Raw genomic sequence first — 72,089 nt, forward strand, 5'->3', positions numbered from 1 at the left:
ATCGTCATAGGAATGAGTTGTGTGGTCAAATTAATGCTTATTTAGGCTTCAGGAGGTCATCCTGAACAAAATACATGTTGAAGTGTGCATAAGTCCTTTGGTTTAGGCGTGACACTCAATTTGAGTTTTTATTGCTTTAAATGCATTTTCTGCCGAGCTGAGCACGTTTTGTGAGTTTGAATGTATCTTCATAGGAATGAGTTGTGTGGTCAAATTAATGCTCATTTAGGCGTCAGGTGGTCATCCTGAACAAAATACATGTTGAAGTGTGTGCATAAGTCCTTTGGTTTAGGCGTGACACTCAATTTGAGTTTTTATTGCTTTAAATGCATTTTCAGCCCGAGCTGAGCAAGTTTTGTGAGTTTGAATGTATCTTCATAGGAATGAGTTGTGTAGTCAAATTAATGCTCATATGGGCTTCAGGAGGTCATCCTGAACAAAATACATGTTGAAGTGTGTGCATAAGTCCTTTGGTTTAGGCGTGACACTCAATTTGAGTTTTTATTGCTTTAAATGCATTTTCAACCTCGAGCTGAGCGCGCTTTCTGACTTTGAATGTATCTTCATAGGAATGAGTTGTGTGGTCAAGTGAATGCTCATTTAGGCTTCAGGTGGTCATCCTGAACAAAATACATGTTGAAGTGTGCGCATAAGTCCTTTGGTTTAGGTGTGACACTCAATTTGAGTTTTTATTGCTTTAAATGCATTTTCAGCCCGAGCTGAGCGCGTTTTGTGAGTTTGAATGTATCGTCATAGGAATGAGTTGTGTGGTCAAATTAATGCTTATTTAGGCTTCAGGAGGTCATCCTGAACAAAATACATGTTGAAAAGTGTGTATAAGTCCTTTGGTTTAGGCGTGACACTCAATTTGAGTTTTTATTGCTTTAAATGCATTTTCAGCCCGAGCTGAGCACGTTTTGTGAATTTGAATGTATCTTCATAGGAATGAGTTGTGTAGTCAAATTAATGCTCATATGGGCTTCGGGAGGTCATCCTGAACAAAATACATGTTGAAGTGTGTGCATAAGTCCTTTGGTTTAGGTGTGACACTCAATTTGAGTTTTTATTGCTTTAAATGCATTTTCAGCCCAAGCTGAGCACGTTTTGTGAGTTTGAATGTATCTTCATAGGAATGAGTTGTGTAGTCAAATTAATGCTCATATGGGCTTCAGGAGGTCATCCTGAACAAAATACATGTTGAAGTGTGTGCATAAGTCCTTTGGTTTAGGTGTGACACTCAATTTGAGTTTTTATTGCTTTAAATGCATTTTCAGCCCGAGCTGAGCACGTTTTGTGAGTTTGAATGTATCTTCATAGGAATGAGTTGTGTAGTCAAATTAATGCTCATTTAGGCTTCAGGAGGACATCTTGAACAAAATACATGTTGAAGTGTGTGCATAAGTCCTTTGGTTTAGGTGTGACACTCAATTTGAGTTTTTATTGCTTTAAATGCATTTTCAGCCCGAGCTGAGCAAGTTTTGTGTGTTTGAATGTATCTTCATAGGAATGAGTTGTGTGGTCAAATTAATGCTCATATGGGCTTCAGGAGGTCATCCTGAACAAAATACATGTTGAAGTGTGTGCATAAGTCCTTTGGTTTAGGCGTGACACTCAATTTGAGCTTTTATTGCTTTAAATGCATTTTCAGCCCGAGCTGAGCACGCTTTCTGACTTTGAATGTATCTTAATAGGAATGAGTTGTGTGGTCAAATTACTGCTCATTTAGGCTTCAGGAGGTCATCCTGAACAAAATACATGTTGAAGTGTGTGCATAAGTCCTTTGGTTTAGGCGTGACACTCAATTTGAGTTTTTATTGCTTTAAATGCATTTTCAGCCCGAGCTGAGCACGTTTTGTGAGTTTGAATGTATCTTCATAGGAATGAGTTGTGTAGTCAAATTAATGCTCATTTAGGCTTCAGGTGGTCATCCTGAACTAAATACATGTTGAAGTGTGTGCATAAGTCCTTTGGTTTAGGCGTGACACTCAATTTGAGTTTTTATTGCTTTAAATGCATTTTCAGCCCGAGCTGAGCACGTTTTGTGAAATTGAATGTATCTTCATAGGACTGAGTTGTGTAGTCAAATTAATGCTCATATGGGCTTCAGGAGGTCATCCTGAACAAAATACATGTTGAAGTGTGTACATAAGTCCTTTGGTTTAGGTGTGACACTCACTTTGAGTTTTTATTGCTTTAAATGCATTTTCAGCCCGAGCTGAGCACGTTTTGTGAGTTTGAATGTATCTTCATAGGAATGAGTTGTGTAGTCAAATTAATGCTCATTTAGGCTTCAGGTGGTCATCCTGAACTAAATACATGTTGAAGTGTGTGCATAAGTCCTTTGGTTTAGGCGTGACACTCAATTTGAGTTTTTATTGCTTTAAATTAAATGCATTTTCAGCCCGAGCTGAGCGCGCTTTCTGACTCTGAATGTATCTTCATAGGAATGAGTTGTGTGGTCAAATTAATGCTCATTTAGGCGTCAGGTGGTCATCCTGAACAAAATACATGTTGAAGTGTGTGCATTAGTCCTTTGGTTTAGGCGTGACACTCAATTTAAGTTTTTATTGCTTTAAATGCATTTTCAGCCCCAGCTAAGCACGTTTTTGTGAGTTTGAATGTATCTTCATAGGAATGAGTTGTGTGGTCAAATTAATGCTCATTTAGGCTTCAGGTGGTCATCCTGAACTAAATACATGTTGAAGTGTGTGCATAAGTCCTTTGGTTTAGGCGTGACACTCAATTTGAGTTTTTATTGCTTTAAATTAAATGCATTTTCAGCCCGAGCTGAGCGCGCTTTCTGACTTTGAATGTATCTTCATAGGAATGAGTTGTGTGGTCAAATTAATGCTCATATGGGCTTCAGGAGGTCATCCTGAACTAAGTACATGTTGAAGTGTGTGCATAAGTCCTTTGGTTTGGGCGTGACACTCAATTTGAGTTTTTATTGCTTTAAATGCATTTTCAGCCCGAGCTGAGCACGTTTTGTGACTTTGAATGTATCTTCATAGGAATGAGTTGTGTGGTCAAATTAATGCTCATATGGGCTTCAGGAGGTCATCCTGAACAAAATACATGTTGAAGTGTGTGCATAAGTCCTTTGGTTTAGGCGTGACACTCAATTTTAGTTTTTATTGCTTTAAATGCATTTTCAGCCCGAGCTGAGCACGTTTGGTGAGTTTGAATGTATCTTCATAGGAATGAGTTGTGTGGTCAAATTAATGCTCATTTAGGCTTCAGGAGGACATCCTGAACTAAATACATGTTGAAGTGTGTCCATAAGCCCTTTGGTTTAGGCGTGACATTCAATTCGAGTTTTTATTGCGAAATGCATTTTCAGGCCGAACTGAGCGCGTTTTCTGAGTTTGAATGTATCTTCATAGGAATGAGTTGTGTGGTCAAATTAATGCTCATTTAGGCTTCAGGAGGACATCTGAACTAAGTACATGTTGAAGTGTGTGCATAAGTCCTTTGGTTTAGGTGTGACACTCAATTTGAGTTTTTATTGCGAAATGCATTTTCAGGCCGAACTGAGCACGTTTTCTGAGTTTGAATGTATCTTCATAGGAATGAGTTGTGTGGTCAAATTAATGCTCATTTAGGCTTCAGGAGGTCATCCTGAACAAAATACATGTTGAAGTGTGTGCATAAGTCCTTTGGTTTAGGCGTGACACTCAATTTGAGTTTTTATTGCTTTAAATGCATTTTCAGCCCGAGCTGAGCACGTTTTGTGAGTTTGAATGTATCTTCATAGGAATGAGTTGTGTAGTCAAATTAATGCTCATTTAGGCTTCAGGTGGTCATCCTGAACAAAATACATGTTGAAGTGTGTGCATAAGTCCTTTGGTTTAGGCGTGACACTCAATTTGAGTTTTTATTGCTTTAAATGCTTTTTCAGCCCGAGCTGAGCGCGCTTTCTGACTTTGAATGTATCTTCATAGGAATGAGTTGTGTGGTCAAATTATTGCTCATTTAGGCTTCAGGAGGTCATCCTGAACAAAATACATGTTGAAGTGTGTGTATAAGTCCTTTGGTTTAGGCGTGACACTCAATTTGAGTTTTTATTGCTTTAAATGCATTTTCAGCCCGAGCTGAGCACGTTTTGTGAGTTTGAATGTATCTTCATAGGAATGAGTTGTGTGGTCAAATTAATGCTCATTTAGGCGTCTGGTGGTCATCCTGAACAAAATACATGTTGAAGTGTGTGCATAAGTCCTTTGGTTTAGGCGTGACACTCAATTTGAGTTTTTATTGCTTTAAATGCATTTTCAGCCCGAGCTGAGCACGTTTTGTGAGTTTGAATGTATCTTCATAGGAATGAGTTGTGTAGTCAAATTAATGCTCATTTAGGCTTCAGGTGGTCATCCTGAACTAAATACATGTTGAAGTGTGTGCATAAGTCCTTTGGTTTAGGCGTGACACTCAATTTGAGTTTTTATTGCTTTAAATGCATTTTCAGCCCGAGCTGAGTACGTTTTGTGAGTTTGAATGTATCTTGATAGGAATGAGTTGTGTGGTCAAATTAATGCTCATATAGGCTTCAGGATGACCTCCTGAACTAAATACATGTTGAAGTGTGTGCATAAGTCCTTTGGTTTAGGCGTGACATTCAATTTGAGTTTTTATTGCTTTAAATGCATTTTCAGCCCGAGCTGAGCACGTTTTGTGAGTTTGAATGTATCTTCATAGGAATGAGTTGTGTGGTCAAATTAATGCTCATATAGGCTTCAGGATGACCTCCTGAACTAAATACATGTTGAAGTGTGTGCATAAGTCCTTTGGTTTAGGCGTGACACTCAATTTGAGTTTTTATTGCTTTAAATGCATTTTCAGCCCGAGCTGAGCACGTTTTGTGAGTTTGAATGTATCTTCATAGGAATGAGTTGTGTAGTCAAATTACTGCTCATTTAGGCTTCAGGAGGACATCCTGAACTAAATACATTGAAGTGTGTGCAAAAGTCCTTTGGTTTGGGAGTGACACTCATTTTGAGTTATTATTGCTTTAAATGCATTTTCAGGCCGAGTGGAACAAGTTTTCAAAATGTGTCTTGAATCATGTTATGGTCTATGTTGCCCTCTACTGACCAAAGTCCGTTATTGTCTCCGAGGCCTGAAACCATTTTACATTTATATGACTGTATAACTGTACTCTTGAGCCAATTATTCAATTTCTCTTTGTTCTTGAACTAATTATAACTCAACGCGGGTACCATGACTATACTCAATTTCACATTTTTATTGCTTTAAGTGCAGTTTCGGGCCGAGCTGAGCATGTGTTCTGAGTTTGAATGTATCTTCATAGGAATGAGATGTGTGATCATATTAATGCTCATTTAGGCTTCAGGTGGTCATCCTGAACTAAATACATGTTGAAGTGTGTGCATAAGTCCTTTGGTATAGGCGTGACACTCAATTTGAGTTTTTATTGCTTTAAATGCATTTTCAGCCCGAGCTTAGCGCACTTTCTGACTTTGAATGTATCTTCATAGGAATGAGTTGTGTGGTCAAATTATTGCTCATTTAGGCTTCAGGAGGTCATCCTGAACAAAATACATGTTGAAGTGTGTGTATAAGTCCTTTGGTTTAGGCGTGACACTCAATTTGAGTTTTTATTGCTTTAAATGCATTTCCAGCCCGAGCTGACCACGTTTTGTGAGTTTGAATGTATCTTGATAGGAATGAGTTGTGTGGTCAAATTAATGCTCATATAGGCTTCGGGAGGTCATCCTGAACAAAATACATGTTGAAGTGTGTGCATAAGTCCTTTGGTTTAGGCGTGACACTCGATTTGAGGTTTTATTGCTTTGAATGCATTTTCAGCCCGAGCTGAGCACATTTTGTGAGTTTGAATGTATCTTGATACGAATGAGTTGTGTGGTCAAATTAGTGCTCATATAGGCTTCAGGATGACCTCCTGAACTAAATACATGTTGAAGTGTGTGCATAAGTACTTTGGTTTAGCTGTGACACTCAATTTGAGTTTTTATTGCTTTAAATGAATTTTCAGCCCGAGCTGAGCACGTTTTTTGAGTTTGAATGTATCTTAATAGGAATGAGTTGTGTGGTCAAATTAATGCTCATATGGGCTTCAGGAGGTCATCCTGAACAAAATACATGTTGAAGTGTGTGCATAAGTCCTTTGGTTTAGGCGTGACACTCAATTTGAGTTTTTATTGCTTTAAATGCATTTTCAGCCCGAGCTGAGCACGTTTTGTGAGTTTGAATGTATCTTCATAGGAATGAGTTGTGTGGTCAAATTAATGCTCATTTAGGCTTCAGGAGGACATCTGAACTAAGTACATGTTGAAGTGTGTGCATAAGTCCTTTGGTTTGGACGTGACACTCAATTTGAGTTTTTATTGCTTTAAATGCATTTTCAGCCCGAGCTGAGCACGTTTTGTGAGTTTGAATGTATCTTCATAGGAATGAGTTGTGTAGTCAAATTACTGCTCATTTAGGCTTCAGGAGGACATCCTGAATTAAATACATTGAAGTGTGTGCAAAAGTCCTTTGGTTTGGGAGTGACACTCAATTTGAGTTTTTATTGCTTTAAATGCTTTTTCAGCCCGAGCTGAGCGCGTTTTGTGAGTTTGAATGTATCTTCATAGGAATGAGTTGTGTAGTCAAATTACTGCTCATTTAGGCTTCAGGAGGACATCCTGAATTAAATACATTGAAGTGTGTGCAAAAGTCCTTTGGTTTGGGAGTGACACTCAATTTGAGTTTTTATTGCTTTAAATGCATTTTCAGCCCGAGCTGAGCACGTTTTGTGAGTTTGAATGTATCTTCATAGGAATGAGTTGTGTGGTCAAATTAATGCTCATATGGGCTTCAGGAGGTCATCCTGAACAAAATACATGTTGAAGTGTGTGCATAAGTCCTTTGGTTTCGGCGTGACACTCAATTTGAATTTTTATTGCTTTAAATGCTTTTTCAGCCCGAGCTGAGCACGTTTTGTGAGTTTGAATGTATCTTGATAGGAATGAGTTGTGTGGTCAAATTAATGCTCATATAGGCTTCGGGAGGTCATCCTGAACAAAATACATGTTGAAGTGTGTGCATAAGTCCTTTGGTTTAGGCGTGACACTCAATTTGAGGTTTTATTGCTTTGAATGCATTTTCAGCCCGAGCTGAGCACATTTTGTGAGTTTGAATGTATCTTGATACGAATGAGTTGTGTGGTCAAATTAATGCTCATATAGGCTTCAGGATGACCTCCTGAACTAAATACATGTTGAAGTGTGTGCATAAGTACTTTGGTTTAGCTGTGACACTCAATTTGAGTTTTTATTGCTTTAAATGAATTTTCAGCCCGAGCTGAGCACGTTTTTTGAGTTTGAATGTATCTTCATAGGAATGAGTTGTGTGGTCAAATTAATGCTCATATGGGCTTCAGGAGGTCATCCTGAACAAAATACATGTTGAAGTGTGTGCATAAGTCCTTTGGTTTAGGCGTGACACTCAATTTGAGTTTTTATTGCTTTAAATGCATTTTCAGCCCGAGCTGAGCACGTTTTGTGAGTTTGAATGTATCTTCATAGGAATGAGTTGTGTGGTCAAATTAATGCTCATTTAGGCTTCAGGAGGACATCTGAACTAAGTACATGTTGAAGTGTGTGCATAAGTCCTTTGGTTTGGACGTGACACTCAATTTGAGTTTTTATTGCTTTAAATGCATTTTCAGCCCGAGCTGAGCACGTTTTGTGAGTTTGAATGTATCTTCATAGGAATGAGTTGTGTAGTCAAATTACTGCTCATTTAGGCTTCAGGAGGACATCCTGAATTAAATACATTGAAGTGTGTGCAAAAGTCCTTTGGTTTGGGAGTGACACTCAATTTGAGTTTTTATTGCTTTAAATGCATTTTCAGGCCGAGTGGAACAAGTTTTCAAAATGTGTCTTGAATCATGTTATGGTCTATGTTCCCCTCTACTGACCAAAGTCCGTTATTGTCTCCAAGGCCTGAAACCATTTTACATTTATATGACTGTATAACTGTACTCTTGAGCCAATTATTCAATTTCTCTTTGTTCTTGAACTAATTATAACTCAACGCGGGTACCATGACTATACTCAATTTCAGTTTTTATTGCTTTAAGTGCAGTTTCGGGCCGAGCTGAGCACGTGTTCTGAGTTTGAATGTATCTTCATAGGAATGAGATGTGTGATCATATTAATGCTCATTTAGGCTTCAGGTGGTCATCCTGAACTAAATACATGTTGAAGTGTGTGCATAACTCCTTTGGTTTAGGCGTGACACTCAATTTGAGTTTTTATTGCTTTAAAAGCATTTTCAGCCCGAGCTGAGCACGTTTTGTGAGTTTGAATGTATCTTCATAGGAATGAGTTGTGTGGTCAAATTAATGCTCATTTAGGCTTCAGGAGGACATCTGAACTAAGTACATGTTGAAGTGTGTGCATAAGTCCTTTGGTTTAGGCGTGACACTCAATTTGAGTTTTTATTGCTTTAAATGCTTTTTCAGCCCGAGCTGAGCGCGTTTTGTGAGTTCGAATGTATCTTCATAGGAATGAGTTGTGTAGTCAAATTAATGCTCATTTAGGCTTCAGGAGGACATCCTGAATTAAATACATTGAAGTGTGTGCAAAAGTCCTTTGGTTTGGGAGTGACACTCAATTTGAGTTTTTATTGCTTTAAATGCATTTTCAGGCCGAGTGGAACAAGTTTTCAAAATGTGTCTTGAATCATGTTATGGTCTATGTTCCCCTCTACTGACCAAAGTCCGTTATTGTCTCCAAGGCCTGAAACCATTTTACATTTATATGACTGTATAACTGTACTCTTGAGCCAATTATTCAATTTCTCTTTGTTCTTGAACTAATTATAACTCAACGCGGGTACCATGACTATACTCAATTTGAGTTTTTATTGCTTTAAATGCATTTTCAGCCCGAGCTGAGCACGTTTTGTGAGTTTGAATGTATCTTCATAGGAATGAGTTGTGTGGTCAAATTAATGCTCATATGGGCTTCAGGAGGTCATCCTGAACAAAATACATGTTGAAGTGTGTGCATAAGTCCTTTGGTTTAGGCGTGACACTCAATTTGAATTTTTATTGCTTCAAATGCTTTTTCAGCCCGAGCTGAGCGCGCTTTCTGACTTTGAATGTATCTTCATAGGAATGAGTTGTGTGGTCAAATTATTGCTCATTTAGGCTTCAGGAGGTCATCCTGAACAAAATACATGTTGAAGTGTGTGCATAAGTCCTTTGGTTTAGGCGTGACACTCAATTTGAGTTTTTATTGCTTTAAATGCATTTTCTGCCGAGCTGAGCACGTTTTTTGAGTTTGAATGTATCTTCATAGGAATGAGTTGTGTAGTCAAATTACTGCTCATTTAGGCTTCAGGAGGACATCCTGAGCTAAGTACATGTTGAAGTGTGTGCATAAGTCCTTTGGTTTAGTCGTGACATTCCATTCGAGTTTTTATTGCTTTAAATGCATTTTCAGCCCGAGCTGAGCACGTTTTGTGAGTTTGCATGTATCTTCATAGGAATGAGTTGTGTGGTCAAATTAATGCTCATTTAGGCTTCAGGTGGTCATCCTGAACAAAATACATGTTGAAGTGTGTGCATAAGTCCTTTGGTTTAGGCGTGACACTCAATTTGAGTTTTTATTTTTTTAAATGCATTTTCAGCCCGAGCTGAGCACGTTTTGTGAGTTTGAATGTATCTTCATAGGAATGAGTTGTGTGGTCAAATTAATGCTCATTTAGGCTTCAGGTGGTCATCCTGAACAAAATACATGTTGAAGTGTGTGCATAAGTCCTTTGGTTTAGGCGTGACACTCAATTTGAGTTTTTATTGCTTTAAATGCATTTTTTGCCGAGCTGAGCACGTTTTTTGAGTTTGAATGTATCTTCATAGGAATGAGTTGTGTAGTCAAATTACTGCTCATTTAGGCTTCAGGAGGACATCCTGAACTAAATACATTGAAGTGTGTGCAAAAGTCCTTTGGTTTGGGAGTGACACTCAATTTGAGTTATTATTGCTTTAAATGCATTTTCAGGCCGAGTGGAACAAGTTTTCAAAATGTGTCTTGAATCATGTTATGGTCTATGTTGCCCTCTACTGACCAAAGTCCGTTATTGTCTCCGAGGCCTGAAACCATTTTACATTTATATGACTGTATAACTGTACTCTTGAGCCAATTATTCAATTTCTCTTTGTTCTTGAACTAATTATAACTCAACGCGGGTACCATGACTATACTCAATTTCAGTTTTTATTGCTTTAAGTGCAGTTTCGGGCCGAGCTGAGCACTTGTTCTGAGTTTGAATGTATCTTCATAGGAATGAGATGTGTGATCATATTAATGCTCATTTAGGCTTCAGGAGGACATCTTGAACAAAATACATGAAGTGTGTGCATAAGTCTTTTGATTTGGGTGTGACACTGAATTTGAATTTTTATTGCTTTAAATGCATTTTCAGCCCGAGCTGAGCACGTTTTGTGAGTTTGAATGTATCTTCATAGGAATGAGTTGTGTGGTCAAATTAATGCTCATTTAGGCTTCAGGAGGACATCTGAACTAAGTACATGTTGAAGTGTGTGCATAAGTCCTTTGGTTTAGGCGTGACACTCAATTTGAGTTTTTATTGCTTTAAATGCTTTTTCAGCCCGAGCTGAGCGCGTTTTGTGAGTTCGAATGTATCTTCATAGGAATGAGTTGTGTAGTCAAATTAATGCTCATTTAGGCTTCAGGAGGACATCTGAACTAAGTACATGTTGAAGTGTGTGCATAAGTCCTTTGGTTTAGGCGTGACACTCAATTTGAGTTTTTATTGCTTTAAATGCTTTTTCAGCCCGAGCTGAGCGCGTTTTGTGAGTTCGAATGTATCTTCATAGGAATGAGTTGTGTAGTCAAATTAATGCTCATTTAGGCTTCAGGAGGACATCCTGAATTAAATACATTGAAGTGTGTGCAAAAGTCCTTTGGTTTGGGAGTGACACTCAATTTGAGTTTTTATTGCTTTAAATGCATTTTCAGGCCGAGTGGAACAAGTTTTCAAAATGTGTCTTGAATCATGTTATGGTCTATGTTCCCCTCTACTGACCAAAGTCCGTTATTGTCTCCAAGGCCTGAAACCATTTTACATTTATATGACTGTATAACTGTACTCTTGAGCCAATTATTCAATTTCTCTTTGTTCTTGAACTAATTATAACTCAACGCGGGTACCATGACTATACTCAATTTGAGTTTTTATTGCTTTAAATGCATTTTCAGCCCGAGCTGAGCACGTTTTGTGAGTTTGAATGTATCTTCATAGGAATGAGTTGTGTGGTCAAATTAATGCTCATATGGGCTTCAGGAGGTCATCCTGAACAAAATACATGTTGAAGTGTGTGCATAAGTCCTTTGGTTTAGGCGTGACACTCAATTTGAATTTTTATTGCTTCAAATGCTTTTTCAGCCCGAGCTGAGCGCGCTTTCTGACTTTGAATGTATCTTCATAGGAATGAGTTGTGTGGTCAAATTATTGCTCATTTAGGCTTCAGGAGGTCATCCTGAACAAAATACATGTTGAAGTGTGTGCATAAGTCCTTTGGTTTAGGCGTGACACTCAATTTGAGTTTTTATTGCTTTAAATGCATTTTCTGCCGAGCTGAGCACGTTTTTTGAGTTTGAATGTATCTTCATAGGAATGAGTTGTGTAGTCAAATTACTGCTCATTTCGGCTTCAGGAGGACATCCTGAGCTAAGTACATGTTGAAGTGTGTGCATAAGTCCTTTGGTTTAGTCGTGACATTCCATTCGAGTTTTTATTTTTTTAAATGCATTTTCAGCCCGAGCTGAGCACGTTTTGTGAGTTTGAATGTATCTTCATAGGAATGAGTTGTGTGGTCAAATTAATGCTCATTTAGGCTTCAGGTGGTCATCCTGAACAAAATACATGTTGAAGTGTGTGCATAAGTCCTTTGGTTTAGGCGTGACACTCAATTTGAGTTTTTATTGCTTTAAATGCATTTTTTGCCGAGCTGAGCACGTTTTTTGAGTTTGAATGTATCTTCATAGGAATGAGTTGTGTAGTCAAATTACTGCTCATTTAGGCTTCAGGAGGACATCCTGAACTAAATACATTGAAGTGTGTGCAAAAGTCCTTTGGTTTGGGAGTGACACTCAATTTGAGTTATTATTGCTTTAAATGCATTTTCAGGCCGAGTGGAACAAGTTTTCAAAATGTGTCTTGAATCATGTTATGGTCTATGTTGCCCTCTACTGACCAAAGTCCGTTATTGTCTCCGAGGCCTGAAACCATTTTACATTTATATGACTGTATAACTGTACTCTTGAGCCAATTATTCAATTTCTCTTTGTTCTTGAACTAATTATAACTCAACGCGGGTACCATGACTATACTCAATTTCAGTTTTTATTGCTTTAAGTGCAGTTTCGGGCCGAGCTGAGCACTTGTTCTGAGTTTGAATGTATCTTCATAGGAATGAGATGTGTGATCATATTAATGCTCATTTAGGCTTCAGGAGGACATCTTGAACAAAATACATGAAGTGTGTGCATAAGTCTTTTGATTTGGGTGTGACACTGAATTTGAATTTTTATTGCTTTAAATGCATTTTCAGCCCGAGCTGAGCACGTTTTGTGAGTTTGAATGTATCTTCATAGGAATGAGTTGTGTAGTCAAATTAATGCTCATTTAGGCTTCAGGTGGTCATCCTGAACAAAATACATGTTGAAGTGTGTGCATAAGTCCTTTGGTTTAGGCGTGACACTCAATTTGAGTTTTTATTGCTTTAAATGCATTTTCAGCCCGAGCTGAGCACGTTTTGTGAGTTTGAATGTATCTTCATAGAATGAGTTGTGTGGTCAAATTAATGCTCATATGGGCTTCAGGAGGTCATCCTGAAAAAAATACATGTTGAAGTGTGTGAATAAGTCCTTTGGTTTAGGTGTGACACTCAATTTGAGTTTTATTGCTTTAAATGCATTTTCAGCCCGAGCTGAGCACGTTTTGTCAGTTTGAATGTATCTTCATAGGAATGAGTTGTGTGGTCAAATTAATGCTCATATGGGCTTCAGGAGGTCATCCTGAACAAAATACACGTTGAAGTGTGTGCATAAGTCCTTTGGTTTAGGTGTGACACTCAATTTGAGTTTTTATTGCTTTAAATGCATTTTCAGCCCGAGCTGAGCGCGTTTTGTGAGTTTGAATGTATCTTCAAAAGAATGAGTTGTGTGGTCAAATGAATGCCTATTTAGGCTTCAGGAGGTCATCCTGAACAAAATACATGTTGAAGTGTGTGCATAAGTCCTTTGGTTTAGGTGTGACACTCAATTTGAGTTTTTATTGCTTTAAATGCATTTTCAGCCCGAGCTGAGCACGTTTTGTGAGTTTGAATGTATCTTCATAGGAATGAGTTGTGTGGTCAAATTAATGCTCATTTAGGCTTCAGGTGGTCATCCTGAACTAAATACATGTTAAAGTGTGTGAATAAGTCCTTTGGTTTAGGCGTGACACTCAATTTGAGTTTTTATTGCTTTAAATTGAATGCATTTTCAGCCCGAGCTGAGCGCGCTTTCTGACTTTGAATGTATCTTCATAGGAATGAGTTGTGTGGTGAAATTATTGCTGATTTAGGCTTCAGGAGGTCATCCTGAACAAAATACATGTTGAAAAGTGTGCATAAGTCCTTTGGTTTAGGCGTGACACTCAATTTGAGTTTTTATTGCTTTAAATGCATTTTCAGCCCGAGCTGAGCACGTTTTGTGAGTTTGAATGTATCTTCATAGGAATGAGTTGTGTGGTCAAATTAATGCTCATATGGGCTTCAGGAGGTCATCCTGAACAAAATACATGTTGAAGTGTGTGAATAAGTCCTTTGGTTTAGGTGTGACACTCAATTTGAGTTTTATTGCTTTAAATGCATTTTCAGCCCGAGCTGAGCACGTTTTGTGAGTTTGAATGTATCTTCATAGGAATGAGTTGTGTGGTCAAATTAATGCTCATATGGGCTTCAGGAGGTCATCCTGAACAAAATACACGTTGAAGTGTGTGCATAAGTCCTTTGGTTTAGATGTGACACTCAATTTGAGTTTTTATTGCTTTCAATGCATTTTCAGCCCGAGTTGAGCACGTTTTGTGAGTTTGAATGTATCTTCATAGGAATGAGTTGCGTGGTCAAATTAATGCTCATTTAGGCTTCAGGTGGTGATCCTGAACTAAATACATGTTGAAGTGTGTGCATAAGTCCTTTGGTTTAGGCGTGACACTCAATTTGAGTTTTTATTGCTTTAAATGCATTTTCAGCCCGAGCTGAGCACGTTTTGTGAGTTTGAATGTATCTTTATAGGAATGAGTTGTGTAGTCAAACTAATGCTCATATGGGCTTCACGAGGTCATCCTGAGCAAAATACATGTTGAAGTGTGTGCATAAGTCCTTTGGTTTAGGTGTGACACTCAATTTGAGTTTTAATTGCTTTAAATGCATTTTCAGCCCGAGCTGAGCACGTTTTTTGAGTTTGAATGTATCTTCATAGGAATGAGTTGTGTAGTCAAATTAATGCTCATATGGGCTTCAGGATGTCATCCTGAACAAAATACATGTTGAAGTGTGTGCATAAGTCCTTTGGTTTAGGTGTGACACTCAATTTGAGTTTTTATTGCTTTAAATGCATTTTCAGCCCGAGCTGAGCGCGTTTTGTGAGTTTGAATGTATCTTCATAGGAATGAGTTGTGTGGTCAAATTAATGCTTATTTAGGCTTCAGGAGGTCACCCTGAACAAAATACATGTTGTAGTGTGTGCATAAGTCCTTTGGTTTAGGCGTGACACTCAATTTGAGTTTTTATTGCTTTAAATGCATTTTCAGCCCGAGCTGAGCGCGTTTTGTGAGTTTGAATGTATCTTCATAGGAATGAGTTGTGTGGTCAAATTAATGCTCATATGGGCTTCAGGAGGTCATCCTGAACAAAATACATGTTGAAGTGTGTGCATAAGTCCTTTGGTTTAGTTGTGACACTCAATTTGAGTTTTTATTGCTTTAAATGCATTTTCAGCCCGAGCTGAGCACGTTTTTTGAGTTTGAATGTATCTTCATAGGAATGAGTTGTGTGGTCAAATTATTGCTCATTTAGGCTTCAGGAGGTCATCCTGAACAAAACACATGTTGAAGTGTGTGCATAAGTCCTTTGGTTTAGGCGTGACACTCAATTTGAGTTTTTATTGCTTTAAATGCATTTTCAGCCCGAGCTGAGCACGTTTTGTGAGTTTCAATGTATCTTCATAGGAATGAGTTGTGTGGTCAAATTAATGCCCATATGGGCTTCAGGAGGTCATCCTGAACAAAATACATGTTGAAGTGTGTGCATAAGTCCTTTGGTTCAGGCGTGACACTCAATTTGAGCTTTTATTCCTTTAAATGCATTTTCAGCCCGAGTTGAGCACTTGTTCTGAGTTTGAATGTATCTTCATAGGAATGAGATGTGTGATCATATTAATGCTCATTTAGGCTTCAGGTGGTCATCCTGAACTAAATACATGTTGAAGTGTGTGCATAACTCCTTTGGTTTAGGCGTGACACTCAATTTGAGTTTTTATTGCTTTAAAAGCATTTTCAGCCCGAGCTGAGCACGTTTTGTGAGTTTGAATGTATCTTCATAGGAATGAGTTGTGTGGTCAAATTAATGCTCATTTAGGCTTCAGGAGGACATCTGAACTAAGTACATGTTGAAGTGTGTGCATAAGTCCTTTGGTTTAGGCGTGACACTCAATTTGAGTTTTTATTGCTTTAAATGCTTTTTCAGCCCGAGCTGAGCGCGTTTTGTGAGTTCGAATGTATCTTCATAGGAATGAGTTGTGTAGTCAAATTAATGCTCATTTAGGCTTCAGGAGGACATCCTGAATTAAATACATTGAAGTGTGTGCAAAAGTCCTTTGGTTTGGGAGTGACACTCAATTTGAGTTTTTATTGCTTTAAATGCATTTTCAGGCCGAGTGGAACAAGTTTTCAAAATGTGTCTTGAATCATGTTATGGTCTATGTTCCCCTCTACTGACCAAAGTCCGTTATTGTCTCCAAGGCCTGAAACCATTTTACATTTATATGACTGTATAACTGTACTCTTGAGCCAATTATTCAATTTCTCTTTGTTCTTGAACTAATTATAACTCAACGCGGGTACCATGACTATACTCAATTTGAGTTTTTATTGCTTTAAATGCATTTTCAGCCCGAGCTGAGCACGTTTTGTGAGTTTGAATGTATCTTCATAGGAATGAGTTGTGTGGTCAAATTAATGCTCATATGGGCTTCAGGAGGTCATCCTGAACAAAATACATGTTGAAGTGTGTGCATAAGTCCTTTGGTTTAGGCGTGACACTCAATTTGAATTTTTATTGCTTCAAATGCTTTTTCAGCCCGAGCTGAGCGCGCTTTCTGACTTTGAATGTATCTTCATAGGAATGAGTTGTGTGGTCAAATTATTGCTCATTTAGGCTTCAGGAGGTCATCCTGAACAAAATACATGTTGAAGTGTGTGCATAAGTCCTTTGGTTTAGTCGTGACATTCCATTCGAGTTTTTATTGCTTTAAATGCATTTTCAGCCCGAGCTGAGCACGTTTTGTGAGTTTGCATGTATCTTCATAGGAATGAGTTGTGTGGTCAAATTAATGCTCATTTAGGCTTCAGGTGGTCATCCTGAACAAAATACATGTTGAAGTGTGTGCATAAGTCCTTTGGTTTAGGCGTGACACTCAATTTGAGTTTTTATTTTTTTAAATGCATTTTCAGCCCGAGCTGAGCACGTTTTGTGAGTTTGAATGTATCTTCATAGGAATGAGTTGTGTGGTCAAATTAATGCTCATTTAGGCTTCAGGTGGTCATCCTGAACAAAATACATGTTGAAGTGTGTGCATAAGTCCTTTGGTTTAGGCGTGACACTCAATTTGAGTTTTTATTGCTTTAAATGCATTTTTTGCCGAGCTGAGCACGTTTTTTGAGTTTGAATGTATCTTCATAGGAATGAGTTGTGTAGTCAAATTACTGCTCATTTAGGCTTCAGGAGGACATCCTGAACTAAATACATTGAAGTGTGTGCAAAAGTCCTTTGGTTTGGGAGTGACACTCAATTTGAGTTATTATTGCTTTAAATGCATTTTCAGGCCGAGTGGAACAAGTTTTCAAAATGTGTCTTGAATCATGTTATGGTCTATGTTGCCCTCTACTGACCAAAGTCCGTTATTGTCTCCGAGGCCTGAAACCATTTTACATTTATATGACTGTATAACTGTACTCTTGAGCCAATTATTCAATTTCTCTTTGTTCTTGAACTAATTATAACTCAACGCGGGTACCATGACTATACTCAATTTCAGTTTTTATTGCTTTAAGTGCAGTTTCGGGCCGAGCTGAGCACTTGTTCTGAGTTTGAATGTATCTTCATAGGAATGAGATGTGTGATCATATTAATGCTCATTTAGGCTTCAGGAGGACATCTTGAACAAAATACATGTTGAAGTGTGTGCATAAGTCCTTTGATTTGGGTGTGACACTGAATTTGAATTTTTATTGCTTTAAATGCATTTTCAGCCCGAGCTGAGCACGTTTTGTGAGTTTGAATGTATCTTCATAGGAATGAGTTGTGTAGTCAAATTAATGCTCATTTAGGCTTCAGGTGGTCATCCTGAACAAAATACATGTTGAAGTGTGTGCATAAGTCCTTTGGTTTAGGCGTGACACTCAATTTGAGTTTTTATTGCTTTAAATGCATTTTCAGCCCGAGCTGAGCACGTTTTGTGAGTTTGAATGTATCTTCATAGAATGAGTTGTGTGGTCAAATTAATGCTCATATGGGCTTCAGGAGGTCATCCTGAACAAAATACATCTTGAAGTGTGTGAATAAGTCCTTTGGTTTAGGTGTGACACTCAATTTGAGTTTTATTGCTTTAAATGCATTTTCAGCCCGAGCTGAGCACGTTTTGTCAGTTTGAATGTATCTTCATAGGAATGAGTTGTGTGGTCAAATTAATGCTCATATGGGCTTCAGGAGGTCATCCTGAACAAAATACACGTTGAAGTGTGTGCATAAGTCCTTTGGTTTAGGTGTGACACTCAATTTGAGTTTTTATTGCTTTAAATGCATTTTCAGCCCGAGCTGAGCGCGTTTTGTGAGTTTGAATGTATCTTCAAAAGAATGAGTTGTGTGGTCAAATGAATGCCTATTTAGGCTTCAGGAGGTCATCCTGAACAAAATACATGTTGAAGTGTGTGCATAAGTCCTTTGGTTTAGGTGTGACACTCAATTTGAGTTTTTATTGCTTTAAATGCATTTTCAGCCCGAGCTGAGCACGTTTTGTGAGTTTGAATGTATCTTCATAGGAATGAGTTGTGTGGTCAAATTAATGCTCATTTAGGCTTCAGGTGGTCATCCTGAACTAAATACATGTTAAAGTGTGTGAATAAGTCCTTTGGTTTAGGCGTGACACTCAATTTGAGTTTTTATTGCTTTAAATTGAATGCATTTTCAGCCCGAGCTGAGCGCGCTTTCTGACTTTGAATATATCTTCATAGGAATGAGTTGTGTGGTGAAATTATTGCTGATTTAGGCTTCAGGAGGTCATCCTGAACAAAATACATGTTGAAAAGTGTGCATAAGTCCTTTGGTTTAGGCGTGACACTCAATTTGAGTTTTTATTGCTTTAAATGCATTTTCAGCCCGAGCTGAGCACGTTTTGTGAGTTTGAATGTATCTTCATAGGAATGAGTTGTGTGGTCAAATTAATGCTCATATGGGCTTCAGGAGGTCATCCTGAACAAAATACATGTTGAAGTGTGTGAATAAGTCCTTTGGTTTAGGTGTGACACTCAATTTGAGTTTTATTGCTTTAAATGCATTTTCAGCCCGAGCTGAGCACGTTTTGTGAGTTTGAATGTATCTTCATAGGAATGAGTTGTGTGGTCAAATTAATGCTCATATGGGCTTCAGGAGGTCATCCTGAACAAAATACACGTTGAAGTGTGTGCATAAGTCCTTTGGTTTAGATGTGACACTCAATTTGAGTTTTTATTGCTTTCAATGCATTTTCAGCCCGAGTTGAGCACGTTTTGTGAGTTTGAATGTATCTTCATAGGAATGAGTTGCGTGGTCAAATTAATGCTCATTTAGGCTTCAGGTGGTGATCCTGAACTAAATACATGTTGAAGTGTGTGCATAAGTCCTTTGGTTTAGGCGTGACACTCAATTTGAGTTTTTATTGCTTTAAATGCATTTTCAGCCCGAGCTGAGCACGTTTTGTGAGTTTGAATGTATCTTTATAGGAATGAGTTGTGTAGTCAAACTAATGCTCATATGGGCTTCACGAGGTCATCCTGAGCAAAATACATGTTGAAGTGTGTGCATAAGTCCTTTGGTTTAGGTGTGACACTCAATTTGAGTTTTAATTGCTTTAAATGCATTTTCAGCCCGAGCTGAGCACGTTTTTTGAGTTTGAATGTATCTTCATAGGAATGAGTTGTGTAGTCAAATTAATGCTCATATGGGCTTCAGGATGTCATCCTGAACAAAATACATGTTGAAGTGTGTGCATAAGTCCTTTGGTTTAGGTGTGACACTCAATTTGAGTTTTTATTGCTTTAAATGCATTTTCAGCCCGAGCTGAGCGCGTTTTGTGAGTTTGAATGTATCTTCATAGGAATGAGTTGTGTGGTCAAATTAATGCTTATTTAGGCTTCAGGAGGTCACCCTGAACAAAATACATGTTGTAGTGTGTGCATAAGTCCTTTGGTTTAGGCGTGACACTCAATTTGAGTTTTTATTGCTTTAAATGCATTTTCAGCCCGAGCTGAGCGCGTTTTGTGAGTTTGAATGTATCTTCATAGGAATGAGTTGTGTGGTCAAATTAATGCTCATATGGGCTTCAGGAGGTCATCCTGAACAAAATACATGTTGAAGTGTGTGCATAAGTCCTTTGGTTTAGTTGTGACACTCAATTTGAGTTTTTATTGCTTTAAATGCATTTTCAGCCCGAGCTGAGCACGTTTTTTGAGTTTGAATGTATCTTCATAGGAATGAGTTGTGTGGTCAAATTATTGCTCATTTAGGCTTCAGGAGGTCATCCTGAACAAAACACATGTTGAAGTGTGTGCATAAGTCCTTTGGTTTAGGCGTGACACTCAATTTGAGTTTTTATTGCTTTAAATGCATTTTCAGCCCGAGCTGAGCACGTTTTGTGAGTTTCAATGTATCTTCATAGGAATGAGTTGTGTGGTCAAATTAATGCCCATATGGGCTTCAGGAGGTCATCCTGAACAAAATACATGTTGAAGTGTGTGCATAAGTCCTTTGGTTCAGGCGTGACACTCAATTTGAGCTTTTATTCCTTTAAATGCATTTTCAGCCCGAGTTGAGCACGTTTTGTTAGTTTGAATGTATCTTCATAGGAATGAGTTGTGTGGTCAAATTAATGCTCATTTAGGCTTCAGGTGGTCATCCTGAACTAAATACATGTTGAAGTGTTTGCATAAGTCCTTTGGTTTAGGCGTGACACTCAATTTGAGTTTTTATTGCTTTAAATGCATTTTCAGCCCGAGCTGAGCACGTTTTGTGAGTTTGAATGTATCTTCATAGGAATGAGTTGTGTAGTCAAATTAATGCTCATATAGGCTTCAGGATGTCATCCTGAACTAAATACATGTTGAAGTGTGTGCATAAGTCCTTTGGTTTAGGCGTGACACTCAATTTGAGTTTTTATTGCTTTAAATGCATTTTCAGCCCGAGTTGAGCACGTTTTGTGAGTTTGAATGTATCTTCATAGGAATGAGTTGTGTGGTCAAATTAATGCTCATTTAGGCTTCAGGTGGTCATCCTGAACTAAATACATGTTGAAGTGTGTGCATAAGTCCTTTGGTTTAGGCGTGACACTCAATTTGAGTTTTTATTGCTTTAAATGCATTTTCAGCCCAAGCTGAGCACGTTTTGTGAGTTTGAATGTATCTTCATAGGAATGAGTTGTGTGGTCAAATTAATGCTCATTTAGGCTTCAGGTGGTCATCCTGAACTAAATACATGTTGAAGTGTGTGCATAAGTCCTTTGGTTTAGGCGTGACACTCAATTTGAGTTTTTATTGCTTTAAATTAAATGCATTTTCAGCCCGAGCTGAGCGCGCTTTCTGACTTTGAATGTATCTTCATAGGAATGAGTTGTGTGGTCAAATTATTGCTGATTTAGGCTTCAGGAGGTCATCCTGAACAAAATACATGTTGAAGTGTGTGCATAAGTCCTTTGGTTTAGGCTTGACACTCAATTTGAGTTTTTATTGCTTTAAATGCATTTTCACCCCGAGCTGAGCACGTTTTGTGAGTTTGAATGTATCTTCATAGGAATGAGTTGTGTGGTCAAATTAATGCTCATTTAGGCGTCAGGTGGTCATCCTGAACAAAATACATGTTGAAGTGTGTGCATAAGTCCTTTGGTTTAGGCGTGACACTCAATTTGAGTTTTTATTGCTTTAAATGCATTTTCAGGCCGAGCTGAGCACGTTTTGTGAGTTTGAATGTATCTTCATAGGAATGAGTTGTGTGGTCAAATTAATGCCCATATGGGCTTCAGGAGGTCATCCTGAACAAAATACATGTTGAAGTGTGTGCATAAGTCCTTTGGTTTAGGCGTGACACTCAATTTGAGTTTTTATTGCTTTAAATGCATTTTCAGCCCGAGCTGAGCACGTTTTGTGAGTTTGAATGTATCTTCATAGGAATGAGTTGTGTGGTCAAATTAATGCTCATATGGGCTTCAGGAGGTCATCCTGAACAAAATACATGTTGAAGTGAGTGCATAAGTCCTTTGGTTTAGGTGTGACACTCAATTTGACTTTTTATTGCTTTAAATGCATTTTCAGCCCGAGCTGAGCACGTTTTTTGAGTTTGAATGTATCTTCATAGGAATGAGTTGTTCGGTCAAATTATTGCTCATTTAGGCTTCAGGAGGTCATCCTGAACAAAATACATGTTGAAGTGTGTGCATAAGTCCTTTGGTTTAGGCGTGACACTCAATTTGAGTTTTTATTGCTTTAAATGCATTTTCAGCCCGAGCTGAGCACGTTTTGTGAGTTTGAATGTATCTTCATAGAATGAGTTGTGTGGTCAAATTAATGCTCATTTAGGCTTCAGGTGGTCATCCTGAACAAAATACATGTTGAAGTGTGTGCATAAGTCCTTTGGTTTAGGCGTGACATTCAATTTGAGTTTTTATTGCTTTAAATGCATTTTTAGCCCGAGCTGAGCATGTTTTGTGAGTTTGAATGTATCTTCATAGGAATGAGTCGTGTGGTCAAATTAATGCTCATTTAGGCTTCAGGTGGTCATCCTGAACTAAATACATGTTGAAGTGTGTGCATAAGTCCTTTGGTTTAGGTGTGACACTCAATTTGAGTTTTTATTGCTTTAAATGCATTTTCAGCCCGAGCTGAGCGCGCTTTCTGACTTTGAATGTATCTTCATAGGAATGAGTTGTGTGGTCAAATTATTGCTGATTTAGGCTTCAGGAGGTCATCCTGAACAAAATACATGTTGAAGTGTGTGCATAAGTCCTTTGGTTTAGGCGTGACATTCAATTTGAGTTTTTATTGCTTTAAATGCATTTTTAGCCCGAGCTGAGCATGTTTTGTGAGTTTGAATGTATCTTCATAGGAATGAGTTGTGTGGTCAAATTAATGCTCATTTAGGCTTCAGGTGGTCATCCTGAACAAAATACATGTTGACATGTGTGCATAAGTCCTTTGGTTTAGGTGTGACACTCAATTTGAGTTTTTATTGCTTTAAATGCATTTTCAGCCGGAGCTGAGCACGTTTTGTGAGTTTGAATGTATCTTCATAGGAATGAGTTGTGTGGTCAAATTAATGCTCATTTAGGCTTCAGGTGGTCATCCTGAACTAAATACATGTTGAAGTGTGTGCATAAGTCCTTTGGTTTAGGCGTGACACTCAATTTGAGTTTTTATTGCTTTAAATTAAATGCATTTTCAGCCCGAGCTGAGCGCGCTTTCTGACTTTGAATGTATCTTCATAGGAATGAGTTGTGTGGTGAAATTATTGCTGATTTAGGCTTCAGGAGGTCATCCTGAACAAAATACATGTTGAAGTGTGTGCATAAGTCCTTTGGTTTAGGCGTGACACTCAATTTGAGTTTTTATTGCTTTAAATGTATTTTCAGCCCGAGCTGAGCACGTTTTGTGAGTTTGAATGTATCTTCATAGAATGAGTTATGTGGTCAAATTAATGCTCATTTAGGCTTCAGGTGGTCATCCTGAACAAAATACATGTTGAAGTGTGTGCATAAGTCCTTTGATTTAGGCGTGACACTCAATTTGAGTTTTTATTGCTTTAAATGCATTTTCAGCCCGAGCTGAGCACGTTTTGTGAGTTTGAATGTATCTTCATAGGAATGAGTTGTGTGGTCAAATTAATGCTCATTTAGGCTTCAGGTGGTCATCCTGAACTAAATACATGTTGAAGTGTGGGCATAAGTCCTTTGGTTTAGGTGTGACACTCAATTTGAGTTTTTATTGCTTTAAATGCATTTTCAGCCCAAGCTGAGCACGTTTTGTGAGTTTGAATGTATCTTCATAGAATGAGTTGTGTGGTCAAATTAATGCTCATTTAGGCTTCAGGTGGTCATCCTGAACAAAATACATGTTGAAGTGTGTGCATAAGTCCTTTGGTTTAGGCGTGACATTCAATTTGAGTTTTTATTGCTTTAAATGCATTTTCAGCCCGAGCTGACCATGTTTTGTGAGTTTGAATGTATCTTCATAGGAATGAGTTGTGTGGTCAAATAAATGCTCATTTAGGCTTCAGGTGGTCATCCTGAACAAAATACATTATGACGTGTGTGCATAAGTCCTTTGGTTTAGGTGTGACACTCAATTTGAGTTTTTATTGCTTTAAATTAAATGCATTTTCAGCCCGAGCTGAGCGCGCTTTCTGACTTTGAATGTATCTTCATAGGAATGAGTTGTGTGGTGAAATTATTGCTGATTTAGGCTTCAGGAGGCCATCCTGAACAAAATACATGTTGAAGTGTGTGCATAAGTTCTTTGGTTTAGGCGTGACACTCAATTTGAGTTTTTATTGCTTTAAATGCATTTTCAGCCCGAGCTGAGCACGTTTTGTGAGTTTGAATGTATCTTCATAGAATGAGTTGTGTGGTCAAATTAATGCTCATTTAGGCTTCAGGTGGTCATCCTGAACAAAATACATGTTGAAGTGTGTGCATAAGTCCTTTGATTTAGGCGTGACACTCAATTTGAGTTTTTATTGCTTTAAATGCATTTTCAGCCCGAGCTGAGCACGTTTTGTGAGTTTGAATGTATCTTCATAGGAATGAGTTGTGTGGTCAAATTAATCCTCATTTAAGCTTCAGGTGGTCATCCTGAACTAAATACATGTTGAAGTGTGGGCATAAGTCCTTTGGTTTAGGCGTGACACTCAATTTGAGTTTTTATTGCTTTAAATGCATTTTCAGCCCGAGCTGAGCACGTTTTGTGAGTTTGAATGTATCTTCATAGAATGAGTTGTGTGGTGAAATTATTGCTGATTTAGGCTTCAGGAGGTCATCCTGAACAAAATACATGTTGAAGTGTGTGCATAAGTCCTTTGGTTTAGGCGTGACACTCAATTTGAGTTTTTATTGCTTTAAATTAAATGCATTTTCAGCCCGAGCTGAGCGCGCTTTCTGACTTTGAATGTATCTTCATAGGAATGAGTTGTGTGGTCAAATTAATGCTCATTTAGGCGTCAGGTGGTCATCCTGAACAAAATACATGTTGAAGTGTGTGCATAAGTCCTTTGGTTTAGGCGTGACACTCAATTTGAGTTTTTATTGCTTTAAATGCATTTTCAGCCCGAGCTGAGCATGTTTTGTGAGTTTGAATGTATCTTCATAGGAATGAGTTGTGTGGTCAAATTAATGCTCATTTAGGCTTCAGGTGGTCATCCTGAACAAAATACATGTTGAAGTGTGTGCATAAGTCCTTTGGTTTAGGTGTGACACTCAATTTGAGTTTTTATTGCTTTAAATGCATTTTCAGCCCGAGCTGAGCGCGTTTTGTGAGTTTGAATGTATCTTCATAGGAATGAGTTGTGTGGTCAAATTAATGCTTATTTAGGCTTCAGGAGGTCATCCTGAACAAAATACATGTTGAAGTGTGTGCATAAGTCCTTTGGTTTAGGCGTGACACTCAATTTGAGTTTTTATTGCTTTAAATGCATTTTCAGCCCGAGTTGAGCACGTTTTGTGAGTTTGAATGTATCTTCATAGGAATGAGTTGTGTGGTCAAATTAATGGTCATTTAGGCGTCAGGTGGTCATCCTGAACAAAATACATGTTGAAGTGTGTGCATAAGTCCTTTGGTTTAGGCGTGACACTCAATTTGAGTTTTTATTGCTTTAAATGCATTTTCAGCCCGAGATAAGCAAGTTTTGTGAGTTTAAATGTATCTTCATAGGAATGAGTTGTGTAGTCAAATTAATGCTCATATAGGGTTCAGAGGGTCATCCTGAACAAAATACATGTTGAAGTGTGTGCATAAGTCCTTTGGTTTAGGTGTGACACTCAATTTGAGTTTTTATTGCTTTAAATGCATTTTCAGCCCGAGCTGAGCACGTTTTGTGAGTTTGAATGTATCTTCATAGGAATGAGTTGTGTGGTCAAATTAATGCTCATTTAGGCTTCAGGTGGTCATCCTGAACTAAATACATGTTGATGTGTGTGCATAAGTCCTTTGGTTTAGGTGTGACACTCAATTTGAGTTTTTATTGCTTTAAATGCATTTTCAGCCCGAGCTGAGCGCGTTTTGTGAGTTTGAATGTATCGTCATAGGAATGAGTTGTGTGGTCAAATTAATGCTTATTTAGGCTTCAGGAGGTCATCCTGAACAAAATACATGTTGAAGTGTGTGCATAAGTCCTTTGGTTTAGGCGTGACACTCAATTTGAGCTTTTATTCCTTTAAATGCATTTTCAGCCCGAGCTGAGCACGTTTTGTGAGTTTGAATGTATCTTCATAGGAATGAGTTGTGTGGTCAAATTAATGCTCATTTAGGCTTCAGGTGGTCATCCTGAACTAAATACATGTTGAAGTGTGGGCATAAGTCCTTTGGTTTAGGCGTGACACTCAATTTGAGTTTTTATTGCTTTAAATGCATTTTCAGCCCGAGCTGAGCACGTTTTGTGAGTTTGAATGTATCTTCATAGAATGAGTTGTGTGGTCAAATTAATGCTCATTTAGGCTTCAGGTGGTCATCCTGAACAAAATACATGTTGAAGTGTGTGCATAAGTCCTTTGGTTTAGGCGTGACATTCAATTTGAGTTTTTATTGCTTTAAATGCATTTTCAGCCCGAGCTGAGCATGTTTTGTGAGTTTGAATGTATCTTCATAGGAATGAGTTGTGTGGTCAAATTAATGCTCATTTAGGCTTCAGGTGGTCATCCTGAACAAAATACATGTTGACGTGTGTGCATAAGTCCTTTGGTTTAGGTGTGACACTCAATTTGAGTTTTTATTGCTTTAAATGCATTTTCAGGCCGAGCTGAGCACGTTTTGTGTGTTTGAATGTATCTTCATAGGAATGAGTTGTGTGGTCAAATTAATGCTCATATGGGCTTCAGGAGGTCATCCTGAACAAAATACATGTTGAAGTGTGTGCATAAGTCCTTTGGTTTAGGCGTGACACTCAATTTGAGCTTTTATTCCTTTAAATGCATTTTCAGCCCGAGCTGAGCACGTTTTGTGAGTTTGAATGTATCTTCATAGGAATGAGTTGTGTGGTCAAATTAATGCTCATTTAGGCTTCAGGTGGTCATCCTGAACAAAATACATGTTGAAGTGTGTGCATAAGTCCTTTGGTTTAGGCGTGACATTCAATTTGAGTTTTTATTGCTTTAAATGCATTTTCAGCCCGAGCTGAGCATGTTTTGTGAGTTTGAATGTATCTTCATAGGAATGAGTTGTGTGGTCAAATTAATGCTCATTTAGGCTTCAGGTGGTCATCCTGAACAAAATACATGTTGACGTGTGTGCATAAGTCCTTTGGTTTAGGTGTGACACTCAATTTGAGTTTTTATTGCTTTAAATGCATTTTCAGCCCGAGCTGAGCGCGTTTTGTGAGTTTGAATGTATCTTCATAGGAATGAGTTGTGTGGTCAAATTAATGCTTATTTAGGCTTCAGGAGGTCATCCTGAACAAAATACATGTTGAAGTGTGTGCATAAGTCCTTTGGTTTAGGCGTGACACTCAATTTGAGTTTTTAATGCTTTAAATGCATTTTCAGGCCGAGCTGAGCACGTTTTGTGTGTTTGAATGTATCTTCATAGGAATGAGTTGTGTGGTCAAATTAATGCTCATATGGGCTTCAGGAGGTCATCCTGAACAAAATACATGTTGAAGTGTGTGCATAAGTCCTTTGGTTTAGGCGTGACACTCAATTTGAGCTTTTATTCCTTTAAATGCATTTTCAGCCCGAGCTGAGCACGTTTTGTGAGTTTGAATGTATCTTCATAGGAATGAGTTGTGTGGTCAAATTAATGCTCATTTAGGCTTCAGGTGGTCATCCTGAACTAAATACATGTTGAAGTGTGGGCATAAGTCCTTTGGTTTAGGCGTGACACTCAATTTGAGTTTTTATTGCTTTAAATGCATTTTCAGCCCGAGCTGAGCACGTTTTGTGAGTTTGAATGTATCTTCATAGAATGAGTTGTGTGGTCAAATTAATGCTCATTTAGGCTTCAGGTGGTCATCCTGAACAAAATACATGTTGAAGTGTGTGCATAAGTCCTTTGGTTTAGGCGTGACATTCAATTTGAGTTTTTATTGCTTTAAATGCATTTTCAGCCCGAGCTGAGCATGTTTTGTGAGTTTGAATGTATCTTCATAGGAATGAGTTGTGTGGTCAAATTAATGCTCATTTAGGCTTCAGGTGGTCATCCTGAACAAAATACATGTTGACGTGTGTGCATAAGTCCTTTGGTTTAGGTGTGACACTCAATTTGAGTTTTTATTGCTTTAAATGCATTTTCAGCCCGAGCTGAGCGCGTTTTGTGAGTTTGAATGTATCTTCATAGGAATGAGTTGTGTGGTCAAATTAATGCTTATTTAGGCTTCAGGAGGTCATCCTGAACAAAATACATGTTGAAGTGTGTGCATAAGTCCTTTGGTTTAGGCGTGACACTCAATTTGAGTTTTTATTGCTTTAAATGCATTTTCAGCCCGAGTTGAGCACGTTTTGTGAGTTTGAAAATATCTTCATAGGAATGAGTTGTGTGGTCAAATTAATGCTCATTTAGGCTTCAGGTGGTCATCCTGAACTAAATACATGTTGAAGTGTGTGCATAAGTCCTTTGGTTTAGGCGTGACACTCAATTTGAGTTTTTATTGCTTTAAATGCATTTTCAGCCCGAGCTGAGCACGTTTTGTGAGTTTGAATGTATCTTCATAGGAATGAGTTGTGTAGTGAAATTAATGCTCATATGGGCTTCAGGAGGTCATCCTGAACAAAATACATGTTGAAGTGTGTGCATAAGTCCTTTGGTTTAGGTGTGACACTCAATTTGAGTTTTTATTGCTTTAAATGCATTTTCAGCCCGAGCTGAGCACGTTTTGTGAGTTTGAATGTATCTTCATAGGAATGAGTTGTGTAGTCAAATTAATGCTCATATGGGCTTCAGGATACATGTTGAAGTGTGTGCATAAGTCCTTTGGTTTAGGCGTGACACTCAATTTGAGTTTTTATTGCTTTAAATGCATTTTCAGCCCGAGCTGAGCACGTTTTGTGAGTTTGAATGTATCTTCATAGGAATGAGTTGTGTAGTGAAATTAATGCTCATATGGGCTTCAGGAGGTCATCCTGAACAAAATACATGTTGAAGTGTGTGCATAAGTCCTTTGGTTTAGGTGTGACACTCAATTTGAGTTTTTATTGCTTTAAATGCATTTTCAGCCGGAGCTGAGCACGTTTTGTGAGTTTGAATGTATCTTCATAGGAATGAGTTGTGTGGTCAAATTAATGCTCATTTAGGCTTCAGGTGGTCATCCTGAACTAAATACATGTTGAAGTGTGTGCATAAGTCCTTTGGTTTAGGCGTGACACTCAATTTGAGTTTTTATTGCTTTAAATTAAATGCATTTTCAGCCCGAGCTGAGCTCGCTTTCTGACTTTGAATGTATCTTCATAGGAATGAGTTGTGTGGTGAAATTATTGCTGATTTAGGCTTCAGGAGGTCATCCTGAACAAAATACATGTTGAAGTGTGTGCATAAGTCCTTTGGTTTAGGCGTGACACTCAATTTGAGTTTTTATTGCTTTAAATGCATTTTCAGCCCGAGCTGAGCACGTTTTGTGAGTTTGAATGTATCTTCATAGAATGAGTTGTGTGGTTAAATTAATGCTCATTTAGGCTTCAGGTGGTCATCCTGAACAAAATACATGTTGAAGTGTGTGCATAAGTCCTTTGATTTAGGCGTGACACTCAATTTGAGTTTTTATTGCTTTAAATGCATTTTCAGCCCGAGCTGAGCACGTTTTGTGAGTTTGAATGTATCTTCATAGGAATGAGTTGTGTGGTCAAATTAATGCTCATTTAGGCTTCAGGTGGTCATCCTGAACTAAATACATGTTGAAGTGTGGGCATAAGTCCTTTGGTTTAGGTGTGACACTCAATTTGAGTTTTTATTGCTTTAAATGCATTTTCAGCCCGAGCTGAGCACGTTTTGTGAGTTTGAATGTATCTTCATAGGAATGAGTTGTGTGGTCAAATTAATGCTCATTTAGGCTTCAGGTGGTCATCCTGAACTAAATACATGTTGAAGTGTGTGCATAAGTCCTTTGGTTTAGGCGTGACACTCAATTTGAGTTTTTATTGCTTTAAATTAAATGATTTTCAGCCCGAGCTGAGCTCGCTTTCTGACTTTGAATGTATCTTCATAGGAATGAGTTGTGTGGTGAAATTATTGCTGATTTAGGCTTCAGGAGGTCATCCTGAACAAAATACATGTTGAAGTGTGTGCATAAGTCCTTTGGTTTAGGCGTGACACTCAATTTGAGTTTTTATTGCTTTAAATGCATTTTCAGCCCGAGCGGAGCACGTTTTGTGAGTTTGAATGTATCTTCATAGAATGAGTTGTGTGGTTAAATTAATGCTCATTTAGGCTTCAGGTGGTCATCCTGAACAAAATACATGTTGAAGTGTGTGCATAAGTCCTTTGATTTAGGCGTGACACTCAATTTGAGTTTTTATTGCTTTAAATGCATTTTCAGCCCGAGCTGAGCACGTTTTGTGAGTTTGAATGTATCTTCATAGGAATGAGTTGTGTGGTCAAATGAATGCTCATTTAGGCTTCAGGTGGTCATCCTGAACTAAATACATGTTGAAGTGTGGGCATAAGTCCTTTGGTTTAGGTGTGACACTCAATTTGAGTTTTTATTGCTTTAAATGCATTTTCAGCCCGAGCTGAGCACGTTTTGTGAGTTTGAATGTATCTTCATAGAATGAGTTGTGTGGTCAAATTAATGCTCATTTAGGCTTCAGGTGGTCATCCTGAACAAAATACATGTTGAAGTGTGTGCATAAGTCCTTTGGTTTAGGCGTGACATTCAATTTGAGTTTTTATTGCTTTAAATGCATTTTCAGCCCGAGCTGACCATGTTTTGTGAGTTTGAATGTATCTTCATAGGAATGAGTTGTGTGGTCAAATTAATGCTCATTTAGGCTTCAGGTGGTCATCCTGAACAAAATACATGTTGACGTGTGTGCATAAGTCCTTTGGTTTAGGTGTGACACTCAATTTGAGTTTTTATTGCTTTAAATGCATTTTCAGCCCGAGCGGAGCACGTTTTGTGAGTTTGAATGTATCTTCATAGAATGAGTTGTGTGGTTAAATTAATGCTCATTTAGGCTTCAGGTGGTCATCCTGAACAAAATACATGTTGAAGTGTGTGCATAAGTCCTTTGGTTTAGGCGTGACACTCATTTTGAGTTTTTATTGCTTTAAATGCATTTTCAGCCCGAGCTGAGCACGTTTTGTGAGTTTGAATGTATCTTCATAGAATGAGTTGTGTGGTCAAATTAATGCTCATTTAGGCTTCAGGTGGTCATCCTGAACAAAATACATGTTGAAGTGTGTGCATAAGTCCTTTGGTTTAGGCGTGACACTCAATTTGAGTTTTTATTGCTTTAAATGCATTTTCAGCCCGAGCTGAGCACGTTTTGTGAGTTTGAATGTATCTTCATAGGAATGAGTTGTGTGGTCAAATTAATGCTCATTTAGGCTTCAGGTGGTCATCCTGAACTAAATACATGTTGAAGTGTGGGCATAAGTCCTTTGGTTTAGGTGTGACACTCAATTTGAGTTTTTATTGCTTTAAATGCATTTTCAGCCCGAGCTGAGCACGTTTTGTGAGTTTGAATGTATCTTCATAGGAATGAGTTGTGTGGTCAAATTAATGCTCATTTAGGCTTCAGGTGGTCATCCTGAACTAAATACATGTTGAAGTGTGTGCATAAGTCCTTTGGTTTAGGCGTGACACTCAATTTGAGTTTTTATTGCTTTAAATTAAATGCATTTTCAGCCCGAGCTGAGCTCGCTTTCTGACTTTGAATGTATCTTCATAGGAATGAGTTGTGTGGTGAAATTATTGCTGATTTAGGCTTCAGGAGGTCATCCTGAACAAAATACATGTTGAAGTGTGTGCATAAGTCCTTTGGTTTAGGCGTGACACTCAATTTGAGTTTTTATTTCTTTAAATGCATTTTCAGCCCGAGCGGAGCACGTTTTGTGAGTTTGAATGTATCTTCATAGAATGAGTTGTGTGGTTAAATTAATGCTCATTTAGGCTTCAGGTGGTCATCCTGAACAAAATACATGTTGAAGTGTGTGCATAAGTCCTTTGATTTAGGCGTGACACTCAATTTGAGTTTTTATTGCTTTAAATGCATTTTCAGCCCGAGCTGAGCACGTTTTGTGAGTTTGAATGTATCTTCATAGGAATGAGTTGTGTGGTCAAATGAATGCTCATTTAGGCTTCAGGTGGTCATCCTGAACTAAATACATGTTGAAGTGTGGGCATAAGTCCTTTGGTTTAGGTGTGACACTCAATTTGAGTTTTTATTGCTTTAAATGCATTTTCAGCCCGAGCTGAGCACGTTTTGTGAGTTTGAATGTATCTTCATAGAATGAGTTGTGTGGTCAAATTAATGCTCATTTAGGCTTCAGGTGGTCATCCTGAACAAAATACATGTTGAAGTGTGTGCATAAGTCCTTTGGTTTAGGCATGACATTCAATTTGAGTTTTTATTGCTTTAAATGCATTTTCAGCCCGAGCTGACCATGTTTTGTGAGTTTGAATGTATCTTCATAGGAATGAGTTGTGTGGTCAAATTAATGCTCATTTAGGCTTCAGGTGGTCATCCTGAACAAAATACATGTTGACGTGTGTGCATAAGTCCTTTGGTTTAGGTGTGACACTCAATTTGAGTTTTTATTGCTTTAAATTAAATGCATTTTCAGCCCGAGCTGAGCTCGCTTTCTGACTTTGAATGTATCTTCATAGGAATGAGTTGTGTGGTGAAATTATTGCTGATTTAGGCTTCAGGAGGTCATCCTGAACAAAATACATGTTGAAGTGTGTGCATAAGTCCTTTGGTTTAGGCGTGACACTCAATTTGAGTTTTTATTGCTTTAAATGCATTTTCAGCCCGAGCGGAGCACGTTTTGTGAGTTTGAATGTATCTTCATAGAATGAGTTGTGTGGTTAAATTAATGCTCATTTAGGCTTCAGGTGGTCATCCTGAACAAAATACATGTTGAAGTGTGTGCATAAGTCCTTTGATTTAGGCGTGACACTCAATTTGAGTTTTTATTGCTTTAAATGCATTTTCAGCCCGAGCTGAGCACGTTTTGTGAGTTTGAATGTATCTTCATAGGAATGAGTTGTGTGGTCAAATGAATGCTCATTTAGGCTTCAGGTGGTCATCCTGAACTAAATACATGTTGAAGTGTGGGCATAAGTCCTTTGGTTTAGGTGTGACACTCAATTTGAGTTTTTATTGCTTTAAATGCATTTTCCGCCCGAGCTGAGCACGTTTTGTGAGTTTGAATGTATCTTCATAGAATGAGTTGTGTGGTCAAATTAATGCTCATTTAGGCTTCAGGTGGTCATCCTGAACAAAATACATGTTGAAGTGTGTGCATAAGTCCTTTGGTTTAGGCGTGACATTCAATTTGAGTTTTTATTGCTTTAAATGCATTTTCAGCCCGAGCTGACCATGTTTTGTGAGTTTGAATGTATCTTCATAGGAATGAGTTGTGTGGTCAAATTAATGCTCATTTAGGCTTCAGGTGGTCATCCTGAACAAAATACATGTTGACGTGTGTGCATAAGTCCTTTGGTTTAGGTGTGACACTCAATTTGAGTTTTTATTGCTTTAAATTAAATGCATTTTCAGCCCGAGCTGAGCGCGCTTTCTGACTTTGAATGTATCTTCATAGGAATGAGTTGTGTGGTGAAATTATTGCTGATTTAGGCTTCAGGAGGCCATCCTGAACAAAATACATGTTGAAGTGTGTGCATAAGTCCTTTGGTTTAGGCGTGACACTCAATTTGAGTTTTTATTGCTTTAAATGCATTTTCAGCCCGAGCTGAGCACGTTTTGTGAGTTTGAATGTATCTTCATAGAATGAGTTGTGTGGTCAAATTAATGCTCATTTAGGCTTCAGGTGGTCATCCTGAACAAAATACATGTTGAAGTGTGTGCATAAGTCCTTTGATTTAGGCGTGACACTCAATTTGAGTTTTTATTGCTTTAAATGCATTTTCAGCCCGAGCTGAGCACGTTTTGTGAGTTTGAATGTATCTTCATAGGAATGAGTTGTGTGGTCAAATTAATGCTCATTTAGGCTTCAGGTGGTCATCCTGAACTAAATACATGTTGAAGTGTGGGCATAAGTCCTTTGGTTTAGGCGTGACACTCAATTTGAGTTTTTATTGCTTTAAATGCATTTTCAGCCCGAGCTGAGCACGTTTTGTGAGTTTGAATGTATCTTCATAGAATGAGTTGTGTGGTCAAATTAATGCTCATTTAGGCTTCAGGTGGTCATCCTGAACAAAATACATGTTGAAGTGTGTGCATAAGTCCTTTGGTTTAGGCGTGACATTCAATTTGAGTTTTTATTGCTTTAAATGCATTTTCAGCCCGAGCTGAGCACGTTTTGTGAGTTTGAATGTATCTTCATAGGAATGAGTTGTGTGGTCAAATTAATGCTCATTTAGGCTTCAGGTGGTCATCCTGAACAAAATACATGTTGACGTGTGTGAATAAGTCCTTTGGTTTAGGTGTGACACTCAATTTGAGTTTTTATTGCTTTAAATGCATTTTCAGCCCGAGCTGAGCGCGTTTTGTGAGTTTGAATGTATCTTCATAGGAATGAGTTGTGTGGTCAAATTAATGCTTATTTAGGCTTCAGGAGGTCATCCTGAACAAAATACATGTTGAAGTGTGTGCATAAGTCCTTTGGTTTAGGCGTGACACTCAATTTGAGTTTTTATTGCTTTAAATGCATTTTCAGCCCGAGTTGAGCACGTTTTGTGAGTTTGAAAATATCTTCATAGGAATGAGTTGTGTGGTCAAATTAATGCTCATTTAGGCTTCAGGTGGTCATCCTGAACTAAATACATGTTGAAGTGTGTGCATAAGTCCTTTGGTTTAGGCGTGACACTCAATTTGAGTTTTTATTGCTTTAAATGCATTTTCAGCCCGAGCTGAGCACGTTTTGTGAGTTTAAATGTATCTTCATAGGAATGAGTTGTGTAGTCAAATTAATGCTCATATGGGCTTCAGGAGGTCATCCTGAACAAAATACATGTTGAAGTGTGTGCATAAGTCCTTTGGTTTAGGTGTGACACTCAATTTGAGTTTTTATTGCTTTAAATGCATTTTCAGCCCGAGCTGAGCACGTTTTGTGAGTTTGAATGTATCTTCATAGGAATGAGTTGTGTGGTCAAATTAATGCTCATTTAGGCTTCAGGTGGTCATCCAGAACTAAATACATGTTGAAGTGTGTGCATAAGTCCTTTGGTTTAGGTGTGACACTCAATTTGAGTTTTTATTGCTTTAAATGCATTTTCAGCCCGAGCTGAGCACGTTTTGTGAGTTTGAATGTATCTTCATAGGAATGAGTTGTGTGGTGAAATTATTGCTGATTTAGGCTTCAGGAGGTCATCCTGAACAAAATACATGTTGAAGTGTGTGCATAAGTCCTTTGGTTTAGGCGTGACACTCAATTTGAGTTTTTATTGCTTTAAATGCATTTTCAGCCCGAGCTGAGCACGTTTTGTGAGTTTGAATGTATCTTCATAGGAATGAGTTGTGTGGTCAAATTAATGCTCATATGGGCTTCAGGAGGTCATCCTGAACAAAATACATGTTGAAGTGTGTGCATAAGTCCTTTGGTTTAGGCGTGACATTCAATTTGAGTTTTTATTGCTTTAAATGCATTTTCAGCCCGAGCTGAGCGCGTTTTGTGAGTTTGAATGTATCTTCATAGGAATGAGTTGTGTGGTCAAATTAATGCTTATTTAGGCTTCAGGAGGTCATCCTGAACAAAATACATGTTGAAGTGTGTGCATAAGTCCTTTGGTTTAGGCGTGACACTCAATTTGAGTTTTTATTGCTTTAAATGCATTTTCAGCCCGAGTTGAGCACGTTTTGTGAGTTTGAATGTATCTTCATAGGAATGAGTTGTGTGGTCAAATTAATGCTCATTTAGGCGTCAGGAGGTCATCCTGAACAAAATACATGTTGAAGTGTGTGCATAAGTCCTTTGGTTTAGGCGTGACACTCATTTTGAGTTTTTATTGCTTTAAATGCATTTTCAGCCCGAGCTGAGCACGTTTTGTGAGTTTGAATGTATCTTCATAGAATGAGTTGTGTGGTCAAATTAATGCTCATTTAGGCTTCAGGTGGTCATCCTGAACAAAATACATGTTGAAGTGTGTGCATAAGTCCTTTGGTTTAGGCGTGACACTCAATTTGAGTTTTTATTGCTTTAAATGCATTTTCAGCCCGAGCTGAGCGCACTTTCTGACTTTGAATGTATCTTCATAGGAATGAGATGTGTGGTCAAATTATTGCTCATTTAGGCTTCAGGAGGTCATCCTGAACAAAATACATGTTGAAGTGTGTGCATAAGTCCTTTGGTTTAGGCGTGACACTCAATTTGAGTTTTTATTGCTTTAAATGCATTTTCAGCTCGAGCTGAGCACGTTTTGTGAGTTTGAATGTATCTTCATAGGAATGAGTTGTGTGGTCAAATTAATGCTCATTTAGGCGTCAGGTGGTCATCCTGAACAAAATACATGTTGAAGTGTGTGCATAAGTCCTTTGGTTTAGGCGTGACACTCAATTTGAGTTTTTATTGCTTTAAATGCATTTTCAGCCCGAGCTGAGCACGTTTTGTGAGTTTGAATGTATCTTCATAGGAATGAGTTGTGTAGTCAAATTAATGCTCATATGGGCTTCAGGAGGTCATCCTGAACAAAATACATGTTGAAGTGTGTGCATAAGTACTTTGGTTTAGGCGTGACACTCAATTTGAGTTTTTATTGCTTTAAATGCATTTTCAGCCCGAGCTGAGCACGTTTTGTGAGTTTGAATGTATCTTCATAGGAATGAGTTGTGTAGTCAAATTAATGCTCATATGGGCTTCAGGAGGTCATCCTGAACAAAATACATGTTGAAGTGTGTGCATAAGTCCTTTGGTTTAGGCGTGACACTCAATTTGAGTTTTTATTGCTTTAAATGCATTTTCAGCCCGAGCTGAGCACGTTTTGTGAGTTTGAATGTATCTTCCTAGGAATGAGTTGTGTGGTCAAATTATTGCTCATTTAGGCTTCAGGAGGACATCTGAACTAAGTACATGTTGAAGTGTGTGCATAAGTCCTTTGGTTTGGGCGTGACACTCAATTTGAGTTTTTATTGCTTTAAATGCATTTTCAGCCCGAGCTGAGCACGTTTTGTGAGTTTGAATGTATCTTCATAGGAATGAGTTGTGTAGTCAAATTAATGCTCATTTAGGCTTCAGGAGGACATCCTGAACTAAATACATGTTGAAGTGTGTCCATAAGCCCTTTGGTTTAGGCGTGACATTCAATTTGAGTTTTTATTGCGAAATGCATTTTCAGGCCGAACTGAGCGCGTTTTCTGAGTTTGAATGTATCTTCATAGGAATGAGTTGTGTAGTCAAATTAATGCTCATTTAGGCTTCAGGAGGACATCCTGAACTAAATACATGTTGAAGTGTGTCCATAAGCCCTTTGGTTTAGGCGTGACATTCAATTTGAGTTATTATTGCGAAATGCATTTTCAGGCCGAACTGAGCGCGTTTTCTGAGTTTGAATGTATCTTCATAGGAATGAGTTGTGTAGTCAAATTAATGCTCATTTAGGCTTCAGGTGGTCATCCTGAACTAAATACATGTTGAAGTGTTTGCATAAGTCCTTTGGTTTAGGCGTGACACTCAATTTGAGTTTTTATTGCTTTAAATGCATTTTCAGCCCGAGCTGAGCACGTTTTGTGAGTTTGAATGTATCTTCATAGGAATGAGTTGTGTAGTCAAATTAATGCTCATATGGGCTTCAGGATGTCATCCTGAACTAAATACATGTTGAAGTGTGTGCATAAGTCCTTTGGTTTAGGCGTGACACTCAATTTGAGTTTTTATTGCTTTAAATGCATTTTCAGCCCGAGTTGAGCACGTTTTGTGAGTTTGAATGTATCTTCATAGGAATGAGTTGTGTGGTCAAATTAATGCTCATTTAGGCTTCAGGTGGTCATCCTGAACTAAATACATGTTGAAGTGTGTGCATAAGTCCTTTGGTTTAGGCGTGACACTCAATTTGAGTTTTTATTGCTTTAAATGCATTTTCAGCCCGAGCTGAGCACGTTTTGTGAGTTTGAATGTATCTTCATAGGAATGAGTTGTGTAGTCAAATTAATGCTCATATGGGCTTCAGGAGGTCATCCTGAACAAAATACATGTTGAAGTGTGTGCATAAGTCCTTTGGTTTAGGTGTGACACTCAATTTGAGTTTTTATTGCTTTAAATGCATTTGCAGCCCAAGCTGAGCACGTTTTGTGAGTTTGAATGTATCTTCATAGGAATGAGTTGTGTGGTCAAATTAATGCTCATTTAGGCTTCAGGTGGTCATCCTGAACTAAATACATGTTGAAGTGTGTGCATAAGTCCTTTGGTTTAGGCGTGACACTCAATTTGAGTTTTTATTGCTTTAAATTAAATGCATTTTCAGCCCGAGCTGAGCGCGCTTTCTGACTTTGAATGTATCTTCATAGGAATGAGTTGTGTGGTCAAATTATTGCTGATTTAGGCTTCAGGAGGTCATCCTGAACAAAATACATGTTGAAGTGTGTGCATAAGTCCTTTGGTTTAGGCTTGACACTCAATTTGAGTTTTTATTGCTTTAAATGCATTTTCAGCCCGAGCTGAGCACGTTTTGTGTTTGAATGTATCTTCATAGGAATGAGTTGTGTGGTCAAAATAATGCTCATTTAGGCTTCAGGAGGTCATCCTGAACAAAATACATGTTGAAGTGTGTGCATAAGTCCTTTGGTTCAGGCGTGACACTCAATTTGAGCTTTTATTGCTTTAAATGCATTTTCAGCCCGAGTTGAGCACGTTTTGTGAGTTTGAATGTATCTTCATAGGAATGAGTTGTGTGGTCAAAATAATGCTCATTTAGGCTTCAGGAGGTCATCCTGAACAAAATACATGTTGAAGTGTGTGCATAAGTCCTTTGGTTTAGGCGTGACACTCAATTTGAGTTTTTATTGCTTTAAATGCATTTTCTGCCGAGCTGAGCACGTTTTTTGAGTTTGAATGTATCTTCATAGGAATGAGTTGTGTAGTCAAATTACTGCTCATTTAGGCTTCAGGAGGACATCCTGAGCTAAGTACATGTTGAAGTGTGTGCATAAGTCCTTTGGTTTAGTCGTGACATTCCATTCCAGTTTTTATTGCTTTAAATGCATTTTCAGCCCGAGCTGAGCACGTTTTGTGAGTTTGCATGTATCTTCATAGGAATGAGTTGTGTGGTCAAATTAATGCTCATTTAGGCTTCAGGTGGTCATCCTGAACAAAATACATGTTGAAGTGTGTGCATAAGTCCTTTGGTTTAGGCGTGACACTCAATTTGAGTTTTTATTTTTTTAAATGCATTTTCAGCCCGAGCTGAGCACGTTTTGTGAGTTTGAATGTATCTTCATAGGAATGAGTTGTGTGGTCAAATTAATGCTCATTTAGGCTTCAGGTGGTCATCCTGAACAAAATACATGTTGAAGTGTGTGCATAAGTCCTTTGGTTTAGGCGTGACACTCAATTTGAGTTTTTATTGCTTTAAATGCATTTTTTGCCGAGCTGAGCACGTTTTTTGAGTTTGAATGTATCTTCATAGGAATGAGTTGTGTAGTCAAATTACTGCTCATTTAGGCTTCAGGAGGACATCCTGAACTAAATACATTGAAGTGTGTGCAAAAGTCCTTTGGTTTGGGAGTGACACTCAATTTGAGTTATTATTGCTTTAAATGCATTTTCAGGCCGAGTGGAACAAGTTTTCAAAATGTGTCTTGAATCATGTTATGGTCTATGTTGCCCTCTACTGACCAAAGTCCGTTATTGTCTCCGAGGCCTGAAACCATTTTACATTTATATGACTGTATAACTGTACTCTTGAGCCAATTATTCCATTTCTCTTTGTTCTTGAACTAATTATACCTCAACGCGGGTACCATGACTATACTCAATTTCAGTTTTTATTGCTTTAAGTGCAGTTTCGGGCCGAGCTGAGCACGTGTTCTGAGTTTGAATGTATCTTCATAGGAGTGAGATGTGTGATCAAATGAATGCTCATTTAGGCTTCAGGAGGACATCCTGAACTAAGTACATGTTGAAGTGTGTGCATAAGTCCTTTGGTTTGGGCGTGACACTCAATTTGAGTGTTTATTGCTTTAAATGCATTTTCAGCCCGAGCTGAGCACGTTTTGTGAGTTTGAATGTATCTTCATAGGAATGAGTTGTGTAGTCAAATTAATGCTCATTTAGGCTTCAGGTGGTCATCCTGAACAAAATACATGTTGAAGTGTGTGCATAAGTCCTTTGGTTTAGGCGTGACACTCAATTTGAGTTTTTATTGCTTTAAATGCATTTTCAGCCCGAGCTGAGCACGTTTTGTGAGTTTGAATGTATCTTCATAGAATGAGTTGTGTGGTCAAATTAATGCTCATATGGGCTTCAGGAGGTCATCCTGAACAAAATACATGTTGAAGTGTGTGAATAAGTCCTTTGGTTTAGGTGTGACACTCAATTTGAGTTTTATTGCTTTAAATGCATTTTCAGCCCGAGCTGAGCACGTTTTGTGAGTTTGAATGTATCCTCAAAAGAATGAGTTGTGTGGTCAAATTAATGCCTATTTAGGCTTCAGGAGGTCATCCTGAACAAAATACATGTTGAAGTGTGTGCATAAGTCCTTTGGTTTAGGTGTGACACTCAATTTGAGTTTTTATTGCTTTAAATGCATTTTCAGCCCGAGCTGAGCACGTTTTGTGAGTTTGAATGTATCTTCATAGGAATGAGTTGTGTGGTCAAATTAATGCTCATTTAGGCTTCAGGTGGTCATCCTGAACTAAATACATGTTAAAGTGTGTGAATAAGTCCTTTGGTTTAGGCGTGACACTCAATTTGAGTTTTTATTGCTTTAAATTGAATGCATTTTCAGCCCGAGCTGAGCGCGCTTTCTGACTTTGAATGTATCTTCATAGGAATGAGTTGTGTGGTGAAATTATTGCTGATTTAGGCTTCAGGAGGTCATCCTGAACAAAATACATGTTGAAAAGTGTGCATAAGTCCTTTGGTTTAGGCGTGACACTCAATTTGAGTTTTTATTGCTTTAAATGCATTTTCAGCCCGAGCTGAGCACGTTTTGTGAGTTTGAATGTATCTTCATAGGAATGAGTTGTGTGGTCAAATTAATGCTCATATGGGCTTCAGGAGGTCATCCTGAACAAAATACATGTTGAAGTGTGTGAATAAGTCCTTTGGTTTAGGTGTGACACTCAATTTGAGTTTTATTGCTTTAAATGCATTTTCAGCCCGAGCTGAGCACGTTTTGTGAGTTTGAATGTATCTTCATAGGAATGAGTTGTGTGGTCAAATTAATGCTCATATGGGCTTCAGGAGGTCATCCTGAACAAAATACACGTTGAAGTGTGTGCATAAGTCCTTTGGTTTAGATGTGACACTCAATTTGAGTTTTTATTGCTTTAAATGCATTTTCAGCCCGAGTTGAGCACGTTTTGTGAGTTTGAATGTATCTTCATAGGAATGAGTTGCGTGGTCAAATTAATGCTCATTTAGGCTTCAGGTGGTCATCCTGAACTAAATACATGTTGAAGTGTGTGCATAAGTCCTTTGGTTTAGGCGTGACACTCAATTTGAGTTTTTATTGCTTTAAATGCATTTTCAGCCCGAGCTGAGCACGTTTTGTGAGTTTGAATGTATCTTTATAGGAATGAGTTGTGTAGTCAAACTAATGCTCATATGGGCTTCACGAGGTCATCCTGAGCAAAATACATGTTGAAGTGTGTGCATAAGTCCTTTGGTTTAGGTGTGACACTCAATTTGAGTTTTAATTGCTTTAAATGCATTTTCAGCCCGAGCTGAGCACGTTTTGTGAGTTTGAATGTATCTTCATAGGAATGAGTTGTGTAGTCAAATTAATGCTCATATGGGCTTCAGGATGTCATCCTGAACAAAATACATGTTGAAGTGTGTGCATAAGTCCTTTGGTTTAGGTGTGACACTCAATTTGAGTTTTTATTGCTTTAAATGCATTTTCAGCCCGAGCTGAGCACGTTTTGTGAGTTTGAATGTATCTTCATAGGAATGAGTTGTGTGGTCAAATTAATGCTCATTTAGGCTTCAGGTGGTCATCCTGAACTAAATACATGTTAAAGTGTGTGAATAAGTCCTTTGGTTTAGGCGTGACACTCAATTTGAGTTTTTATTGCTTTAAATTGAATTCATTTTCAGCCCGAGCTGAGCGCGCTTTCTGACTTTGAATGTATCTTCATAGGAATGAGTTGTGTGGTGAAATTATTGCTGATTTAGGCTTCAGGAGGTCATCCTGAACAAAATACATGTTGAAAAGTGTGCATAAGTCCTTTGGTTTAGGCGTGACACTCAATTTGAGTTTTTATTGCTTTAAATGCATTTTCAGCCCGAGCTGAGCACGTTTTGTGAGTTTGAATGTATCTTCATAGGAATGAGTTGTGTGGTCAAATTAATGCTCATATGGGCTTCAGGAGGTCATCCTGAACAAAATACATGTTGAAGTGTGTGAATAAGTCCTTTGGTTTAGGTGTGACACTCAATTTGAGTTTTATTGCTTTAAATGCATTTTCAGCCCGAGCTGAGCACGTTTTGTGAGTTTGAATGTATCTTCATAGGAATGAGTTGTGTGGTCAAATTAATGCTCATATGGGCTTCAGGAGGTCATCCTGAACAAAATACACGTTGAAGTGTGTGCATAAGTCCTTTGGTTTAGATGTGACACTCAATTTGAGTTTTTATTGCTTTAAATGCATTTTCAGCCCGAGTTGAGCACGTTTTGTGAGTTTGAATGTATCTTCATAGGAATGAGTTGCGTGGTCAAATTAATGCTCATTTAGGCTTCAGGTGGTCATCCTGAACTAAATACATGTTGAAGTGTGTGCATAAGTCCTTTGGTTTAGGCGTGACACTCAATTTGAGTTTTTATTGCTTTAAATGCATTTTCAGCCCGAGCTGAGCACGTTTTGTGAGTTTGAATGTATCTTTATAGGAATGAGTTGTGTAGTCAAACTAATGCTCATATGGGCTTCACGAGGTCATCCTGAGCAAAATACATGTTGAAGTGTGTGCATAAGTCCTTTGGTTTAGGTGTGACACTCAATTTGAGTTTTAATTGCTTTAAATGCATTTTCAGCCCGAGCTGAGCACGTTTTGTGAGTTTGAATGTATCTTCATAGGAATGAGTTGTGTAGTCAAATTAATGCTCATATGGGCTTCAGGATGTCATCCTGAACAAAATACATGTTGAAGTGTGTGCATAAGTCCTTTGGTTTAGGTGTGACACTCAATTTGAGTTTTTATTGCTTTAAATGCATTTTCAGCCCGAGCTGAGCGCGTTTTGTGAGTTTGAATGTATCTTCATAGGAATGAGTTGTGTGGTCAAATTAATGCTTATTTAGGCTTCAGGAGGTCACCCTGAACAAAATACATGTTGTAGTGTGTGCATAAGTCCTTTGTTTTAGGCGTGACACTCAATTTGAGTTTTTATTGCTTTAAATGCATTTTCAGCCCGAGCTGAGCGCGTTTTGTGAGTTTGAATGTATCTTCATAGGAATGAGTTGTGTGGTCAAATTAATGCTCATATGGGCTTCAGGAGGTCATCCTGAACAAAATACATGTTGAAGTGTGTGCATAAGTCCTTTGGTTTAGGCGTGACACTCAATTTGAGCTTTTATTGCTTTAAATGCATTTTCAGCCCGAGTTGAGCGCGTTTTGTGAGTTTGAATGTATCTTCATAGGAATGAGTTGTGTGGTCAAATTAATGCTCATTTAGGCTTCAGGTGGTCATCGTGAACAAAATACATGTTGAAGTGTGTGCATAAGTCCTTTGGTTTAGGCGTGACACTCAATTTGAGTTTTTATTGCTTTAAATGCATTTTCAGCCCGAGCTGAGCGCGTTTTGTGAGTTTGAATGTATCTTCAAAAGAATGAGTTGTGTGGTCAAATGAATGCCTATTTAGGCTTCAGGAGGTCATCCTGAACAAAATACATGTTGAAGTGTGTGCATAAGTCCTTTGGTTTAGTTTTGACACTCAAATTGAGTTTTTATTGCTTTAAATGCATTTTCAGCCCGAGCTGAGCACGTTTTGTGAGTTTGAATGTATCTTCATAGGAATGAGTTGTGTAGTCAAATTAATGCTCATATGGGCTTCAGGAGGTCATCCTGAACAAAATACATGTTGAAGTGTGTGCATAAGTACTTTGGTTTAGGCGTGACACTCAATTTGAGTTTTTATTGCTTTAAATGCATTTTCAGCCCGAGCTGAGCACGTTTTGTGAGTTTGAATGTATCTTCATAGGAATGAGTTGTGTAGTCAAATTAATGCTCATATGGGCTTCAGGAGGTCATCCTGAACAAAATACATGTTGAAGTGTGTGCATAAGTCCTTTGGTTTAGGTGTGACACTCAATTTGAGTTTTTATTGCTTTAAATGCATTTTCAGCCCGAGCTGAGCACGTTTTGTGAGTTTGAATGTATCTTCATAGGAATGAGTTGTGTGGTCAAATTAATGCTCATTTAGGCTTCAGGTGGTCATCCTGAACTAAATACATGTTAAAGTGTGTGAATAAGTCCTTTGGTTTAGGCGTGACACTCAATTTGAGTTTTTATTGCTTTAAATTGAATTCATTTTCAGCCCGAGCTGAGCGCGCTTTCTGACTTTGAATGTATCTTCATAGGAATGAGTTGTGTGGTGAAATTATTGCTGATTTAGGCTTCAGGAGGTCATCCTGAACAAAATACATGTTGAAAAGTGTGCATAAGTCCTTTGGTTTAGGCGTGACACTCAATTTGAGTTTTTATTGCTTTAAATGCATTTTCAGCCCGAGCTGAGCACGTTTTGTGAGTTTGAATGTATCTTCATAGGAATGAGTTGTGTGGTCAAATTAATGCTCATATGGGCTTCAGGAGGTCATCCTGAACAAAATACATGTTGAAGTGTGTGAATAAGTCCTTTGGTTTAGGTGTGACACTCAATTTGAGTTTTATTGCTTTAAATGCATTTTCAGCCCGAGCTGAGCACGTTTTGTGAGTTTGAATGTATCTTCATAGGAATGAGTTGTGTGGTCAAATTAATGCTCATATGGGCTTCAGGAGGTCATCCTGAACAAAATACACGTTGAAGTGTGTGCATAAGTCCTTTGGTTTAGATGTGACACTCAATTTGAGTTTTTATTGCTTTAAATGCATTTTCAGCCCGAGTTGAGCACGTTTTGTGAGTTTGAATGTATCTTCATAGGAATGAGTTGCGTGGTCAAATTAATGCTCATTTAGGCTTCAGGTGGTCATCCTGAACTAAATACATGTTGAAGTGTGTGCATAAGTCCTTTGGTTTAGGCGTGACACTCAATTTGAGTTTTTATTGCTTTAAATGCATTTTCAGCCCGAGCTGAGCACGTTTTGTGAGTTTGAATGTATCTTTATAGGAATGAGTTGTGTAGTCAAACTAATGCTCATATGGGCTTCACGAGGTCATCCTGAGCAAAATACATGTTGAAGTGTGTGCATAAGTCCTTTGGTTTAGGTGTGACACTCAATTTGAGTTTTAATTGCTTTAAATGCATTTTCAGCCCGAGCTGAGCACGTTTTGTGAGTTTGAATGTATCTTCATAGGAATGAGTTGTGTAGTCAAATTAATGCTCATATGGGCTTCAGGATGTCATCCTGAACAAAATACATGTTGAAGTGTGTGCATAAGTCCTTTGGTTTAGGTGTGACACTCAATTTGAGTTTTTATTGCTTTAAATGCATTTTCAGCCCGAGCTGAGCGCGTTTTGTGAGTTTGAATGTATCTTCATAGGAATGAGTTGTGTGGTCAAATTAATGCTTATTTAGGCTTCAGGAGGTCACCCTGAACAAAATACATGTTGTAGTGTGTGCATAAGTCCTTTGTTTTAGGCGTGACACTCAATTTGAGTTTTTATTGCTTTAAATGCATTTTCAGCCCGAGCTGAGCGCGTTTTGTGAGTTTGAATGTATCTTCATAGGAATGAGTTGTGTGGTCAAATTAATGCTCATATGGGCTTCAGGAGGTCATCCTGAACAAAATACATGTTGAAGTGTGTGCATAAGTCCTTTGGTTTAGGCGTGACACTCAATTTGAGCTTTTATTGCTTTAAATGCATTTTCAGCCCGAGTTGAGCGCGTTTTGTGAGTTTGAATGTATCTTCATAGGAATGAGTTGTGTGGTCAAATTAATGCTCATTTAGGCTTCAGGTGGTCATCGTGAACAAAATACATGTTGAAGTGTGTGCATAAGTCCTTTGGTTTAGGCGTGACACTCAATTTGAGTTTTTATTGCTTTAAATGCATTTTCAGCCCGAGCTGAGCGCGTTTTGTGAGTTTGAATGTATCTTCAAAAGAATGAGTTGTGTGGTCAAATGAATGCCTATTTAGGCTTCAGGAGGTCATCCTGAACAAAATACATGTTGAAGTGTGTGCATAAGTCCTTTGGTTTAGGTGTGACACTCAATTTGAGTTTTTATTGCTTTAAATGCATTTTCAGCCCGAGCTGAGCGCGTTTTGTGAGTTTGAATGTATCTTCATAGGAATGAGTTGTGTGGTCAAATTAATGCTTATTTAGGCTTCAGGAGGTCACCCTGAACAAAATACATGTTGTAGTGTGTGCATAAGTCCTTTGTTTTAGGCGTGACACTCAATTTGAGTTTTTATTGCTTTAAATGCATTTTCAGCCCGAGCTGAGCGCGTTTTGTGAGTTTGAATGTATCTTCATAGGAATGAGTTGTGTGGTCAAATTAATGCTCATATGGGCTTCAGGAGGTCATCCTGAACAAAATACATGTTGAAGTGTGTGCATAAGTCCTTTGGTTTAGGCGTGACACTCAATTTGAGCTTTTATTGCTTTAAATGCATTTTCAGCCCGAGTTGAGCGCGTTTTGTGAGTTTGAATGTATCTTCATAGGAATGAGTTGTGTGGTCAAATTAATGCTCATTTAGGCTTCAGGTGGTCATCGTGAACAAAATACATGTTGAAGTGTGTGCATAAGTCCTTTGGTTTAGGCGTGACACTCAATTTGAGTTTTTATTGCTTTAAATGCATTTTCAGCCCGAGCTGAGCGCGTTTTGTGAGTTTGAATGTATCTTCAAAAGAATGAGTTGTGTGGTCAAATGAATGCCTATTTAGGCTTCAGGAGGTCATCCTGAACAAAATACATGTTGAAGTGTGTGCATAAGTCCTTTGGTTTAGTTTTGACACTCAAATTGAGTTTTTATTGCTTTAAATGCATTTTCAGCCCGAGCTGAGCACGTTTTGTGAGTTTGAATGTATCTTCATAGGAATGAGTTGTGTAGTCAAATTAATGCTCATATGGGCTTCAGGAGGTCATCCTGAACAAAATACATGTTGAAGTGTGTGCATAAGTACTTTGGTTTAGGCGTGACACTCAATTTGAGTTTTTATTGCCTTAAAATCCATTTTCAGCCCGAGCTGAGCACGTTTTGTGAGTTTGAATGTATCTTGATAGGAATGAGTTGTGTAGTCAAATTAATGCTCATATGGGCTTCAGGAGGTCATCCTGAACAAAATACATGTTGAAGTGTGTGCATAAGTCCTTTGGTTTAGGCGTGACACTCAATTTGAGTTTTTATTGCTTTAAATGCATTTTCAGCCCGAGCTGAGCACGTTTTGTGAGTTTGAATGTATCTTCCTAGGAATGAGTTGTGTGGTCAAATTATTGCTCATTTAGGCTTCAGGAGGACATCTGAACTAAGTACATGTTGAAGTGTGTGCATAAGTCCTTTGGTTTGGGCGTGACACTCAATTTGAGTTTTTATTGCTTTAAATGCATTTTCAGCCCGAGCTGAGCACGTTTTGTGAGTTTGAATGTATCTTCATAGGAATGAGTTGTGTAGTCAAATTAATGCTCATTTAGGCTTCAGGAGGACATCCTGAACTAAATACATGTTGAAGTGTGTCCATAAGCCCTTTGGTTTAGGCGTGACATTCAATTTGAGTTTTTATTGCGAAATGCATTTTCAGGCCGAACTGAGCGCGTTTTCTGAGTTTGAATGTATCTTCATAGGAATGAGTTGTGTAGTCAAATTAATGCTCATTTAGGCTTCAGGAGGACATCCTGAACTAAATACATGTTGAAGTGTGTCCATAAGCCCTTTGGTTTAGGCGTGACATTCAATTTGAGTTATTATTGCGAAATGCATTTTCAGGCCGAACTGAGCGCGTTTTCTGAGTTTGAATGTATCTTCATAGGAATGAGTTGTGTAGTCAAATTAATGCTCATTTAGGCTTCAGGTGGTCATCCTGAACTAAATACATGTTGAAGTGTTTGCATAAGTCCTTTGGTTTAGGCGTGACACTCAATTTGAGTTTTTATTGCTTTAAATGCATTTTCAGCCCGAGCTGAGCACGTTTTGTGAGTTTGAATGTATCTTCATAGGAATGAGTTGTGTAGTCAAATTAATGCTCATATGGGCTTCAGGATGTCATCCTGAACTAAATACATGTTGAAGTGTGTGCATAAGTCCTTTGGTTTAGGCGTGACACTCAATTTGAGTTTTTATTGCTTTAAATGCATTTTCAGCCCGAGTTGAGCACGTTTTGTGAGTTTGAATGTATCTTCATAGGAATGAGTTGTGTGGTCAAATTAATGCTCATTTAGGCTTCAGGTGGTCATCCTGAACTAAATACATGTTGAAGTGTGTGCATAAGTCCTTTGGTTTAGGCGTGACACTCAATTTGAGTTTTTATTGCTTTAAATGCATTTTCAGCCCGAGCTGAGCACGTTTTGTGAGTTTGAATGTATCTTCATAGGAATGAGTTGTGTAGTCAAATTAATGCTCATATGGGCTTCAGGAGGTCATCCTGAACAAAATACATGTTGAAGTGTGTGCATAAGTCCTTTGGTTTAGGTGTGACACTCAATTTGAGTTTTTATTGCTTTAAATGCATTTGCAGCCCAAGCTGAGCACGTTTTGTGAGTTTGAATGTATCTTCATAGGAATGAGTTGTGTGGTCAAATTAATGCTCATTTAGGCTTCAGGTGGTCATCCTGAACTAAATACATGTTGAATTGTGTGCATAAGTCCTTTGGTTTAGGCGTGACACTCAATTTGAGTTTTTATTGCTTTAAATTAAATGCATTTTCAGCCCGAGCTGAGCGCGCTTTCTGACTTTGAATGTATCTTCATAGGAATGAGTTGTGTGGTCAAATTATTGCTGATTTAGGCTTCAGGAGGTCATCCTGAACAAAATACATGTTGAAGTGTGTGCATAAGTCCTTTGGTTTAGGCTTGACACTCAATTTGAGTTTTTATTGCTTTAAATGCATTTTCAGCCCGAGCTGAGCACGTTTTGTGTTTGAATGTATCTTCATAGGAATGAGTTGTGTGGTCAAAATAATGCTCATTTAGGCTTCAGGAGGTCATCCTGAACAAAATACATGTTGAAGTGTGTGCATAAGTCCTTTGGTTCAGGCGTGACACTCAATTTGAGCTTTTATTGCTTTAAATGCATTTTCAGCCCGAGTTGAGCACGTTTTGTGAGTTTGAATGTATCTTCATAGGAATGAGTTGTGTGGTCAAAATAATGCTCATTTAGGCTTCAGGAGGTCATCCTGAACAAAATACATGTTGAAGTGTGTGCATAAGTCCTTTGGTTTAGGCGTGACACTCAATTTGAGTTTTTATTGCTTTAAATGCATTTTCTGCCGAGCTGAGCACGTTTTTTGAGTTTGAATGTATCTTCATAGGAATGAGTTGTGTAGTCAAATTACTGCTCATTTAGGCTTCAGGAGGACATCCTGAGCTAAGTACATGTTGAAGTGTGTGCATAAGTCCTTTGGTTTAGTCGTGACATTCCATTCCAGTTTTTATTGCTTTAAATGCATTTTCAGCCCGAGCTGAGCACGTTTTGTGAGTTTGCATGTATCTTCATAGGAATGAGTTGTGTGGTCAAATTAATGCTCATTTAGGCTTCAGGTGGTCATCCTGAACAAAATACATGTTGAAGTGTGTGCATAAGTCCTTTGGTTTAGGCGTGACACTCAATTTGAGTTTTTATTTTTTTAAATGCATTTTCAGCCCGAGCTGAGCACGTTTTGTGAGTTTGAATGTATCTTCATAGGAATGAGTTGTGTGGTCAAATTAATGCTCATTTAGGCTTCAGGTGGTCATCCTGAACAAAATACATGTTGAAGTGTGTGCATAAGTCCTTTGGTTTAGGCGTGACACTCAATTTGAGTTTTTATTGCTTTAAATGCATTTTTTGCCGAGCTGAGCACGTTTTTTGAGTTTGAATGTATCTTCATAGGAATGAGTTGTGTAGTCAAATTACTGCTCATTTAGGCTTCAGGAGGACATCCTGAACTAAATACATTGAAGTGTGTGCAAAAGTCCTTTGGTTTGGGAGTGACACTCAATTTGAGTTATTATTGCTTTAAATGCATTTTCAGGCCGAGTGGAACAAGTTTTCAAAATGTGTCTTGAATCATGTTATGGTCTATGTTGCCCTCTACTGACCAAAGTCCGTTATTGTCTCCGAGGCCTGAAACCATTTTACATTTATATGACTGTATAACTGTACTCTTGAGCCAATTATTCCATTTCTCTTTGTTCTTGAACTAATTATACCTCAACGCGGGTACCATGACTATACTCAATTTCAGTTTTTATTGCTTTAAGTGCAGTTTCGGGCCGAGCTGAGCACGTGTTCTGAGTTTGAATGTATCTTCATAGGAGTGAGATGTGTGATCAAATGAATGCTCATTTAGGCTTCAGGAGGACATCCTGAACTAAGTACATGTTGAAGTGTGTGCATAAGTCCTTTGGTTTGGGCGTGACACTCAATTTGAGTGTTTATTGCTTTAAATGCATTTTCAGCCCGAGCTGAGCACGTTTTGTGAGTTTGAATGTATCTTCATAGGAATGAGTTGTGTAGTCAAATTAATGCTCATTTAGGCTTCAGGTGGTCATCCTGAACAAAATACATGTTGAAGTGTGTGCATAAGTCCTTTGGTTTAGGCGTGACACTCAATTTGAGTTTTTATTGCTTTAAATGCATTTTCAGCCCGAGCTGAGCACGTTTTGTGAGTTTGAATGTATCTTCATAGAATGAGTTGTGTGGTCAAATTAATGCTCATATGGGCTTCAGGAGGTCATCCTGAACAAAATACATGTTGAAGTGTGTGAATAAGTCCTTTGGTTTAGGTGTGACACTCAATTTGAGTTTTATTGCTTTAAATGCATTTTCAGCCCGAGCTGAGCACGTTTTGTGAGTTTGAATGTATCCTCAAAAGAATGAGTTGTGTGGTCAAATTAATGCCTATTTAGGCTTCAGGAGGTCATCCTGAACAAAATACATGTTGAAGTGTGTGCATAAGTCCTTTGGTTTAGGTGTGACACTCAATTTGAGTTTTTATTGCTTTAAATGCATTTTCAGCCCGAGCTGAGCACGTTTTGTGAGTTTGAATGTATCTTCATAGGAATGAGTTGTGTGGTCAAATTAATGCTCATTTAGGCTTCAGGTGGTCATCCTGAACTAAATACATGTTAAAGTGTGTGAATAAGTCCTTTGGTTTAGGCGTGACACTCAATTTGAGTTTTTATTGCTTTAAATTGAATGCATTTTCAGCCCGAGCTGAGCGCGCTTTCTGACTTTGAATGTATCTTCATAGGAATGAGTTGTGTGGTGAAATTATTGCTGATTTAGGCTTCAGGAGGTCATCCTGAACAAAATACATGTTGAAAAGTGTGCATAAGTCCTTTGGTTTAGGCGTGACACTCAATTTGAGTTTTTATTGCTTTAAATGCATTTTCAGCCCGAGCTGAGCACGTTTTGTGAGTTTGAATGTATCTTCATAGGAATGAGTTGTGTGGTCAAATTAATGCTCATATGGGCTTCAGGAGGTCATCCTGAACAAAATACATGTTGAAGTGTGTGAATAAGTCCTTTGGTTTAGGTGTGACACTCAATTTGAGTTTTATTGCTTTAAATGCATTTTCAGCCCGAGCTGAGCACGTTTTGTGAGTTTGAATGTATCTTCATAGGAATGAGTTGTGTGGTCAAATTAATGCTCATATGGGCTTCAGGAGGTCATCCTGAACAAAATACACGTTGAAGTGTGTGCATAAGTCCTTTGGTTTAGATGTGACACTCAATTTGAGTTTTTATTGCTTTAAATGCATTTTCAGCCCGAGTTGAGCACGTTTTGTGAGTTTGAATGTATCTTCATAGGAATGAGTTGCGTGGTCAAATTAATGCTCATTTAGGCTTCAGGTGGTCATCCTGAACTAAATACATGTTGAAGTGTGTGCATAAGTCCTTTGGTTTAGGCGTGACACTCAATTTGAGTTTTTATTGCTTTAAATGCATTTTCAGCCCGAGCTGAGCACGTTTTGTGAGTTTGAATGTATCTTTATAGGAATGAGTTGTGTAGTCAAACTAATGCTCATATGGGCTTCACGAGGTCATCCTGAGCAAAATACATGTTGAAGTGTGTGCATAAGTCCTTTGGTTTAGGTGTGACACTCAATTTGAGTTTTAATTGCTTTAAATGCATTTTCAGCCCGAGCTGAGCACGTTTTGTGAGTTTGAATGTATCTTCATAGGAATGAGTTGTGTAGTCAAATTAATGCTCATATGGGCTTCAGGATGTCATCCTGAACAAAATACATGTTGAAGTGTGTGCATAAGTCCTTTGGTTTAGGTGTGACACTCAATTTGAGTTTTTATTGCTTTAAATGCATTTTCAGCCCGAGCTGAGCACGTTTTGTGAGTTTGAATGTATCTTCATAGGAATGAGTTGTGTGGTCAAATTAATGCTCATTTAGGCTTCAGGTGGTCATCCTGAACTAAATACATGTTAAAGTGTGTGAATAAGTCCTTTGGTTTAGGCGTGACACTCAATTTGAGTTTTTATTGCTTTAAATTGAATTCATTTTCAGCCCGAGCTGAGCGCGCTTTCTGACTTTGAATGTATCTTCATAGGAATGAGTTGTGTGGTGAAATTATTGCTGATTTAGGCTTCAGGAGGTCATCCTGAACAAAATACATGTTGAAAAGTGTGCATAAGTCCTTTGGTTTAGGCGTGACACTCAATTTGAGTTTTTATTGCTTTAAATGCATTTTCAGCCCGAGCTGAGCACGTTTTGTGAGTTTGAATGTATCTTCATAGGAATGAGTTGTGTGGTCAAATTAATGCTCATATGGGCTTCAGGAGGTCATCCTGAACAAAATACATGTTGAAGTGTGTGAATAAGTCCTTTGGTTTAGGTGTGACACTCAATTTGAGTTTTATTGCTTTAAATGCATTTTCAGCCCGAGCTGAGCACGTTTTGTGAGTTTGAATGTATCTTCATAGGAATGAGTTGTGTGGTCAAATTAATGCTCATATGGGCTTCAGGAGGTCATCCTGAACAAAATACACGTTGAAGTGTGTGCATAAGTCCTTTGGTTTAGATGTGACACTCAATTTGAGTTTTTATTGCTTTAAATGCATTTTCAGCCCGAGTTGAGCACGTTTTGTGAGTTTGAATGTATCTTCATAGGAATGAGTTGCGTGGTCAAATTAATGCTCATTTAGGCTTCAGGTGGTCATCCTGAACTAAATACATGTTGAAGTGTGTGCATAAGTCCTTTGGTTTAGGCGTGACACTCAATTTGAGTTTTTATTGCTTTAAATGCATTTTCAGCCCGAGCTGAGCACGTTTTGTGAGTTTGAATGTATCTTTATAGGAATGAGTTGTGTAGTCAAACTAATGCTCATATGGGCTTCACGAGGTCATCCTGAGCAAAATACATGTTGAAGTGTGTGCATAAGTCCTTTGGTTTAGGTGTGACACTCAATTTGAGTTTTAATTGCTTTAAATGCATTTTCAGCCCGAGCTGAGCACGTTTTGTGAGTTTGAATGTATCTTCATAGGAATGAGTTGTGTAGTCAAATTAATGCTCATATGGGCTTCAGGATGTCATCCTGAACAAAATACATGTTGAAGTGTGTGCATAAGTCCTTTGGTTTAGGTGTGACACTCAATTTGAGTTTTTATTGCTTTAAATGCATTTTCAGCCCGAGCTGAGCGCGTTTTGTGAGTTTGAATGTATCTTCATAGGAATGAGTTGTGTGGTCAAATTAATGCTTATTTAGGCTTCAGGAGGTCACCCTGAACAAAATACATGTTGTAGTGTGTGCATAAGTCCTTTGTTTTAGGCGTGACACTCAATTTGAGTTTTTATTGCTTTAAATGCATTTTCAGCCCGAGCTGAGCGCGTTTTGTGAGTTTGAATGTATCTTCATAGGAATGAGTTGTGTGGTCAAATTAATGCTCATATGGGCTTCAGGAGGTCATCCTGAACAAAATACATGTTGAAGTGTGTGCATAAGTCCTTTGGTTTAGGCGTGACACTCAATTTGAGCTTTTATTGCTTTAAATGCATTTTCAGCCCGAGTTGAGCGCGTTTTGTGAGTTTGAATGTATCTTCATAGGAATGAGTTGTGTGGTCAAATTAATGCTCATTTAGGCTTCAGGTGGTCATCGTGAACAAAATACATGTTGAAGTGTGTGCATAAGTCCTTTGGTTTAGGCGTGACACTCAATTTGAGTTTTTATTGCTTTAAATGCATTTTCAGCCCGAGCTGAGCGCGTTTTGTGAGTTTGAATGTATCTTCAAAAGAATGAGTTGTGTGGTCAAATGAATGCCTATTTAGGCTTCAGGAGGTCATCCTGAACAAAATACATGTTGAAGTGTGTGCATAAGTCCTTTGGTTTAGTTTTGACACTCAAATTGAGTTTTTATTGCTTTAAATGCATTTTCAGCCCGAGCTGAGCACGTTTTGTGAGTTTGAATGTATCTTCATAGGAATGAGTTGTGTAGTCAAATTAATGCTCATATGGGCTTCAGGAGGTCATCCTGAACAAAATACATGTTGAAGTGTGTGCATAAGTACTTTGGTTTAGGCGTGACACTCAATTTGAGTTTTTATTGCTTTAAATGCATTTTCAGCCCGAGCTGAGCACGTTTTGTGAGTTTGAATGTATCTTCATAGGAATGAGTTGTGTAGTCAAATTAATGCTCATATGGGCTTCAGGAGGTCATCCTGAACAAAATACATGTTGAAGTGTGTGCATAAGTCCTTTGGTTTAGGTGTGACACTCAATTTGAGTTTTTATTGCTTTAAATGCATTTTCAGCCCGAGCTGAGCACGTTTTGTGAGTTTGAATGTATCTTCATAGGAATGAGTTGTGTGGTCAAATTAATGCTCATTTAGGCTTCAGGTGGTCATCCTGAACTAAATACATGTTAAAGTGTGTGAATAAGTCCTTTGGTTTAGGCGTGACACTCAATTTGAGTTTTTATTGCTTTAAATTGAATTCATTTTCAGCCCGAGCTGAGCGCGCTTTCTGACTTTGAATGTATCTTCATAGGAATGAGTTGTGTGGTGAAATTATTGCTGATTTAGGCTTCAGGAGGTCATCCTGAACAAAATACATGTTGAAAAGTGTGCATAAGTCCTTTGGTTTAGGCGTGACACTCAATTTGAGTTTTTATTGCTTTAAATGCATTTTCAGCCCGAGCTGAGCACGTTTTGTGAGTTTGAATGTATCTTCATAGGAATGAGTTGTGTGGTCAAATTAATGCTCATATGGGCTTCAGGAGGTCATCCTGAACAAAATACATGTTGAAGTGTGTGAATAAGTCCTTTGGTTTAGGTGTGACACTCAATTTGAGTTTTATTGCTTTAAATGCATTTTCAGCCCGAGCTGAGCACGTTTTGTGAGTTTGAATGTATCTTCATAGGAATGAGTTGTGTGGTCAAATTAATGCTCATATGGGCTTCAGGAGGTCATCCTGAACAAAATACACGTTGAAGTGTGTGCATAAGTCCTTTGGTTTAGATGTGACACTCAATTTGAGTTTTTATTGCTTTAAATGCATTTTCAGCCCGAGTTGAGCACGTTTTGTGAGTTTGAATGTATCTTCATAGGAATGAGTTGCGTGGTCAAATTAATGCTCATTTAGGCTTCAGGTGGTCATCCTGAACTAAATACATGTTGAAGTGTGTGCATAAGTCCTTTGGTTTAGGCGTGACACTCAATTTGAGTTTTTATTGCTTTAAATGCATTTTCAGCCCGAGCTGAGCACGTTTTGTGAGTTTGAATGTATCTTTATAGGAATGAGTTGTGTAGTCAAACTAATGCTCATATGGGCTTCACGAGGTCATCCTGAGCAAAATACATGTTGAAGTGTGTGCATAAGTCCTTTGGTTTAGGTGTGACACTCAATTTGAGTTTTAATTGCTTTAAATGCATTTTCAGCCCGAGCTGAGCACGTTTTGTGAGTTTGAATGTATCTTCATAGGAATGAGTTGTGTAGTCAAATTAATGCTCATATGGGCTTCAGGATGTCATCCTGAACAAAATACATGTTGAAGTGTGTGCATAAGTCCTTTGGTTTAGGTGTGACACTCAATTTGAGTTTTTATTGCTTTAAATGCATTTTCAGCCCGAGCTGAGCGCGTTTTGTGAGTTTGAATGTATCTTCATAGGAATGAGTTGTGTGGTCAAATTAATGCTTATTTAGGCTTCAGGAGGTCACCCTGAACAAAATACATGTTGTAGTGTGTGCATAAGTCCTTTGTTTTAGGCGTGACACTCAATTTGAGTTTTTATTGCTTTAAATGCATTTTCAGCCCGAGCTGAGCGCGTTTTGTGAGTTTGAATGTATCTTCATAGGAATGAGTTGTGTGGTCAAATTAATGCTCATATGGGCTTCAGGAGGTCATCCTGAACAAAATACATGTTGAAGTGTGTGCATAAGTCCTTTGGTTTAGGCGTGACACTCAATTTGAGCTTTTATTGCTTTAAATGCATTTTCAGCCCGAGTTGAGCGCGTTTTGTGAGTTTGAATGTATCTTCATAGGAATGAGTTGTGTGGTCAAATTAATGCTCATTTAGGCTTCAGGTGGTCATCGTGAACAAAATACATGTTGAAGTGTGTGCATAAGTCCTTTGGTTTAGGCGTGACACTCAATTTGAGTTTTTATTGCTTTAAATGCATTTTCAGCCCGAGCTGAGCGCGTTTTGTGAGTTTGAATGTATCTTCAAAAGAATGAGTTGTGTGGTCAAATGAATGCCTATTTAGGCTTCAGGAGGTCATCCTGAACAAAATACATGTTGAAGTGTGTGCATAAGTCCTTTGGTTTAGGTGTGACACTCAATTTGAGTTTTTATTGCTTTAAATGCATTTTCAGCCCGAGCTGAGCGCGTTTTGTGAGTTTGAATGTATCTTCATAGGAATGAGTTGTGTGGTCAAATTAATGCTTATTTAGGCTTCAGGAGGTCACCCTGAACAAAATACATGTTGTAGTGTGTGCATAAGTCCTTTGTTTTAGGCGTGACACTCAATTTGAGTTTTTATTGCTTTAAATGCATTTTCAGCCCGAGCTGAGCGCGTTTTGTGAGTTTGAATGTATCTTCATAGGAATGAGTTGTGTGGTCAAATTAATGCTCATATGGGCTTCAGGAGGTCATCCTGAACAAAATACATGTTGAAGTGTGTGCATAAGTCCTTTGGTTTAGGCGTGACACTCAATTTGAGCTTTTATTGCTTTAAATGCATTTTCAGCCCGAGTTGAGCGCGTTTTGTGAGTTTGAATGTATCTTCATAGGAATGAGTTGTGTGGTCAAATTAATGCTCATTTAGGCTTCAGGTGGTCATCGTGAACAAAATACATGTTGAAGTGTGTGCATAAGTCCTTTGGTTTAGGCGTGACACTCAATTTGAGTTTTTATTGCTTTAAATGCATTTTCAGCCCGAGCTGAGCGCGTTTTGTGAGTTTGAATGTATCTTCAAAAGAATGAGTTGTGTGGTCAAATGAATGCCTATTTAGGCTTCAGGAGGTCATCCTGAACAAAATACATGTTGAAGTGTGTGCATAAGTCCTTTGGTTTAGTTTTGACACTCAAATTGAGTTTTTATTGCTTTAAATGCATTTTCAGCCCGAGCTGAGCACGTTTTGTGAGTTTGAATGTATCTTCATAGGAATGAGTTGTGTAGTCAAATTAATGCTCATATGGGCTTCAGGAGGTCATCCTGAACAAAATACATGTTGAAGTGTGTGCATAAGTACTTTGGTTTAGGCGTGACACTCAATTTGAGTTTTTATTGCTTTAAATGCATTTTCAGCCCGAGCTGAGCACGTTTTGTGAGTTTGAATGTATCTTCATAGGAATGAGTTGTGTAGTCAAATTAATGCTCATATGGGCTTCAGGAGGTCATCCTGAACAAAATACATGTTGAAGTGTGTGCATAAGTCCTTTGGTTTAGGCGTGACACTCAATTTGAGTTTTTATTGCTTTAAATGCATTTTCAGCCCGAGCTGAGCACGTTTTGTGAGTTTGAATGGATCTTCCTAGGAATGAGTTGTGTGGTCAAATTATTGCTCATTTAGGCTTCAGGAGGACATCTGAACTAAGTACATGTTGAAGTGTGTGCATAAGTCCTTTGGTTTGGGCGTGACACTCAATTTGAGTTTTTATTGCTTTAAATGCATTTTCAGCCCGAGCTGAGCACGTTTTGTGAGTTTGAATGTATCTTCATAGGAATGAGTTGTGTAGTCAAATTAATGCTCATTTAGGCTTCAGGAGGACATCCTGAACTAAATACATGTTGAAGTGTGTCCATAAGCCCTTTGGTTTAGGCGTGACATTCAATTTGAGTTTTTATTGCGAAATGCATTTTCAGGCCGAACTGAGCGCGTTTTCTGAGTTTGAATGTATCTTCATAGGAATGAGTTGTGTGGTCAAATTAATGCTCATTTAGGCTTCAGGAGGTCATCCTGAACAAAATACATGTTGAAGTGTGTGAATAAGTCCTTTGGTTTAGGTGTGACACTCAATTTGAGTTTTTATTGCTTTAAATGCATTTTCAGCCCGAGCTGAGCACGTTTTGTGAGTTTGAATGTATCTTCATAGGAATGAGTTGTGTGGTCAAATTAATGCTCATTTAGGCTTCAGGAGGACATCTGAACTAAGTACATGTTGAAGTGTGTGCATAAGTCCTTTGGTTTGGGCGTGACACTCAATTTGAGTTTTTATTGCTTTAAATGCATTTTCAGCCCGAGCTGAGCACGTTTTGTGAGTTTGAATGTATCTTCATAGGAATGAGTTGTGTAGTCAAATTAATGCTCATTTAGGCGTCAGGAGGACATCCTGAACTAAATACATGTTGAAGTGTGTCCATAAGCCCTTTGGTTTAGGCGTGACATTCAATTTGAGTTATTATTGCGAAATGCATTTTCAGGCCGAACTGAGCGCGTTTTCTGAGTTTGAATGTATCTTCATAGGAATGATTTGTGTGGTCAAATTAATGCTCATTTAGGCTTCAGGAGGTCATCCTGAACAAAATACATGTTGAAGTGTGTGCATAAGTCCTTTGGTTTAGGTGTGACACTCAATTTGAGTTTTTATTGCTTTAAATGCATTTTCAGGCCGAGCTGAGCACGTTTTGTGTGTTTGAACGTATCTTCATAGGAATGAGTTGTGTGGTCAAATTAATGCTCATATGGGCTTCAGGAGGTCATCCTGAACAAAATACATGTTGAAGTGTGTGCATAAGTCCTTTGGTTCAGGCGTGACACTCAATTTGAGCTTTTATTCCTTTAAATGCATTTTCAGCCCGAGTTGAGCACGTTTTGTGAGTTTGAATGTATCTTCATAGGAATGAGTTGTGTGGTCAAATTAATGCTCATTTAGGCTTCAGGTGGTCATCCTGAACTAAATACATGTTGAAGTGTTTGCATAAGTCCTTTGGTTTAGGCGTGACACTCAATTTGAGTTTTTATTGCTTTAAATGCATTTTCAGCCCGAGCTGAGCACGTTTTGTGAGTTTGAATGTATCTTCATAGGAATGAGTTGTGTAGTCAAATTAATGCTCATATGGGCTTCAGGATGTCATCCTGAACTAAATACATGTTGAAGTGTGTGCATAAGTCCTTTGGTTTAGGCGTGACACTCAATTTGAGTTTTTATTGCTTTAAATGCATTTTCAGCCCGAGTTGAGCACGTTTTGTGAGTTTGAATGTATCTTCATAGGAATGAGTTGTGTGGTCAAATTAATGCTCATTTAGGCTTCAGGTGGTCATCCTGAACTAAATACATGTTGAAGTGTGTGCATAAGTCCTTTGGTTTAGGCGTGACACTCAATTTGAGTTTTTATTGCATTAAATGCATTTTCAGCCCGAGCTGAGCACGTTTTGTGAGTTTGAATGTATCTTCATAGGAATGAGTTGTGTAGTCAAATTAATGCTCATATGGGCTTCAGGAGGTCATCCTGAACAAAATACATGTTGAAGTGTGTGCATAAGTCCTTTGGTTTAGGCGTGACACTCAATTTGAGTTTTTATTGCTTTAAATGCATTTTCAGCCCGAGCTGAGCACGTTTTGTGAGTTTGAATGTATCTTCATAGGAATGAGTTGTGTGGTCAAATTATTGCTGATTTAGGCTTCAGGAGGTCATCCTGAACAAAATACATGTTGAAGTGTGTGCATAAGTCCTTTGGTTTAGGCTTGACACTCAATTTGAGTTTTTATTGCTTTAAATGCATTTTCAGCCCGAGCTGAGCACGTTTTGTGAGTTTGAATGTATCTTCATAGGAATGAGTTGTGTGGTCAAAATAATGCTCATTTAGGCTTCAGGAGGTCATCCTGAACAAAATACATGTTGAAGTGTGTGCATAAGTCCTTTGGTTCAGGCGTGACACTCAATTTGAGCTTTTATTGCTTTAAATGCATTTTCAGCCCGAGTTGAGCACGTTTTGTGAGTTTGAATGTATCTTCATAGGAATGAGTTGTGTGGTCAAAATAATGCTCATTTAGGCTTCAGGAGGTCATCCTGAACAAAATACATGTTGAAGTGTGTGCATAAGTCCTTTGGTTTAGGTGTGACACTCAATTTGAGTTTTTATTGCTTTAAATGCATTTTCAGCCCAAGCTGAGCACGTTTTGTGAGTTTGAATGTATCTTCATAGGAATGAGTTGTGTGGTCAAATTAATGCTCATTTAGGCTTCAGGAGGTCATCCTGAACAAAATACATGTTGAAGTGTGTGCATAAGTCCTTTGGTTCAGGCGTGACACTCAATTTGAGCTTTTATTGCTTTAAATGCATTTTCAGCCCGAGTTGAGCACGTTTTGTGAGTTTGAATGTATCTTCATAGGAATGAGTTGTGTGGTCAAAATAATGCTCATTTAGGCTTCAGGAGGTCATCCTGAACAAAATACATGTTGAAGTGTGTGCATAAGTCCTTTGGTTTAGTCGTGACATTCCATTCGAGTTTTTATTGCTTTAAATGCATTTTCAGCCCGAGCTGAGCACGTTTTGTGAGTTTGCATGTATCTTCATAGGAATGAGTTGTGTGGTCAAATTAATGCTCATTTAGGCTTCAGGTGGTCATCCTGAACAAAATACATGTTGAAGTGTGTGCATAAGTCCTTTGGTTTAGGCGTGACACTCAATTTGAGTTTTTATTTTTTTAAATGCATTTTCAGCCCGAGCTGAGCACGTTTTGTGAGTTTGAATGTATCTTCATAGGAATGAGTTGTGTGGTCAAATTAATGCTCATTTAGGCTTCAGGTGGTCATCCTGAACAAAATACATGTTGAAGTGTGTGCATAAGTCCTTTGGTTTAGGCGTGACACTCAATTTGAGTTTTTATTGCTTTAAAAGCATTTTTTGCCGAGCTGAGCACGTTTTTTGAGTTTGAATGTATCTTCATAGGAATGAGTTGTGTAGTCAAATTACTGCTCATTTAGGCTTCAGGAGGACATCCTGAACTAAATACATTGAAGTGTGTGCAAAAGTCCTTTGGTTTGGGAGTGACACTCAATTTGAGTTATTATTGCTTTAAATGCATTTTCAGGCCGAGTGGAACAAGTTTTCAAAATGTGTCTTGAATCATGTTATGGTCTATGTTGCCCTCTACTGACCAAAGTCCGTTATTGTCTCCGAGGCCTGAAACCATTTTACATTTATATGACTGTATAACTGTACTCTTGAGCCAATTATTCCATTTCTCTTTGTTCTTGAACTAATTATACCTCAACGCGGGTACCATGACTATACTCAATTTCAGTTTTTATTGCTTTAAGTGCAGTTTCGGGCCGAGCTGAGCACGTGTTCTGAGTTTGAATGTATCTTCATAGGAGTGAGATGTGTGATCAAATGAATGCTCATTTAGGCTTCAGGAGGACATCCTGAACTAAGTACATGTTGAAGTGTGTGCATAAGTCCTTTGGTTTGGGCGTGACACTCAATTTGAGTGTTTATTGCTTTAAATGCATTTTCAGCCCGAGCTGAGCACGTTTTGTGAGTTTGAATGTATCTTCATAGGAATGAGTTGTGTAGTCAAATTAATGCTCATTTAGGCTTCAGGTGGTCATCCTGAACAAAATACATGTTGAAGTGTGTGCATAAGTCCTTTGGTTTAGGCGTGACACTCAATTTGAGTTTTTATTGCTTTAAATGCATTTTCAGCCCGAGCTGAGCACGTTTTGTGAGTTTGAATGTATCTTCATAGAATGAGTTGTGTGGTCAAATTGATGCTCATATGGGCTTCAGGAGGTCATCCTGAACAAAATACATGTTGAAGTGTGTGAATAAGTCCTTTGGTTTAGGTGTGACACTCAATTTGAGTTTTATTGCTTTAAATGCATTTTCAGCCCGAGCTGAGCACGTTTTGTGAGTTTGAATGTATCCTCAAAAGAATGAGTTGTGTGGTCAAATTAATGCCTATTTAGGCTTCAGGAGGTCATCCTGAACAAAATACATGTTGAAGTGTGTGCATAAGTCCTTTGGTTTAGGTGTGACACTCAATTATAGTTTTTATTGCTTTAAATGCATTTTCAGCCCGAGCTGAGCACGTTTTGTGAGTTTGAATGTATCTTCATAGGAATGAGTTGTGTGGTCAAATTAATGCTCATTTAGGCTTCAGGTGGTCATCCTGAACTAAATACATGTTAAAGTGTGTGAATAAGTCCTTTGGTTTAGGCGTGACACTCAATTTGAGTTTTTATTGCTTTAAATTGAATGCATTTTCAGCCCGAGCTGAGGGCGCTTTCTGACTTTGAATGTATCTTCATAGGAATGAGTTGTGTGGTGAAATTATTGCTGATTTAGGCTTCAGGAGGTCATCCTGAACCAAATACATGTTGAAAAGTGTGCATAAGTCCTTTGGTTTAGGCGTGACACTCAATTTGAGTTTTTATTGCTTTAAATGCATTTTCAGCCCGAGCTGAGCACGTTTTGTGAGTTTGAATGTATCTTCATAGGAATGAGTTGTGTGGTCAAATTAATGCTCATATGGGCTTCAGGAGGTCATCCTGAACAAAATACATGTTGAAGTGTGTGAATAAGTCCTTTGGTTTAGGTGTGACACTCAATTTGAGTTTTATTGCTTTAAATGCATTTTCAGCCCGAGCTGAGCACGTTTTGTGAGTTTGAATGTATCTTCATAGGAATGAGTTGTGTGGTCAAATTAATGCTCATATGGGCTTCAGGAGGTCATCCTGAACAAAATACACGTTGAAGTGTGTGCATAAGTCCTTTGGTTTAGATGTGACACTCAATTTGAGTTTTTATTGCTTTAAATGCATTTTCAGCCCGAGTTGAGCACGTTTTGTGAGTTTGAATGTATCTTCATAGGAATGAGTTGCGTGGTCAAATTAATGCTCATTTAGGCTTCAGGTGGTCATCCTGAACTAAATACATGTTGAAGTGTGTGCATAAGTCCTTTGGTTTAGGCGTGACACTCAATTTGAGTTTTTATTGCTTTAAATGCATTTTCAGCCCGAGCTGAGCACGTTTTGTGAGTTTGAATGTATCTTTATAGGAATGAGTTGTGTAGTCAAACTAATGCTCATATGGGCTTCACGAGGTCATCCTGAGCAAAATACATGTTGAAGTGTGTGCATAAGTCCTTTGGTTTAGGTGTGACACTCAATTTGAGTTTTAATTGCTTTAAATGCATTTTCAGCCCGAGCTGAGCACGTTTTGTGAGTTTGAATGTATCTTCATAGGAATGAGTTGTGTAGTCAAATTAATGCTCATATGGGCTTCAGGATGTCATCCTGAACAAAATACATGTTGAAGTGTGTGCATAAGTCCTTTGGTTTAGGTGTGACACTCAATTTGAGTTTTTATTGCTTTAAATGCATTTTCAGCCCGAGCTGAGCACGTTTTGTGAGTTTGAATGTATCTTCATAGGAATGAGTTGTGTGGTCAAATTAATGCTCATTTAGGCTTCAGGTGGTCATCCTGAACTAAATACATGTTAAAGTGTGTGAATAAGTCCTTTGGTTTAGGCGTGACACTCAATTTGAGTTTTTATTGCTTTAAATTGAATTCATTTTCAGCCCGAGCTGAGCGCGCTTTCTGACTTTGAATGTATCTTCATAGGAATGAGTTGTGTGGTGAAATTATTGCTGATTTAGGCTTCAGGAGGTCATCCTGAACAAAATACATGTTGAAAAGTGTGCATAAGTCCTTTGGTTTAGGCGTGACACTCAATTTGAGTTTTTATTGCTTTAAATGCATTTTCAGCCCGAGCTGAGCACGTTTTGTGAGTTTGAATGTATCTTCATAGGAATGAGTTGTGTGGTCAAATTAATGCTCATATGGGCTTCAGGAGGTCATCCTGAACAAAATACATGTTGAAGTGTGTGAATAAGTCCTTTGGTTTAGGTGTGACACTCAATTTGAGTTTTATTGCTTTAAATGCATTTTCAGCCCGAGCTGAGCACGTTTTGTGAGTTTGAATGTATCTTCATAGGAATGAGTTGTGTGGTCAAATTAATGCTCATATGGGCTTCAGGAGGTCATCCTGAACAAAATACACGTTGAAGTGTGTGCATAAGTCCTTTGGTTTAGATGTGACACTCAATTTGAGTTTTTATTGCTTTAAATGCATTTTCAGCCCGAGTTGAGCACGTTTTGTGAGTTTGAATGTATCTTCATAGGAATGAGTTGCGTGGTCAAATTAATGCTCATTTAGGCTTCAGGTGGTCATCCTGAACTAAATACATGTTGAAGTGTGTGCATAAGTCCTTTGGTTTAGGCGTGACACTCAATTTGAGTTTTTATTGCTTTAAATGCATTTTCAGCCCGAGCTGAGCACGTTTTGTGAGTTTGAATGTATCTTTATAGGAATGAGTTGTGTAGTCAAACTAATGCTCATATGGGCTTCACGAGGTCATCCTGAGCAAAATACATGTTGAAGTGTGTGCATAAGTCCTTTGGTTTAGGTGTGACACTCAATTTGAGTTTTAATTGCTTTAAATGCATTTTCAGCCCGAGCTGAGCACGTTTTGTGAGTTTGAATGTATCTTCATAGGAATGAGTTGTGTAGTCAAATTAATGCTCATATGGGCTTCAGGATGTCATCCTGAACAAAATACATGTTGAAGTGTGTGCATAAGTCCTTTGGTTTAGGTGTGACACTCAATTTGAGTTTTTATTGCTTTAAATGCATTTTCAGCCCGAGCTGAGCGCGTTTTGTGAGTTTGAATGTATCTTCATAGGAATGAGTTGTGTGGTCAAATTAATGCTTATTTAGGCTTCAGGAGGTCACCCTGAACAAAATACATGTTGTAGTGTGTGCATAAGTCCTTTGTTTTAGGCGTGACACTCAATTTGAGTTTTTATTGCTTTAAATGCATTTTCAGCCCGAGCTGAGCGCGTTTTGTGAGTTTGAATGTATCTTCATAGGAATGAGTTGTGTGGTCAAATTAATGCTCATATGGGCTTCAGGAGGTCATCCTGAACAAAATACATGTTGAAGTGTGTGCATAAGTCCTTTGGTTTAGGCGTGACACTCAATTTGAGCTTTTATTGCTTTAAATGCATTTTCAGCCCGAGTTGAGCGCGTTTTGTGAGTTTGAATGTATCTTCATAGGAATGAGTTGTGTGGTCAAATTAATGCTCATTTAGGCTTCAGGTGGTCATCGTGAACAAAATACATGTTGAAGTGTGTGCATAAGTCCTTTGGTTTAGGCGTGACACTCAATTTGAGTTTTTATTGCTTTAAATGCATTTTCAGCCCGAGCTGAGCGCGTTTTGTGAGTTTGAATGTATCTTCAAAAGAATGAGTTGTGTGGTCAAATGAATGCCTATTTAGGCTTCAGGAGGTCATCCTGAACAAAATACATGTTGAAGTGTGTGCATAAGTCCTTTGGTTTAGTTTTGACACTCAAATTGAGTTTTTATTGCTTTAAATGCATTTTCAGCCCGAGCTGAGCACGTTTTGTGAGTTTGAATGTATCTTCATAGGAATGAGTTGTGTAGTCAAATTAATGCTCATATGGGCTTCAGGAGGTCATCCTGAACAAAATACATGTTGAAGTGTGTGCATAAGTACTTTGGTTTAGGCGTGACACTCAATTTGAGTTTTTATTGCTTTAAATGCATTTTCAGCCCGAGCTGAGCACGTTTTGTGAGTTTGAATGTATCTTCATAGGAATGAGTTGTGTAGTCAAATTAATGCTCATATGGGCTTCAGGAGGTCATCCTGAACAAAATACATGTTGAAGTGTGTGCATAAGTCCTTTGGTTTAGGCGTGACACTCAATTTGAGTTTTTATTGCTTTAAATGCATTTTCAGCCCGAGCTGAGCACGTTTTGTGAGTTTGAATGGATCTTCCTAGGAATGAGTTGTGTGGTCAAATTATTGCTCATTTAGGCTTCAGGAGGACATCTGAACTAAGTACATGTTGAAGTGTGTGCATAAGTCCTTTGGTTTGGGCGTGACACTCAATTTGAGTTTTTATTGCTTTAAATGCATTTTCAGCCCGAGCTGAGCACGTTTTGTGAGTTTGAATGTATCTTCATAGGAATGAGTTGTGTAGTCAAATTAATGCTCATTTAGGCTTCAGGAGGACATCCTGAACTAAATACATGTTGAAGTGTGTCCATAAGCCCTTTGGTTTAGGCGTGACATTCAATTTGAGTTTTTATTGCGAAATGCATTTTCAGGCCGAACTGAGCGCGTTTTCTGAGTTTGAATGTATCTTCATAGGAATGAGTTGTGTGGTCAAATTAATGCTCATTTAGGCTTCAGGAGGTCATCCTGAACAAAATACATGTTGAAGTGTGTGAATAAGTCCTTTGGTTTAGGTGTGACACTCAATTTGAGTTTTTATTGCTTTAAATGCATTTTCAGCCCGAGCTGAGCACGTTTTGTGAGTTTGAATGTATCTTCATAGGAATGAGTTGTGTGGTCAAATTAATGCTCATTTAGGCTTCAGGAGGACATCTGAACTAAGTACATGTTGAAGTGTGTGCATAAGTCCTTTGGTTTGGGCGTGACACTCAATTTGAGTTTTTATTGCTTTAAATGCATTTTCAGCCCGAGCTGAGCACGTTTTGTGAGTTTGAATGTATCTTCATAGGAATGAGTTGTGTAGTCAAATTAATGCTCATTTAGGCGTCAGGAGGACATCCTGAACTAAATACATGTTGAAGTGTGTCCATAAGCCCTTTGGTTTAGGCGTGACATTCAATTTGAGTTATTATTGCGAAATGCATTTTCAGGCCGAACTGAGCGCGTTTTCTGAGTTTGAATGTATCTTCATAGGAATGAGTTGTGTGGTCAAATTAATGCTCATTTAGGCTTCAGGAGGTCATCCTGAACAAAATACATGTTGAAGTGTGTGCATAAGTCCTTTGGTTTAGGTGTGACACTCAATTTGAGTTTTTATTGCTTTAAATGCATTTTCAGGCCGAGCTGAGCACGTTTTGTGTGTTTGAACGTATCTTCATAGGAATGAGTTGTGTGGTCAAATTAATGCTCATATGGGCTTCAGGAGGTCATCCTGAACAAAATACATGTTGAAGTGTGTGCATAAGTCCTTTGGTTCAGGCGTGACACTCAATTTGAGCTTTTATTCCTTTAAATGCATTTTCAGCCCGAGTTGAGCACGTTTTGTGAGTTTGAATGTATCTTCATAGGAATGAGTTGTGTGGTCAAATTAATGCTCATTTAGGCTTCAGGTGGTCATCCTGAACTAAATACATGTTGAAGTGTTTGCATAAGTCCTTTGGTTTAGGCGTGACACTCAATTTGAGTTTTTATTGCTTTAAATGCATTTTCAGCCCGAGCTGAGCACGTTTTGTGAGTTTGAATGTATCTTCATAGGAATGAGTTGTGTAGTCAAATTAATGCTCATATGGGCTTCAGGATGTCATCCTGAACTAAATACATGTTGAAGTGTGTGCATAAGTCCTTTGGTTTAGGCGTGACACTCAATTTGAGTTTTTATTGCTTTAAATGCATTTTCAGCCCGAGTTGAGCACGTTTTGTGAGTTTGAATGTATCTTCATAGGAATGAGTTGTGTGGTCAAATTAATGCTCATTTATGCTTCAGGTGGTCATCCTGAACTAAATACATGTTGAAGTGTGTGCATAAGTCCTTTGGTTTAGGCGTGACACTCAATTTGAGTTTTTATTGCTTTAAATGCATTTTCAGCCCGAGCTGAGCACGTTTTGTGAGTTTGAATGTATCTTCATAGGAATGAGTTGTGTAGTCAAATTAATGCTCATATGGGCTTCAGGAGGTCATCCTGAACAAAATACATGTTGAAGTGTGTGCATAAGTCCTTTGGTTTAGGCGTGACACTCAATTTGAGTTTTTATTGCTTTAAATGCATTTTCAGCCCGAGCTGAGCACGTTTTGTGAGTTTGAATGTATCTTCATAGGAATGAGTTGTGTGGTCAAATTATTGCTGATTTAGGCTTCAGGAGGTCATCCTGAACAAAATACATGTTGAAGTGTGTGCATAAGTCCTTTGGTTTAGGCTTGACACTCAATTTGAGTTTTTATTGCTTTAAATGCATTTTCAGCCCGAGCTGAGCACGTTTTGTGAGTTTGAATGTATCTTCATAGGAATGAGTTGTGTGGTCAAAATAATGCTCATTTAGGCTTCAGGAGGTCATCCTGAACAAAATACATGTTGAAGTGTGTGCATAAGTCCTTTGGTTCAGGCGTGACACTCAATTTGAGCTTTTATTGCTTTAAATGCATTTTCAGCCCGAGTTGAGCACGTTTTGTGAGTTTGAATGTATCTTCATAGGAATGAGTTGTGTGGTCAAAATAATGCTCATTTAGGCTTCAGGAGGTCATCCTGAACAAAATACATGTTGAAGTGTGTGCATAAGTCCTTTGGTTTAGGTGTGACACTCAATTTGAGTTTTTATTGCTTTAAATGCATTTTCAGCCCAAGCTGAGCACGTTTTGTGAGTTTGAATGTATCTTCATAGGAATGAGTTGTGTGGTCAAATTAATGCTCATTTAGGCTTCAGGTGGTCATCCTGAACTAAATACATGTTGAAGTGTGTGCATAAGTCCTTTGGTTTAGGCGTGACACTCAATTTGAGTTTTTATTGCTTTAAATTAAATGCATTTTCAGCCCGAGCTGAGCGCGCTTTCTGACTTTGAATGTATCTTCATAGGAATGAGTTGTGTGGTCAAATTATTGCTGATTTAGGCTTCAGGAGGTCATCCTGAACAAAATACATGTTGAAGTGTGTGCATAAGTCCTTTGGTTTAGGCTTGACACTCAATTTGAGTTTTTATTGCTTTAAATGCATTTTCAGCCCGAGCTGAGCACGTTTTGTGAGTTTGAATGTATCTTCATAGGAATGAGTTGTGTGGTCAAAATAATGCTCATTTAGGCTTCAGGAGGTCATCCTGAACAAAATACATGTTGAAGTGTGTGCATAAGTCCTTTGGTTCAGGCGTGACACTCAATTTGAGCTTTTATTGCTTTAAATGCATTTTCAGCCCGAGTTGAGCACGTTTTGTGAGTTTGAATGTATCTTCATAGGAATGAGTTGTGTGGTCAAAATAATGCTCATTTAGGCTTCAGGAGGTCATCCTGAACAAAATACATGTTGAAGTGTGTGCATAAGTCCTTTGGTTTAGTCGTGACATTCCATTCGAGTTTTTATTGCTTTAAATGCATTTTCAGCCCGAGCTTAGCACGTTTTGTGAGTTTGCATGTATCTTCATAGGAATGAGTTGTGTGGTCAAATTAATGCTCATTTAGGCTTCAGGTGGTCATCCTGAACAAAATACATGTTGAAGTGTGTGCATAAGTCCTTTGGTTTAGGCGTGACACTCAATTTGAGTTTTTATTTTTTTAAATGCATTTTCAGCCCGAGCTGAGCACGTTTTGTGAGTTTGAATGTATCTTCATAGGAATGAGTTGTGTGGTCAAATTAATGCTCTTTTAGGCTTCAGGTGGTCATCCTGAACAAAATACATGTTGAAGTGTGTGCATAAGTCCTTTGGTTTAGGCGTGACACTCAATTTGAGTTTTTATTGCTTTAAAAGCATTTTTTGCCGAGCTGAGCACGTTTTTTGAGTTTGAATGTATCTTCATAGGAATGAGTTGTGTAGTCAAATTACTGCTCATTTAGGCTTCAGGAGGACATCCTGAACTAAATACATTGAAGTGTGTGCAAAAGTCCTTTGGTTTGGGAGTGACACTCAATTTGAGTTATTATTGCTTTAAATGCATTTTCAGGCCGAGTGGAACAAGTTTTCAAAATGTGTCTTGAATCATGTTATGGTCTATGTTGCCCTCTACTGACCAAAGTCCGTTATTGTCTCCGAGGCCTGAAACCATTTTACATTTATATGACTGTATAACTGTACTCTTGAGCCAATTATTCCATTTCTCTTTGTTCTTGAACTAATTATACCTCAACGCGGGTACCATGACTATACTCAATTTCAGTTTTTATTGCTTTAAGTGCAGTTTCGGGCCGAGCTGAGCACGTGTTCTGAGTTTGAATGTATCTTCATAGGAGTGAGATGTGTGATCAAATGAATGCTCATTTAGGCTTCAGGAGGACATCCTGAACTAAGTACATGTTGAAGTGTGTGCATAAGTCCTTTGGTTTGGGCGTGACACTCAATTTGAGTGTTTATTGCTTTAAATGCATTTTCAGCCCGAGCTGAGCACGTTTTGTGAGTTTGAATGTATCTTCATAGGAATGAGTTGTGTAGTCAAATTAATGCTCATTTAGGCTTCAGGTGGTCATCCTGAACAAAATACATGTTGAAGTGTGTGCATAAGTCCTTTGGTTTAGGCGTGACACTCAATTTGAGTTTTTATTGCTTTAAATGCATTTTCAGCCCGAGCTGAGCACGTTTTGTGAGTTTGAATGTATCTTCATAGAATGAGTTGTGTGGTCAAATTGATGCTCATATGGGCTTCAGGAGGTCATCCTGAACAAAATACATGTTGAAGTGTGTGAATAAGTCCTTTGGTTTAGGTGTGACACTCAATTTGAGTTTTATTGCTTTAAATGCATTTTCAGCCCGAGCTGAGCACGTTTTGTGAGTTTGAATGTATCCTCAAAAGAATGAGTTGTGTGGTCAAATTAATGCCTATTTAGGCTTCAGGAGGTCATCCTGAACAAAATACATGTTGAAGTGTGTGCATAAGTCCTTTGGTTTAGGTGTGACACTCAATTATAGTTTTTATTGCTTTAAATGCATTTTCAGCCCGAGCTGAGCACGTTTTGTGAGTTTGAATGTATCTTCATAGGAATGAGTTGTGTGGTCAAATTAATGCTCATTTAGGCTTCAGGTGGTCATCCTGAACTAAATACATGTTAAAGTGTGTGAATAAGTCCTTTGGTTTAGGCGTGACACTCAATTTGAGTTTTTATTGCTTTAAATTGAATGCATTTTCAGCCCGAGCTGAGGGCGCTTTCTGACTTTGAATGTATCTTCATAGGAATGAGTTGTGTGGTGAAATTATTGCTGATTTAGGCTTCAGGAGGTCATCCTGAACCAAATACATGTTGAAAAGTGTGCATAAGTCCTTTGGTTTAGGCGTGACACTCAATTTGAGTTTTTATTGCTTTAAATGCATTTTCAGCCCGAGCTGAGCACGTTTTGTGAGTTTGAATGTATCTTCATAGGAATGAGTTGTGTGGTCAAATTAATGCTCATATGGGCTTCAGGAGGTCATCCTGAACAAAATACATGTTGAAGTGTGTGAATAAGTCCTTTGGTTTAGGTGTGACACTCAATTTGAGTTTTATTGCTTTAAATGCATTTTCAGCCCGAGCTGAGCACGTTTTGTGAGTTTGAATGTATCTTCATAGGAATGAGTTGTGTGGTCAAATTAAT

The sequence above is a fragment of the Hippocampus guttulatus genome, chromosome 10 (genome assembly GCF_054856545.1).
Source record: "Hippocampus guttulatus isolate MCC_2025c chromosome 10, RoL_Hgut_1.0, whole genome shotgun sequence".
Taxonomy (NCBI): domain Eukaryota; kingdom Metazoa; phylum Chordata; class Actinopteri; order Syngnathiformes; family Syngnathidae; genus Hippocampus; species Hippocampus guttulatus.